The sequence below is a fragment of the Elaeis guineensis genome, chromosome 1, assembly GCF_000442705.2.
Source record: "Elaeis guineensis isolate ETL-2024a chromosome 1, EG11, whole genome shotgun sequence".
NCBI lineage: Eukaryota > Viridiplantae > Streptophyta > Magnoliopsida > Arecales > Arecaceae > Elaeis > Elaeis guineensis.
In genome coordinates, this window is record NC_025993.2 from 94,647,780 (window position 1) to 94,719,868 (window position 72,089).

The window sequence follows — 72,089 nt, forward strand, 5'->3', positions numbered from 1 at the left end:
TTGATGCCAATGGTTGAACTTGATTGTCAGTCTGACTGGCCGCCTGTCGGAAAGCGGTAGTATTGAAAAGTCAGGAAGATATCTATCTTTGAGCCATGAATATGAATGTAGGTCCTTCCTCTATCTATTGCTGCTGAAATCGATTGAGGTCAAAAGATGGACGTCTGATCCTCATGCAGAGATGTTGGTGCTAGAGTGACCTACAAAACAAGTTTCAAATCGGAGGTTGCGGCTTTGGTGAAGATCTTCCGACGCTCAAATCAGAAATGCAGCAACGGATTCTCTGTGAGAGATTTGATTAGACTTACCTAGATCCTCGGGGCTCTGATTGTTTATATAGAAGGATGTCGGATAGCTAGGTTGTTAGCCATGAGATCGTACGATCTCAAAATTATTAAGCCATTGGACATGCCAAACTGGATGAGATAATTCAGTTCTTAATCGCTCCCACGAGTTCAGGAAAGATGGTTATGCCAGATTCTATCTATTTGAGATGGATAGCCATCGTACATATTGAAGAGATAAGTCGACTGAGGTGATGAGGGTAGCTCATACACAGATTAGACCTTACGGATGCCTCAGCTTAGCATGAAGACGGACTCCTCAGCTCATACGGTGGTCGTATTGATGATCCGAGAACTTGAAATATCTTATGATGTAGTGCTAATCCGAGGCGCTCACGGTAACTACCGTAACATTTTCCATGATACTCTTTATTATATAAATATTATTATATATAATAGTATAATATGATATATTATATTATATTATTATAATATATTATAATAATATAGTATATAATATATTGATATTTTATTTTATTTTATGATTATATATTAATATTATATTATTATAATATATTATAATATACTATAACATTATATTATATTAATATCTTATATTAATATAATACAATATATATTATATAATATTATAATATATAATAATATAGTATATTATATTATAATATCATATTATATAAATATTATTATATATAATAATATTATATATTATATTATATTACTATGATATACTATATTATAATATATTATTATTATTATTATAAAGTTAAGGGTATATTAGGAATGAATTGAAAAGATTATTTTTCAAATTGATAAAAAAATGATTTAGCCACCTCTTAAGTAGGTAAGATTTTTCCTTATTTGATAAGTAAATGCTATCCATCGAAAAATAACTTATCTATTTTGAAAAGCGTAAGAATATGGGTAAGTTAGCTAATGAAAAAGTTGACTAATTTTTTCATAATATTTATCCATAAAAGAGTAGGCCCTAAAGATAATTATTGATTGATTCGGACTACATTATTGAGACATGGTTTTGTGATTATGCATGATATATATCATATGCTTATATAATTATTGAGTTATATTGGATGCATGACATAAAAATTTATGGTTTATGGTTTCTCTTTGTTACTGTTTATTTATTATATTTAAATTATATTATTACATTGATATGATGGTTTCTCTCTGTTACTGTTTATTTATTATATTTAAATGATATTATTATATTGATATGAGTGTATTGAATTTTTTATTATACTGTAAAGCTCATCCTCTCAATTTTTTTTTTTTAATATATTGATCGGATAGGGCATCGAGTTTGAATACTAAATTTATTAATTTATTAGTTAGTTCAATTCTTATTACCATTGAATCCTTAAAATAATTGTGATTGGTCAAATTGGTTCTTACCACGAATCTATTTAGTTAACATATTTAATTTGATTTATTTATTTTAAAAATATTTAAAATTTTTATTTATTTTAGGTCTTGTATGTCCTCTATTTGGATATCTTAGAATTTATGTGACCGTACTGCATGATCAAACTATGTTGGGTTCGGAGCGTCAAAAATAATATAAAACAAAGTACATTAGCACGGCCCAAACATTTATGTTTGTTCTCTCAGCCCAAACGCCTACGTCACCGAGAGGAAGGTATCCCCTTTCCATCGCTCCCCGATCCCTTCGAGGGAAGACGGGAGGAGGAGATGAGGGCGGTGAAGGGATCCGTAGTTTCGTCAAGGTCCATCTCCCTCTCCAAGGCGGCGGCCATCCTCGCCCGCTTTGCCGGTGCTGAGACGGGGGCTCGGCCGGAAATTGTCGCTTACTTGAGGCGCGCCTCCACCGCCTTCGACGAGCTCGTCCAATTCCACCGCGAGATCAAGGCCGTCCGGAGGGGAACCGAGCGCGATGCCCCGAGAAAGGAGGAGGAGGACGGCAGCGGCGGCTATGGGTTGAAAGAGGAGAAGAAGAGGAGTAAGAAGAAAAAAGAGAAGGCTGGGATGGAAGACGGTGAATTGCGGGGAGAGATTGGCCGCCGTGGATGGTAGGGATTGGATGGAGGATGAGGGAAACAGTGGAGGAGTCGGATCAGAGTTGGAGGAGATGAAAGATGCGAAGAGCAAGAAGAAGAAGAGGAGGAGGAAGGCCCAGGAGGAGGAAAAGAGTAATCTTGACAGAAAGGAGGAGGAGGTGGAGGAGGAAAGGCATGGGAAACGGAGGAAGAAGAAGAAAAAGAAGAAAGATAAGGGAGAACGAGAAGAGGAAGGGTTTGGAGACGGTTTGGATGGTGAGGGAAGGGATGGAGATACGAAAGAACGAAGAGGGTTGGACCACGAAATCGAGTGGCATAGGAAGAAAAAAAAGAACAAAAGGAAAAGGGAAATTGAGAAAGAGGATTAGAAAATCTAACAAGGAGGTGTTGGATTTCGTTGTTATTTTTGTGAGAAAGATGCATATCCTTGGTTTACTATTATCTTCCCCTGCAAAAGAGGATACTTTTAGAAATACTCAAAGATGGGCATCAGGCTATTGTGATTTCATTGTCAAATGAAAAATTTGTGGATGGCTTGTTACAAGTAGAGGCTGGAACTCCTACATTCTACTGCAAGGTGAGGACTTTTGAACTAGAAATTTTGGAGAATTTTGATTGTTTTATGGCAGAAAAGTCATTAATCTTAGTCTTCAATGTTGTAATTTGTTAGCTTTAACTTCACAATCAACCTGGTGGCGCTTGAATTGAATAGCATTGTATCTGTCTTCTAAGCTCACTCACGCAAACTTCCAGCTTGTAGTCCACCTTGAGTGTGAGATATATGATTCAAACGTGTCTGATATGCTTAAGTGCTGCTGTAATGTAGCTATTTCCTCAAGATGATTTTTCTGCTATTTTAGGTGATGGACTTTATAGGAAGAGGGCTCTAGAATTTTAAGATCTAAAATAATCTAATATCCTTGTATCAATTAATCTATTTATCATCATACTGTATTGTACGGGCTCTAGAATTTTGAGATCTAAAACAATCTAATATCCTTGTATCAATTAACCTATTTGTCATTCTACTCTATTGTATTAGAGCAATTTTGTGAGTCTGTGGCATTGTGCACAATTGGTAATACAGTTATTCTGCTGAATTTAACTGAAAATACCTATGTTGCTTCTATTCACTTAACTGTTCATGGAAAAGTAATTATGTTGAAAGTGGAAAAATTCCTTTTTCTATTCCAAAGAAATTAACATTAGTTGTGTGAGTCATGATCAAGAAGTTGCTAGTTGCAAAATTTAGAGTTCTTTTCTCCACTTTTGCTTATATCAAATTCAGAAGTATATAGGAAAGGAAAAGCTACCATCCAGTGTCAAATTTGTGGTGCAATAAATCACTTGAAGTTTATCAGTTTTAGTGGAAATAAAGTCCATCCTACTGATTGTAGAGTAAGTAAAGTTGACTAAGGAAACATTTTTTTCAGTATAACTAAATGCGTTGGAATTTTCAGCTCTCTTTACTTCAATGTGGTCCAAGAAAAACAAACTTACCAAAATTTGTTACTTATTGGGAAATGTTAAAATTCTATCTCCACTTTGAGAAATGGTATAGAGAAACAGATTGGTCTATTTATGAAGGCGATGTAAGTGCCTCCAAGGTTCCAAAGTTATCATGTACTTATATCAATGTTTATATTCTTTCCCTTTGGGAAGAAAAAGAAAATGTGCAAATCATCTCCAGAACCGAGATATATATTTAGGAGAATAGGATTTGTATTTTATTTTTTGTTTGGTTGATTTGTCAAATTTTGAGCAAACACATTAGGTGGTAGGAAAAATTAATAATATCCTATTACGCTCCCTTGATGCATGCAAAACCTATCCTTTCTAGTTTAGTTGGAAGTTATTCTTGTAATGATGGTTGTTGTCTGATGTTAGATAAATTCCATGTGATTATTGTTTATACTTATTGACACCTTCCCCATTATAATCAAAATTACAAAGAGAAACTAGTCATCTTGCCTTCTAGTGATAATCCATTCATTTACTTGATAAAAATGAATTCTTTTGGCACAAGTATCTCATGTGGACAATTTATAAGTGACTTTTTGGGATATAAGAATCTCTCTCTTACACACACACACATTTACATTTTCTTATCTCTAATACATAGGCATTCCAAACTACTGCAGAAATTGAAGGGGGCAAGGTCTTGCTTTTCAACTAAACCCTATCAAATCAGAGGAATTTGGAAGAAAGGATGATATAGACTGTTATTGAAAGAAGGAAAACATTTTTTCCCTGCATGATTATGTCTTGCTGTCAGGCTCCATTGTGTTGGACTTAAAAAAGTCAGAGAGGAAGATGACTGGTTCATGTATCAGAAGAGTTGCCTTTGGTCTGCTTGAAGGGATTTTGCAGCAATGCTCTGGTATCATTGATCAGAAAGCAACACTGAGACAAATCCCAAAGCAACCACATTCATTGAAGGCTGTCATGCTTGGAAAATCCAGGGCTACATAGTTTGAACACAGCTGATCAAGTAATAGAAACTTAAACCTGGAGTGCACCACATCTGGTCGACATTCATGGTAAGGATTCTGTTGATGCAGAACAAAGTGTAAGATAGCCATTGACATTGTGAGGTAGACCTTGCATTTGTTATCTTTGTTGTCTACTAGATCCTCTACTGAATAGGATTAGAACTGAACGTTACTGGTTAGAACACCAGAGAATGAAGAGAAGCTCAAATTTCAACTTTTGATTTATATGGGATTGCTAATGACATTTCAACTGAACTCAATTATTTCCATACTGCAGAGACTAATAAAGGAGTCGCTGACTGGTTCTTTGTGGATCTGTGTTTTGCCCATTTGATGCCAGGATAAGGTTCTTTCCATAGCAAAATTATTAAGCTGGTGAAACTTCTCTTTCAGGAAAATAGCAAATCAGATGCTTGTTAATATTTTTTTTTCCCGCAAGAGGAAATGAAGCCCAAATTTGCTTAAGGAATGAAACTGTGAATAAGTAACACTGTTGCAGGGGTTGCAGAGCTAAGATAGCAACTAGACATGATATTCCCTGGTTACAGTTTATAAAACTTGCATGGCCGCGTGAGCATGAATCTGGTTTTAATTTCTTTTTTCTAGAATATGTTCAAGTTTCCAGGAAATACATCAAAGCAAATGGATTTTAGTTCAAAATAGCAGTCTCTTAATTATGGTCAGTGATTTTCCACTATTGTTTTTGCTTGTGCTATTCTATTTCCATATTACACCTTGAATTTTGAGCTGCATAGAATTTATTGTGCCCTTCAATCTTTCCCCCCTTTTTTGGGGTTAATTATACTTTTAGTCCCAAAGTCTAGTGCTTTTTTGTTTTTTAAATGGTCTCTGAAGTTCCAAAATCTAAAATTTAATTTTAATTTCTGAACTGTTCTATTACGATCTTTCTTCAACATTCCGGCTGCTTTCTCTCACAAAAAATCTCTTATACTTAGGTAGTGAAAACAAGTACTAATATGGTAAAAATCACATAAACAGGGATGATATGACATTAATGATGTGGTGATGATATAGTATATGGATGATGATCCGGTATAACGGAAGAAAAAAAATTATTTTGATGTCATAGTATAAGTGATGATATAGTAAATCGATGCTGATGTGATATATGCTATGAAATTTTCTGTTTAAAATATTCAATTCTCGAATGCTACATTATCATTTATATGTTATGTTATCATTTATATATCACGTTATCATCCATACATCCATAAATTGCTTTTGATCTTTGAAGCTTCATAAATATTTTTGTATAATTTTTATAATTTAAAAAAATTTATAATTAAGTCTTATGTTTTTCAAATGTAGTTTAATGTAATCTTTCCGACCTATTGGTGGGGACGTGTGATGATTTTAACATGGGGTGAGTCACTAGATGTGTTTAAAAAGTTGGAGATGGTGCAATGTTTAAAATAGGGAGGCTAGGTCCGATTCCAAAGATGGCTCCGAAGCAAATCGGGTTCAAGATATGAAGACCTCCATTATGGCCATGGAGACGGTGCCGGAGAAGTAAGCAAGCTCAGCATTCTTAATTTCACCATTGCTGAGCTCATTACTGCTATCAAGTTTTTTCTTAAAAAAGAATGGGTTTAGTGTCAAGCTCACTATTGTCAATTGTGCAATTATGGATCTTAGGCATTTCTTTCAATTAGAGTAGAATAGGTAAACCAAGAGAACAAATGAATTAAAAATAAAAATTATTTTTTTTAATTTATTCTATTTCGCTTTTCGTTCTTCTTGGATTCAGATCGAACTCTCTCGACATTTGTATTTTAGAAAAAATAGAATCACGGGATGGAATAAAATGTTAGATAAATAACATGTGATGAGATTTTATATACGAGTTATAATGATAAAGATTTTTTTCTTTGCATATATTTATGTCTATTCTAATAGAATGTAGAAGAAAAAAGAAGATGGGGTTAAGGATATGATTAAAGATGGAGTTAATTGGTAATATAATAATATATTATTAATATAATTTTTTATTTTTAATATATATTATTTTTTTAACCGTCTAAGTCATATTATTTTAAATTAAATTATACTTGAAAATCAAAAGATGCAATTGGAGAATTTTTTTTAGACTGTAACAATCATGTAAAAATATTTATAAGACTTAGAGGATCAAAAACATAATTTGTGTTACATAGATGATATACTATATAGGTGATGATATAGTACATGAACGACGACATGCCATTCGATGATGAAATATTTTTAGACAAAAAATTCTACAACATATATCATGTCATCACTCATACACTATGTCATCGTATATGGTACATCATCAAAATAAAATATTTCTTCCATTATGCTATATCATCTTAGTTAATGTTGCATTATCTTCATTTAGACCCTTCTTACCACATAAGCATCTATTTTTATAACATTAGCATCGGTTATCTTCGGCTAAGATTTTTAGTGAGAGAGAAAGTAGTTGGAATTCAGAAAATGGATCATATCAAAACTGTTCAAAATTAGAGGGACCAAATTTTAAATTTTGGACTTGAACAATTATTTTAAAAAATAACGCTAAAACTTAGGATCTAGAAGGATTCTTTTTGTAATTTTAAGATTGAAAGATAAAAGAAGTTGAACGGGCCTTTTAACTTGTAAACATTGTTATTTGTTATTTTCCATGCTATACTTTGAACTCCGAACAGCAGATTTCCTGTTCCCCAACCCTTTTTTTTTTTTTTTTTTAAGGTTACAGCTGTTCAACTTCTAAACATGATGGTTTTTGTAGTAACTGAGGTAAATCTACATTGTTCACACTTCCAAACTAAAAGATCCGCTCACTGCCCTTTTCAGAGGATTAAAAAATTAAAAAAAAAAAAATCTAAGGCTTGCTTGTCTCGTTTTCGGAAGTATGACTTGCGTATGTAGGCCCCTTCCGTTTCCCGGCCGCCAAAATATCTGGATGATTTCTACCGCCTCCTTCTCCGACACCGATAAAGCCCTCAACTGGCGACTTCAACTAGCTCGTTGTTAAATACCGTCCTTGTCCAATGATATGGAATGCGATAAACTATTTATAAATTGTAACTGTTCTATTCCCCCTATATTATAACTACCGGCAAACTTGATGAACAGTTTTCTCCTACATCCGAACATCATCAATCCCTGGTTTAAAAACTAAGCATCATTGCATTTTTAGTAAAACATTCGTAATTTTTCCATGAATGACAGCTGAGAACTTTGTGAATCACCTCAACATAAAATTTGTTGTCTAGTCTTTCATTGGATCATTATAGGTCACATCAGATATCGGCATGGATATGAATCAGACACTCGGCATTTGCTAAAAGTACAAGTCCTAAATTTCTCATATGACCTTCAGTTCCTTAAGCCAGGCTGTGTGCAGTGGGCATGGATCAAGCTTTCCTTGCGCAAGTGCCTTCTCTGTCAGTGAGTAAAACCAACCATTCCTCCACTTGAACTGCATTTGACAGGTCCAAAGTATAAAACATACAAGTTAAAAACCATGATGTTGGATATTGTAATCTGTGATCATATCTCTGGACTTGCCTCTTTTACAGCAGTTGGAAAGTGGGAAACGGCCCTAGAATAAGCACATAACCGCTCTTCTATTCCTTCGTCAAATACTATACCCTTCTCTGCAGCTGCAGCAGATGCTAGCTCTGCAATAAGGCTGGCTACCTGCAAGCAGGAACGTTACTTAAAGTGAGTCGAAGAGGAAAATTAATAACACATGACCTACCTATAGACATTACACGCATTTCATATGTTGGTTCAGATCATATGTGAAGTACCAATGTACATTTGTTGACCGCATGTTTTTTTCCATGTTCATGTATCATGACTATAAGAAAAGAGGAATGCTAAAGCTGCATCTTTACCTACACAAATGGGCCTTCAAACTGCTTCTCCAATCCTCAGATGCATAAGCACTACCAGGTGCCAAGTTGTAAACTGGTCATAGGTTATTAAAATCCTAAAAGGGAGCTGTGGTATATGCGCAGCTTGGGGACCATAAAATACTTAGGTCAAATGTAAAAATAATTACTAAATTCACAAATGATAAAGATAGAAAATTAGAAATGAATTCATAAAACATAATGAATAATGAAACTTATTTTCTTTTTTTTTTTTTTTTGACAACCAAATTTTGTGTAGTGTAACAGATTCAATAATCTAATTATCATTTTCTATGACACATTGTACAACATATAAATTTTCAATTCTAGTATGCAACTTTGATGGTTGACCAATATATGGCAATCTCCAGAGTTTTTGCCTCTATCCTAATGATGTTCTTCAAATACTGCCGGGTGGATAGATGATTCCAGCACATGTGTATGCATGTTACCATTGTTACTAATGTGAACAAAGAGCCAACACAAATCTACGAAAAAAGCACAACTTCATAGACATGCCAGAGGAAAAATCTTACCTCAGTTCGATATTCCTTCTCCACAGCACCAACCGTAGCCCCTGGGTGTCGAGCTCCAACAAGCATGAAAGCTGAGATCCATATCAATTTCTCTAGCATTTGTTTCTGAAAAGGTTCCTTTTCAAGGACCTGAATCCAATAAAACGTTCACATGGTGATATCTGTGGAGCTTTTGTGGGGTTAATGAGGAGGGAAATACAGTCATCCAAAATTAAGTTGTGATTTGCAATTAAATTTAAGTTCTTCATGCGAGATCTAAAGGATCAAGTTTGACAGAAGACAGGAACACTAACATAAAAGTAGGACTAATAGGTTTACGTGGTTGGTTGCTAGTACATGCTCACATCTTGAAGGATAAAAAGAAAATTTTCAAATACAGGAACACCTAGCTAATGTGTTATCCCCTTTTCTTAATTACTTGATGTACATAACTTGTGACACTGGTTGCGAGTTGTTTTGTCAGCCATGAAGGCTACAAGAATAATTGGTCTATTGCTAAGACATGCTTAATCTTTCCATGTAGAAGATCTTGCAAAATTGGGCATGCTTGCACAATTTCATTGTTGAGTTTGTCATGAGCCTTAAATGCAAACCAAATAGGAAAAATCACACCAGGACATATTCATACGTTGGCAATAATGAGCCAACTTGACAGAGTCATTCTTGATCATATCAAAAATAGATGCCACGGAGCTCTTGGCATAGAGTTTCAACCTGTGACAGCTGATCAAAGATGGGCTATTCACTTTGAGGAAAGAGCATACATAACCTAACTGGATGAACTGAAAGGATTATCTACTTATGAATGTCATAACAAACAATAGGTCGGCAACCATAGGAAACAGAAGACTGGCTTTACCTACTGCAGCGAATTAGTGGCCCTAGTAACAGAGAACATCAACAAGTCAGTAGCTGTACACTTGTATGCCACCAAGACAAGGTGGACTATCGGAGAAGCAACTAGGACTTGTGGAACCTTTGACTAACATCATCATTGGTGACATATTATCTTCATGGACTTCATCTTTACTTTGCAATAGATAACTCTCTATGTTTGCACATTCAGTGTCCATGGATCAAATTGTGGATACCACGTCTCTTAAAAAAGCATGAGCCACCACAAATACTTCATTCTACAAAGAAGTGTTCCATATGCACACTATCAGTACAAACTTCAGAATTTTGGTGAGTACCTAGTCAAGTAGAACAAGGCAAGCTAGAAGCATCAAAAACTACAGATAGCATACATGAGCATGGCATTAGCTTTCTGCATATGCATGTTATGCACATGAATACAATAGGTGGTGGTCATGCATGAAGCGATTGGAGGTCATCCTCAGGCCATGTGCAAGGCATTTTCTCAGATTACAAGGCTTATGTCAGAGGTTTGTCTTCCGAAATGGACTGGACCTCTTATATGTTCACACAGCTATTTTGTAACAGATTGCATTAAGTTGTGGACTGTCCTCGAGAATTCAGTTTAAGTGACATGGAATATTTCTAGTCATTGATATAACTTGAAGATGCTTAGCCAAATCATTTTTAGAATGATAAGCATTTTATCTTTACAAAACAATAAAGCCTTTTTTTGGTTACATACGTTCTTGTTCCTATTTTGTCTCTTAATTTTTTTTACATCAGTTTTTTTTTTTTTTCCTCCAATGGCAACATAGGAGAAGAAGTTCAACATGCATTTCCACAGGAATTTCACTGCTTGAAGTATAATACAAAGCACACGACAATAATATTCACTCAAAAATAGAACTATGAATCAGCTACCTTGCAAGAAAGACCTCCATTATGGATCCGTGTAGCTACTGCTGAAGCCCATTTACCATATGCTGCTGTCAAGCCTTCTGGATTGGTATCAGTTTTCCCATCAATTGGAGCTTCTCCAAGTTTTGAGATAGCAAAATAAGCCAACACTTGGTTTGCATCACTCAAACCTTTACTTTGAAGCCATGGGTCAAGCATTCCATTCTGGAAAAACACCAAATCTGCTAAAATGTTAAGATCCCAGCCACTCCACTGTCCGTTGATTACATTAACATCTCTTCGAGAATTCATTTTGAGTAATCTAAACTAAGTGCTTGCTTTTGAGTACTAGAAGGTAATAAAAGCTTCTGAAAAATTACAGCTCGTATATGCAATAACTTGTTGGTGATGTCCTTTTTAGAAAAAAAAAAAACAGCAAAATTGTATTACAATCAGTTAAGGAAATAAAGTAGAAAACCATCATAAAACATTCAAATAAAAATACATTAGGCAGGAGAAAGCAATGGAAATTTACAAGACCGAACAGGCAAAGGAAAGTCATAAAATTAAACTTCCAAGTCCAGACATATGCCCTCTTGAAATGAAGTTCCAGCATATGGACTGTCATAAGGAGAAGTTTGCTCTTCCAACGGGGTTATCTTATTCAAAACCACTTTCCGATCTCCCTTTCGGATACAGAATCGTAGGGACAAAGATCAAATACTCATAAGTTGCAACATATAATTTAGTAGCTCAGAGAACAGACCCAAAAAATAGAAACTTAAGGTAAACAACCTTTCAATATCTTTTCACATTTAATCTCCCTTCTTCTTCTTCTTTCAATGATTGCAAACAACCTGTTCTGACCAATGTGTATCAATTCTATGTACTCTAATCATTACTTCCATTTATAGCACCACTTCAACTACGAACAATTGCAACGGAAAATAGAGTATCCAAGATAAGGACTTCCTATCCCATGTCAGTATCAATTCCTTCACTACGACTTACCAGGAGATCAAACAAACCCTAGATTTCACAAGAGAATAACAATAAACGGGAAAAATGAGGGCTTTGATGGAGTTGAAGTACCGTTCCATCGAGATGGCGGAGTGGCATCGAGGACCGCGTCGAGATCGTCGTTCCGGGTGCAGACGAGGATGGGGCCGTCGAAATCGGCCGGCACCGGCTGGCCCCTCCCGACGAGGACGTCCCCGCCATCGCCCATATCCCGCAGAGCCGTCCCGACCCTCCCGCCACCGACGATCACCGCCGGGGTCACAGCGACGCCCGTCATCGCCGCACTAGCTCGAACCCTAACCCTAAGGAGAGGAGATGAGGACGAGGAGAGGCAGAGAGAGCTGAGTGGAGAGGAAAGAGAAACCCTAAGGCTAACGGCGGCCACCATTTTGGTTGCGGGCGGGGGGTACGCACAGTGTCATTCGGCTCGCGGTTTCTCTATGTCGGCCGCTCCCGCCCGTTGAGAGCCACCCGTTTCCCCGCGGGCGTTATCTGATCTGGATCATGTCTGTGATGATGTTCCTCTTCTTGAACGAGCTGTGTTCTAGGGTTGGACGTGGATTTGTCTGAAATCAACGGATTGTGGAGTTCGGCCTTCCATGCGCTAGGCTGGGCCGGGTTGGTGCTAAACTTTGCCCAGAGTTCCGCTCGGGCATCACGACCATCCTTTAAACTTTTCTCAAAATATTAAAAATATTTTAAAATACTAAATATAAATAATTAAATATTCTTAATCATCTATAACTATAGATAACAACCGATCGCATATGGATTGCATTGGTTCATACCCCTTACCACCCCGTAAGTAAAAGTCATATACTCATACCCGCCCCGTATTCACAGGTCGAGTCAAGTAAAGATGCAGATCGGATCGGATCGAGTAGATAAGAAGGATTGGTCGAGTTGGATCGGATTGAATACATATAAATAATATAAAAAATTATTATAATTTTGAAAGAAGAATATATAACAAGATTATATCAAGTCAAGCACAGATCAGGGCATATCATTATTTATATCCATCCAAATCCGTTTCGAAGGATCCATACCCATCTCAGACTTCAATTAGATTGCATAAAATTCATCCCATTCAGATTGGATACTCGATGGATCGGCTAAAATTGCCACTCCTATCTATAACATATCTATTATCCAATTAATTTCACATATCTTAATTAAGTATACAAATGTTTCTCAATGGGTGTTTTTAAAAACTTAAGGTGAGATTTGTGCACAAAAATAATTTCAAAAGCATTTGTACAATGTCAAGATCAAATTAAATGAGCAGCAGCAAAATAAAAATAAAGATAAGCACATATTTATAAACATAAATAATTTATAGTAGTTCGATGCTAAAATTAGCATCTACGTCTACTTTTCAAGTCAATCCACTTGAAAATTTCAAGTGTAATCCCTCAAGATTGCAGTTCGATTATTTTCTTGGATTTACAATTCAATCTAGTTAGTTATTCCTAACTCACCAACCACAACTTTTACAACAGTTGGTTTCTTTAGGCTTACCGGCAAGAATCTTTACAACATCTAATTTATCGCTTTGACCAACTCTCAAAGTCTAAGTTTCTATCCAAAATAAACTTGTCATAATAGAATAGAAATAATATATAAGAATTTAAAGTAATAAATAAGTATTTTTATGCTCTTGAAGATACTGGAGTGGTTAAACTCTTGAATGCTTGAACTTTTTCTTTGAATACTATGAAAAGATTGAATAGAGACTTGAATGCTTTACTCAGATGGTTGTTAGTCCTATGGAATACACAAATCCTCTCATTTGAACCGGGCAAACATGGAAAAATGAGAATTGGGAGCTCTTTGAATGCCTTCCACTTTCTTTTTTTATATTTCTCTCTTTCTTGTTGAATAACTCTCTTTCTTTTTAGAAAGATATGTTCCCAAATTAAATTTTTCATATTTATATCCTCAAAAATGGTTGGAATTAATACTCTTAACTATTGAAGGCTCAAAAATAGTCGTTAGATACAAAATATAGCTATTTGAAATATTCTGAAAAACTAATCATTATGCTGTCAGAATTCTGTGAGTCGGCTATTTCAAGATCTTAGTCGGCTAAAATATAGATTGGCTCAAGAATATATACTCATTTTTCTATTTTTTGTCTTTTCTATCTATCTGTGACTGGATCGACTCAGATTTTTTTTGATCAGCTAACTCCATGACTTAGTTGGCTTACTTCTTTTCAGGATCAGCTCAGAGTATGATTGATTTTTTATACTGCTTTATATCTTCTTTTTGGCTCTGAGATCGAGTTGACTAACCAATTGCTTAAGTCAACTAAGTTTCTATCTTGGTCGGCTAATTTAAATTTTGGGTCGACTCAGAAAGATATTTGAAATCTTCATTCATTTATCTTCATTCAAGCTAAGTCTGAAACTGAGTAGGCTATTATACTATTTTTGTCAACTCAGAAGAATAATTGATTGGCTGAGGAAAAAGTCTAAACTTTATTTTTTTTAATCTTTTTCTTAAATTGAGATTGAATTGGCTAGGCTTCTGTCTTAGTCGACTCCGAGGCATATCAAATGTGCCAAAATTTACTATTTTTATTTTTGGGTTGACTTGAAAATGTTTCAAATTTCTGAAGTATTTGATTCAGTTTCTTTGTTTTCATTACTTGAAAATTGAGTTTAGGAACATGAATTTTAGCCAATATTTGAGAGGACTTCTTCATCAAATGAATCAATCCTTTGAACATCTTAAGAATTCCTACAATCACTCTCACATGCAACATTAGTGACTTTAATTTATACTCAACAACTTTTGACATCTTCAAAATTAATTCTTGAGTTAACAACAAATAAATTAAAAATAAATATTATAAAAAAATTTTAAAAAAAATTAGGTCAGACAGGATCGAGCTTGGGTCGGCTTTAAGCGCTAAACCAAAGCCTAAAGTATTTACTACTATTATGAGTCTATTTCTAGCCCCAATTTGACCTACCAAGCCTAAAACCTTTGACCTAAGTCTATCCAAAATGCTTTAAGCTTAAGAGGGCTGGTTACTAGTTTAACTCTTAAACAAGTCAAGTTTACCTCCATAGAGTTTTACCTCTCAAATTTTACCAGTGAAATTTTATCAATCTCAAAAGAGTAAAGCTAAGCAAACCCGTTAATGGGATAATCGAGCTGGCTTGACAAGCTAGATACCCAACTCGACAAGTTTAAGTAACAAATAGGGATATTTTCGAAATTAAAGAAAACCAGCCCCTTCATCTTCATCTCTTATTTCAAAGTATAAAAATTTTAAAAAAAAAGAACAAAACATCAGGGAACTAACACTAATAATTTGAGTTGTTCGATGTAATTTACAATCTCTAAAATGCTTAACACTGAAAAAATCATATGATTTACATATCTCTAGCATATGCATCACTTATCTATCAAGTGGTCAAAAATGGATAGAAGAGCTAATATGTGGGTATTTTGTACAATAATTTAAATAACATCTATCCTAACCATATGAGCATGAATCCAATACTAATGATCTGAGGTATTAAATATGGTTTACTATTTTTAAATTATTTCCTATTAAAAATATATAATTTAGATATCTCTAGCATATTCATCACTTATCTATCTAGTAGTCAAAAATGGATTGTAGAGCTAATATGGGTATCTATGCAAGAATTTAGATACAATCATGACCATATAAGCATGTATTCGGTATCGATAATTTGAATCGTTCAATGTGATTTACTATCTTTAAATTTATTACCATTAAAAAAAAATCTTATGATTTAGATATCCCTAGCATATACTTTATAAATCCATTTAGCAATCAAAAATTAATGAATAGTAGAGCTAATATATGGGTATCCACATAATAATTTAAATACAACCCTAACAATACAAGTATAGATCTGGTATCAATAATTTGAGTTGTTGGATATGATTTACTATTTTTAAACTGCTACCATTAAAAATCATATAATTTAAATATCTCTAGCATATGCATCACTTATCCATCTAGTAGTCAAAAATAGATAGTTTAAATAATAAGAACAATATATATTTTTAGTTACTAGATGCATCAGCTAGAAATCTCCAAAAGTATATAATTTGTAATACTAAATAGTCTAAAGATAATAAATCACATCCAATAATTTAGATCATTGATATTGAGTCTCGGGTTGTTTGGTCATGACAAATCTTATTTAGACTGTTGCATGGACAACCTTACTCTAACACACACATGTGAACATATGTGTGTATGTGTGTGTGTGTAGATAAAGTTAGATTGGAATGCCTTGGAGAGCATTAAGCTCCAAATATTTCCTAGTGAAGATCAAATAAGGGCCTTTCAAGATGAAAATTAGTCTCATTGATCATGATTTATGATATATAAAATAGTGAAAAACCAAAAAACAGAAATTTTGATATATTTTGCTTCTACATCAAATGAAAATAAAATTAGTAATTTTAATGGTGTGATGTAATATTCTAACTTGATCTATAGCTTAGGGATACCCAACTGCTAGAACTTTATTTTGCAAATTTTAAAATATTTAGATTAAGATGAATGGTTTGAAATTATAAATTAAATAATTTATTATATATTTCTGCTCACTAGCTATATTTCGGCTATTTACTTTTTTACTAACTAGATACATAGGTAAGAGAGCTCCAAAATAACTATTTTGTGGCTTCTAAAATATTTTATATATTTTAGAATGTGATCAATGATATCAATTTTCATTTTGAGATTTCTATACTTAATTTCTACTATAGATTCATTTAGAGCCAAATGCTATTAGAAGTATTCTGGTCTAGCTCATATATGTGTCTGTACATGTGTGTGTGTGTATATACATATAAGGGACAGCCTGTGCAGCTCTTAAGAGGAGAGGGTATCCACTTCTCTCATATCCAACATCGATGATAGAGCATCTAAATAAAAAATTCATATCATTTGTCATATTCTGTACCATTAAAAATATTTAGAAATAAAAAAAAATGTGTGTTATGTGATCTCAAACCTATGAATCAAATGAGTGAAAAATGAATGATTCAAATGATATAAAATCAAGTTTTAATTTAGATATGTTTATAATATATATATATATATATATATATATATATATATATATATATATATATATATATATATATATATATAAAGGGAGAGAGAGCTGGACTTGGCTACAATCAAGTGGATCTTCACTCGGATCCGTTTAGGTCAACATTAAATAATGAAAGTTCCACATTGATGATCCAAATGAATAGATATGATCTATTATCTTTAAACTACTTACATATTAAAAGTCATATGATTTATAGATTCTTAGTCTATGTATCAAATGATCAGAAGATATATATAATTTAGTATTATTTAGACTGACTATATGTAGACCACTTGATGTATAAACTTGTATTTCCAAATTACATGATTTTTGATATGCAAAGAACCTTAAGATAGTAAATAACATCTAACAGCTCAGATTATCAATGTGGAATCCTCATTATCTAATCTTGTTGACTCCATGATTGATTTTGATGATCGCAAAATTTTGAATAATTATGAACCTAACCATGTGTTTCAAGAGTGGTTGTAGGTATTTCCAAGTGTTTAAATTGAAAAAGCAATCCATGAAAAAGATGTCCTCAAGATTCATTAAGTCAAAGATTTTAAAGAAGAATTTTTAAGTTTTAAACTTAGTAGAGTTGACCTCAGAGCAAAAAGAGCCGACCCCTTCACTGAAATGGATGTTAAAATGAGCAATTTCAAGTTTCAGGAAGATTGGAGTCAATCCTAGGAAGATTGGAGTCGACTCTGTTATGTTGGGACAGCACTGGCATGCAACCGAGCCAACTTGAAGAAGACCCGAGTTGACTCTGTCTCAAAAAATAAAGAACAAATTTTCAAACCCTGTAGTCGAGCTGATTCGAAGGCAATTGGAGTTGACCCCAAGAGTAAAGAAGTTGATCACAAGCTCGGGATAGACTCCAATGATTACCTTAGATTTACACTTCCCCAATGGATCGATTTTCACTCCAACGGCTAGTTCAACCCCTCTAATGGCTCAAACTCCATCTCTAGCCATTGAAGAGCATATTTAAAGGTGGAGAATCAAAGAAAAAAAGTGGATTATCAAAGAAAAATCATTAAAAAATGTGAGCTTCATTATAAATCCAAAAAGAAAGCGAAAAGAGAGGAGTGTGGGCTTCAAATTCAGAGAGCATTCAAGAGAGATCTTCAACAACTTTTCTTCATCCTCTCAGCCTTCAAGGAAGAGTATTCAAACTTCAAAAGAGCCAAGCATTCAGCCTCTTCCTCACACCTCGAAAGAGTTCCTTTTGTTTTTTTATTTTGTGCTAAATTTTCATATATTGTTTTGTAATTTCTTTACAAGTTTTTTTGGGAGAAAAAAATTTGAGGATTAAGCCAATCCAAGCCCATAATTGGATGTTGTAAAGATTTTGATTGGTGACCTAGATTAAAATCAATTGGGTTGTTAGTGAGTCCGAAAAATTAAAGGTGTAGGGTTGTGGTTGGTGATCTCGAAAAAATCAACTGGATTTATTTATGAGCCCAATAAAATAAATAAACTATAGTCGGATGATTATAGTAGAATTCTTAAGAAAAGCTTGAGGAGTGAACGTAGGAATGGTTTGCTCCGAATCATTATAAAATTTAATATGTTTGTATTGTACTTTTTTCAGTTTATCTTTCTTGCACTCATCACTTCATTTATATACCTTGCATGCTTTTAATCCGTGCTTAAATTTATTTTTACTCTAGCTTATCATTGTTTATATTTTAAATCCACTGCTAATCATCTTGGTTATCTCTCAACCTCACATCTTAGTTTAGATTGAACCACTTATTTGCCTTAAGGTTTAATTTAGCTGAATTTTTTAAAGAACCCAATTCAACCCTTCCTCTTAGGTTGCTACCTTTGGACAACAAATGCTATCAAAGTAGGTACTCTATTATTATTTATTGACCTAACGGTCAAGAGCTAAAGATCATGGCAATCCTAAGTGATTTTACATTTATCGAAGGATAATTCACTTCTACACCACCACTTTTTAATAAAATAAATTATTCTTTTTAGAAAATTAAAATAAAAATTTTCATACAAGCTCTAGACTATGATTTGTGAGAAATTATAACTAGAGGACCATACACACCCATAATTAATATTAATGGATTTCTTTTTCCTAAGCCCAAAAAGAATTGAGATGAATGTGATAAAAAGATGACATAATTAAATACAAAAGTCATCAATATTTTTTATTACTCTCTTGATGTACAAGAATTTAATAGAATATCTACTTGTACATAAGCAAAAAAAATTTAGGAAAGATTGAAAGTGATTCATGAGGGAACAAACCAAGTAAAAGAGTCCAAAATCAACTTGCTTATTCATAAATATGAAATATTTAAAATAAAAAAATATGAGTCAATTTTTGATATATTTTTTAAATTTACTGATATTGTTAATGCTCTTAATGGCCTTGGCAAGACTTATTCTAACCATGATCTTGTTTGCAAGGTGTTGAGATCTTTGTCAAGAGAATGAGAAGTAAAAATGATGGCCAAACAAGAAGCAAAAGATCTCACAAAGCTATCCCTTAAAGCATTGATGGGTTTACTCATGACTCATGAACTAAACATGGCTCAAGAAGAAGAAGAAGAGCCAAGAAAGATGAAGACCATTGCCTTCAAATCCGCCACACAATATGAAGAAAGCGATGAGTCAGAAGAAGAAGATGATGATGAAGAAGAAAGTGATAAAGATGAGGACTTGGCACTTTTGACAAGAAATTTAAAAAATTCCTCATAGAGAAAAATATGAAGAAGAAAGAGATGAAGAAAAAAGAAAGGTCACTAGCAAGCACCCTAAAAAAGAAAAAAAAAGGGCTATGTTAGGATTATGGGGAGAAAGTAACATGTCAAAATTGGATGAGAAAGAGAAGAATGCAGGTCTTTGCCTCATGACTATGGAGGTAAATCATGAAAATTCTTTTAATTTTATTTTTGATAAATTATTTGATGCCTTCAAAAAATTAATAGATGAATTCAATAAGTTGAGGCAAAAAAATTAGGAGCTCAAAATCAAATCATAGCTTAATGAAAAAAAATATTTTAACAAATGAAAAGGAAGAATGGTTGAAATCTGAAAAATCATTGGCTAAAGAAAATATTGAGCTGAAAGAAAAATGTGAAAGTATGAAACTCCTAAAGGAAAATGAAAATCTTCTAAAAGAAAAGAAAGAGCTTTTGGGAGATAATGAAAAATTAAGAAAAGAGATTAAAGTTTTAAAACTCATAGCTAAAAAATTTATCCTTAGTTTTCAAAATCTTCAATCAATGATAAATAATAATGATAAGGTTGTTTTCAATAAATCTAGTTTGAATCCTTTAAAAAAAACAGCAACATACTAGAAATATGATTATAAAAGCTTCATTTAAAAATCATTCTATCAAGTATTTTAAATGTAATCAAATTGGCCATAAAATTTTTGAATATAACTTTAAAACAATTGGCCATACATTGGTTAAACAAATTTGAGTTCCAAAAAGAACCTTGAACACTAACTCCTATGGTTCCAAGAAAGCTTGTGTACTAAAAATTGTGAAATGATTTTTACAGGTATACCAAGGATCCAATGGAGTAAAAAGAGAAAAATTATTTTGGATAGATGTCTTGAAAATGAAATTGGATGGCTTATGATGTTTGATAAAATCTAATTTTTTCTTACATCATGCTACCAATACTTTCTGAATGTGTTTAGAGTAGGTGATTGATTTTGATGATTTATTATTGCTTGTAATTTGAATGATTGAGCTTATTGATTTTATACTAAAATCAAATTCTACATGCTCTCTTCTATGTATCATGTCTAGTTGATATATGCTAAAATTATCTTCAAATTTAGCATAATCTTTTAGCTTCTCTATATCACTTTATTCCTTGGATACTTAAGTTAAAATAAGCATGATTATATATGAATCTATTTGATTGCTAAAATGACAAATTGAACTAAGTTTTCACATTTCCTCATAAAATACCTAATTGTTGAAATCTCCCAAAAATTGTATGAACCAAGAACTTTGAAAATAAGTCATCTATTCATAAAACATTATGTGCTTAATATCTTGCATTGCATCTTAGGATAAACCTCTAAGGACATGCAAAATCTCCTAAATGAATGAAAAAACCATAGAGCCTCTATCTAGTTCCCCTTTCTTGAATTAACTATTATTTGAATTAAGCTTTATAGCCCCAATTGTTTGATTTTAATTTTTCCAAAATTGATCAAAATATCATTTTCAATCCATGATTTGATCTCCAATTGATTTATCCTTCAAATTTGATCAAACTTAATGATTTGAAATCTCTTGATCTGTTTTCTACTTCGAGGAGTCGACCCCAGTTTTACTAGAGCCGACCCCTTAACAAGAGTCGACTCGTTTTTAAATGGAGTCGACCCCTATGTCAAGATAGGATTTTTAAACTGTGGACCCGTGGCTCTATTTATCCATCCTTTTCATTTCATTTCAAACTGAAACCCCTCCAAAAGTCTTCCTCCTCCTCAATCCGAGCCATTTTCACTCGATTCATCCTCGATTTCTTGTGATTTGGACCTCCATGGCTCTCACAAAGTAAACCACTCAGAAATTGAGGAATCCTCACATGGAGACGCCAAGTCCTAGCTGTTCTCCTCCTCCGAGCCCTCCTCCCATCCATGAATGCCGAAGCAAGCAGCGTAACGATCCTGAACAGTCGTCTCAGTTAGCTTCTGCCCCTTCTCCACCTCCAATAGCTTCCTCTCCTCCGTCGACAACTCTCTCACGTTCTACCTCTTCATCTCGAGTAGTGTGCATAGGAAGAAACATAGATTTTGAATTTTTAGAGGCAGAAGGATTTTGATTTATGCAGAAAATTAAGAATTTGAGTTGGGAATATTTGTGTTCTCTCAAAGTTCTTACATACTCCAATCTAGTTAGGGAATTCTTTACTAATTTAAAATTTGTACATGGAGTAAGTAGAAGTAAAGTGAAAGATGTTTAGATTTGCGTTGATGCTGAGTATCTGGCAAGGATTTTGAGAATGAGAGCTGAAAGGAGTAGAGGTGACAAGTTGGATAGAAAATCCACTAAGCTTACATTATTTTGAGAAGAGATGTTGACAATGAGATAGAGGAGGTGAGAGCAAGCCAGCTGAGTACTGAGATACACCTCCTTCATCATATGACAAACCGAGTGTTCTTCCCAAAAATGGACAAATTTGACTTTGTTTTGAGTAGAGATATTTGTTTTATGTATCATATTATCCGTGAGATCCCTCTGAACCTTCCTGTCCTAATGATAAGAATGATGGAGGATGTTACGGGTAGATCGAAGGCTTCACTACCCTATGGCATGGTTCTCACTCTCATTTTTTAGGAGTATGAGGTAGATTTTTTGAGGGAAAGATCTCGAGAGAGTTGTTGTACACTGATACCTATAATGCTTAGTCACTAGGTCGCATGAGATTTTAGAAGATTGGTCGATGTTGAATCAAGAGAGGAGATGATATTGATAAGAATGAGGCTCCCAAGGCAGTTCTTGCAACATACATTTAGATGGAGGAGCCAGCAGCATCAGCAGCTTAAGCTGAGCAGACTGAGACTGATCATCTAGAGGCATCAGACAGATCTTTCTTCAGACTGGACAAGAATGCATTGGTTGAGAGGATCAGCTCCAGGGTTATCAGTGCTATCAGTACAAAAGTCGAGCAACTGATCACTCATCTGAGAGAGGAGGAAGACAGGATAGTACAGATAATCTCCGCAGCGAGAACTGATAGCTGAGGCTAATCTTTCGGAGCCACCAGATCACCATCTCCACCTAAGCCTGAACCCAATTCTTAGAGCCACTTGACCTGTCTATCTTTAGGATGCTAGGACTTGCATTATAGAGCCTTAGTTTCTCCTAGTATTTCATTTTTGGTATAGGTGCATGCTACACTTTTTGGACTTTTAGATGTTCTTATTATCATTGTAAACATCTTATATTAACATCCTTTGAAAGTTAATGAAAAGAAAATTTCTTTTGAAAATTTGGAGTCTATTTGGATGGATGGAAATGTGGTGATTGATACTTGGATTAATTGATGTTTAGACTTTGTTTGCAAAACAAAGGGGAAATATGAATGATTAATTAACATAAATCAATGTTCAATGATAATAGTATAAATATGCTTGTAAGCCTTGAAGTTCATTATATTTCTTAAATTAAATATGTGCTTTATCTATCAAATTAAGGGGGAGATAAAGTTATTGAAATATTGGAAGAAAAATAAAGGGATATTTAACTTTTATGTTGACTTGATTGAAGTTGCTTTGATTTGTCAAACTGAGGGGGAGTAATAAATGAAAAGCTTACAAATGTGCACAATTTGAAAGAAAAAGGGGGAGAAACACAAGAACACAAATTTTTTAGTTTTTGTTATGAAAAATAGGGGAGAGAAAATGTTACTGAAATACTAAAATCAACTTACTCTATTGACTCATTTTTGAAAAATCTTTAAAAAAAATTTATTGATGAACTTTGCATGGGTGGATCTCATGGCAATTAATTTGTATTTGACAAACAATCTTGCAAATGCCTTTCTTGCTTGACACCCTTATTTTTGCCTAACAAATTACTAGCTCAATCTTTTGGTAAGAGTTGATGTTGCCCCTTGAATTGATTTTGATGATTACAAAGTATTTGAGGGGGTGACTAATGATTTTGACTTGAAAAAAGATTTATTGTATTTCAGGGATAAAATCATAATTTTATCAAGTTCTGATTCGGAAGCCTCAAGAGCAAGAACACAAGATTTATAATCTATTGGAGATAATTTTAATATTTTTGAATATATATTTTGAAAGAAAATCATATTTATATATTTGAGTCGACCTCATGAGTCGACTCATGGCAAAAGGGGCTGAACGGCATGCTGAATTCTTTGGCTGGCACACTCTGTGAGTCGACCCCTGAGCATGAGTCGACCCTATGAGTCGATCTCTGCTGCTATATAGGCCAAAATTACAGAACAGTCATTTTTTGTTCTGTGCCACAGAAGTCGACCCTATGAGTCGACTCATGAGCATGAGTCGACCCTATGAGTTGACCTCTGTGACGAAAAAATTTCACAATGACTAGTTTTCAGCTTATTTTGACTGCATTTAATGCCCATTTATTATGCTCCAACGGCTCTATTTCAGTCCAGATTACTCTTCACTATTATTTGAAGTTATAAAAGATACTCAAAGGAGGAAATCAATAAGATTTTGAAAAGATTCTTCAAGCATTCATTTCAACCCTAAGCAAGAGCCCTCTTAAAAGTTCAAAAAGTTTTTATTTCAAGTTCACCAACCCCTCAAGAGCTCATTCAAGTCTTCAACCACCTTGAGAAAAATCAGAAGAGCTTTGTTCTTATTGTGTAAAGTGTATTTAAAGCTTTATTTGCTCATTAAAGGAGCTACATCTATATTTCTGTGTGATTAACTGCTATACTCTATTTTGAGTTGATATTTTATTTTGGAAGGATTCTAAAATGTGGAAAGGTTGATCCGAATCTTGAATAAGATTGTATTGGGTTGGCGTGTACTCGAGAAATAAGTATTCTAACTTGGAATAGCTAGAGTCGGAGGTTTCGATATTGTATTCGGGTTGAATACGGTTTAGTAGATTTAAATTTTCAAGTAAGAGCTTGGGGAGTGGACGTAGGTGCAAGGTTGGCATCGAACCACTATAAATCTTCTTGTTTGTGTTGTGCTTACTTTCTCTCCTTTTAAATTTTCTTATCTTCTTACATTCTTGCATCCAGCTTCTACACCTTGCATAAATTTCACTCTCCATATTTATCCTGCTTATTGTTATAAAATCCTCATAGTTGTAAATTAACTTTAAATTTTTAGAAATCTAATTCACTCCCCTCTTGGGTTGCATAGCTGGGCAACAAGTGGTATCAGAGCACGGTGCTTTAGTCTTACTTTGATTTAACCATCAAGAGCTAAAGATCTATGGCAACTCAAATTGGCACTTCACTAGCCGAGGGGCAGTCCACAAACCGACCTTCACTTTTCAATAGGTTAAATTATACCTATTGAAAAGCTCGGATGAAAATCTTTATTCAAGCACTTGACTATGATATATAGAGTATCATAGTAAGTGGACCACACACACCCACTAAAATAATTGATGGTATGGAATCAACCAAATCCGAAAAAGAATGGAATGAGGTTGATAAGAAAATGGCTTAACTAAATGCTAAAGCCATGAATGTTTTATATTGTGCTCTAGATGCTAATAAATTTAATCATATTTCAACATGCATGTCAACTAAGAAAATATGAGATAGATTAGAAGTAACTCATGAAGGAACTAATCAAGTAAAGGAATCAAAAATCAACATACTTGTGCATAAATATAAACTTTTTAAAATGGAGCATGATGAATCAATAACTGAGATATTTATTTATTTTACTGATATTATTAATAGTCTAAAAAGTCTTGATAAGTTTTATTCTAACAGTGATCTCGTAAGAAAGATTCTTAGATCTTTACCAAGGACTTGAGAGGCCAAAGTGACCGCAATCTAAGAAGCCAAAGATCTGAATATCTTATCCTTGAAGGAGCTTCTAGGATCACTGATGACTTATAAGCTAAGCATGAAACAACACTAAGAAGAAGATGTCAAAAAGAAGAGGATAATCATCCTCAAATCCACTGCTCAACCTGATGAAGAATCCGATAATACAGAAAATAAAGAGTAAGATGAAGAAATGGCCCTCATTACTAGAAGGTTTAAGAAGTTCTTGAAGAAAAGAAGATAAGAAATGAAGAAGAGGCCACCCACTAAAGGAGAACATAGCAAAGAGAATGATAAGGAGCAACCCCTTATTTGTTATGAATACAAAAAATCGAGATACTTTAAGTCTGAATGCCCACAACTGAAAAAAGATCTCAAGAAGTACAAGAAGAAGGCCATGATGGCTATATGAAGCGGAAGTGATGAGTCAAGTTACGAAGAAGAAGACTCAAATGAATAAGCCAACTTGTGCCTTATGGCACATAAAAATGAGGTAAATACTGAAACTCCTATTGACTTTATCTTTGAAGAACTTCATGAAGCATTTTATGACCTAATTGATGAACTAAAGAAGCTAGGGATAAAGAACAAAGAATTAAAATCAAAGAATCAATCTTTACTAAAAGAAAATGAGAGTATTTCAAATGAAAAATCAATCTTGTCTCAAGAAAATCTAAACTTAAAAAATGAGATTATCAAGTTAAAATCAATGGTTGAAAAGTTCACTTTAAGTTTAAATAAACTTTACATGATATTTGACAATCAAAAGGCCATTTATAATAAAGTCGATCTTGGATATAACCCTTTAAAGAAATAAAAATTTTTGAAAAATATCTTTGTAAACTCATTATACAACAAGTTTTCAAATATAACTTACTTTAAATATGGTAGAATAGGACACAAATCCTATTCATATTTTTTTAACAAATCTGAAAATTTCAATGTAAAAAAAATATGGATTCTCAAAGGAACCATTATGACTAACCAAAAAGGATCCAAAAAAATTTAGGTACCTAAAGTCAAAACTTGATTCTTGTGTATAGGTGTGTCTTGCATCCCAAGGAGCAAATCGGAGATGGTATCTTGATAGCGGGTGCTCAAGACACATGACTGATGATGAATCTCAATTCATCATACTTGTTGTTAAAAACGGAGGGATGGTCATCTTTGGAGACAATGGCAAAGGAAAGATCATCAGTTTAGGTAACATTGGTATCACTCCCTCCAAGTATATTGAAAATATTTTATTAGTAGATGGTTTAAAATATAATTTATTAAGTATCAGTCAATTTTGTGATAAAGGATACAAAGTCATTTTTGAATCTTCAGTTTGCATTGTAACTAGTCCTATTAATAAAGGTATTAAATTTGTTGGGCATAGATATAGTAATGTTTATATAGTAGATTTGAATGAAACATGCAATGCCTAGTAGCTTTGAATGCTAAGATTAATCAGACTAGTTAGCTTTGGCATCGTAGGCTTGCATATATTAGCATGCATTCACTCTTAAAACTTATTAAAAAAGAATTGATTATCGACTTATTCAAATTAAATTTTGAAAAGGATAGAATTTGTGATGCATGCCAAATGGGTAAACAAACACAAGTCTCATTCAAATCTAAAAATATTGTTTCAACTTCTAGGCCATTAGAACTATTGCATATAGATTTATTTGGACCCATTAGAACTACTAGTCTAGGTAGAAAATAATATGGTTTTGTGATTATTGATAATTTTTTTGTTTTACATGGGTCTTCTTCTTAGCACATAAGGATAAAACTTTTTATGTTTTCTCAAAATTTTATCGAAAAGTCACAAATAAAAAATTTTTTTAATTCAAAATATTTGAAGTGATTATGGAACCGAATTTGAAAATCAAGATTTTAAAAAGTTTTATGATGAAAAAGGTATTGACCATAACTTTTCAGCACCTAGGACACCCCAACAAAATGAGGTAGTAGAAAGAAAAAATAGAACTCTTGAAGAAATGGTCCGTACCATACTATGTGAAAGCAACCTTCCAAGATATTTTTGAGTGGAAGCAATTAACACGGCATATTACATATTAAATTATGCTTTAATTAGATTAATTTTAAAGAAAACTCCTTATGAGCTTTGGAAAGAAAGAAAATCAAACATTGCATATTTTCATATTTTTGGTTGTCGATGTTTTGTTTTGAACAATGGTAAAGAAAGACTAAGAAAATTTGATGCAAAATCCGACGAAGTGATTTTTCTTTGTTACTCCTCTTCTAGCAAAGCTTTTAAAGTTTTCAACAAAAGAACTTTAATAGTAGATGAGTCAATACATGTTGTTTTTGATAAAACTAACGATCTTCCTTCAAGGAAGAATGAAGGTATTGATGATACAGATCCTCTTATAGAAGGGATGAAGGAGATCACTCTAAAAGACTCAACCATTCAAGATGATGAAGAATATGAAGACAAACAGGATGAGGAAGGTGAAGAACAACAAGAACAACCTCTAGGTATAAATGATCTACCTAAAGAATGGAGGTATGATCACAATCATCTCAAGAAACTAATCATTGATGATCCTACACATGGTGTAAGAACTCGCTCTTCACTTAGAGATGCATTCAATCATTTTACTTTGGTCTCTCATCTTGAACCTAAAACCATAGATGAAGCTGAAAAAGATTATAATTGGATAAATGCAATGCAAGAAGAACTTAATCAATTTGAAAGAAATAATGTATGGACTTTAGTTTTAAGACCTAAAAATTATTCAATAATTGACACAAAATAGGTATATAGGAATAAATTGGATGAACATGAAAATGTGATAAGAAATAAAGTAAGATTAGTTGCAAAAGATTATAATCAAGAAGGAATTAATTTTGATGAGACCTTTGCACCTATTGCTAGATTAGAAGTAATTAGACTTCTACTTGCATATGCTTGCTTTATGAATTTTAAGTTATTCCAAATGGATATCAAAAGTGCTTTTCTAAATGGATATATTGTTGAAGAAGTTTATGTAGAACAACCTCCAGATTTTGAAAATTATGCTTTTCATAATCATATTTTTAAATTAAATAAAGTATTATATGGTTTGAAACAAGCATCTAGGGCTTGGTATGAAAAGCTAAGCAAATTTCTGCTTAATAATGATTTTTCAAGAGGAAATATAGACACAACCCTTTTCATTAAAAGAAATCAAAATGATATATTAGTTATACAAATATATGTTGATGATATTATTTTTAGGCCTACTAATGAAACTCTTTGTCAAGATTTTGCTAAGCTCATGCAGGGGGAGTTCGAGATGAGCATGATGGGAGAACTTACATTCTTCCTCAGACTCCAAATCAAACAAACAAAGGAAGGAATCTCCATCACCCAAAGCAAGTACACAAGAGAACTACTCAAATGATTTGAAATGGAGAACTCCAAAGCAATGGATACACCCATGAGCCCATCATGTAAGTTTCACAAGGATGAAGGAGGTAAAAATATAGACTTAAAATTTTATAGAGGTATGATTGGTTCTCTATTGTATTTAATTACTAGTAGATAATTTTATAGAGGTATGATTGGTTCTCTATTGTATTTAATTACTAGTAGATCAGATATTATGTTTAGTGTTTGTCTTTATGCTCGCTTTCAATCAAATCCGAAAGAATCTCACTTGAATGCAGTTAAAAGAATCCTTAGATATTTAAATAGTATACAAACTCTAGGACTATGGTATTTTAAGGACTCATCAATTGACTTGATAGGATATTCAGATGCCGATTTTGCTGGATGTAAATTAGATAAAAAAAATACTAGTAGAACTTGTCAATTTTTTAGAGTTAACTTAATCTCTTGATTTAGCAAGAGCAAAACTCGGTAGCACTGTCTATGGTCAAGGCTGAATACATTACAGCTGGAAGTTGTTGTACTCAAATCTTATAGATTAAGCAACAACTTGAAGACTTTGGCATCAAACTCAATAAAACTCCCATAAAATGTGATAACACCAGTGCTATAAATCTAACTAAAAATCTAATTCAGCATTCTAGATCAAAATATATTAAAATTAGGCATCATTTCATAAGAGAACATGTTCAAAATAAAGATATAATTCTTGATTATATTTGTACTGAAAAATAATTAGCTGATATCTTTACCAAGGCCTTAAGTGAAGATAGATTTTGTGATATTAGAAGAGAACTAGGAATCCTTGATCCATCAGCTTAAGTATCTCTCTGATTTCAAATTCTTAATGCCAAAAATTTATTGAACCAAATCTTTTGAGCTCAATTCTCATTTTTTTTAAGAGCTCAAAAGCTCAAAACTATCATTCACATGATCAATATTTGGGTAAACATCCTTCTCTCAAAGTTTTAATTTTTTTTTTGAAATTATCCCATCATTCTTTTGAATTTTTCTGTGCCATGAGTCGACCCCCAGGGTCGACCCTAGGATAATCTTGTAATTTTGTCAAAACCCTTCGGGCGCTCTCTTCTTATTGAGAATTTTTCCTTAAGCCGACTCAGCCCTTCGTCTTCTTCCTCCCACTGAACCAAAAACTCTCTATCTCTTCTCTCTCAAACTAAAGATTTCTCTCAAATATCTCCTCCCACCGATTTTCACTCCTCAAATCACCCATTAAGGAACCAACTTCCTCTCCTCTCCCTTCCTCATTTGGGGCGATTCGAGCTTACTCTAGAATCATCCCCTCTTCTCCAAACTGATGATTTAACTCCTCAAATCCTTGTCTTTTTTCTTCCAAAATCCTTTCCTCTCTGCCTCACATTTAGTCTCCTAAGCTCCTTTCAAGTCTCTCTTGACCTAATGGCTCCCAAAATGAAGCTACTGCAAAGAAGGAAATCCGTTCGCGAGTTGGAAGACAGTGTGCATAGAAAGAGATTAGCAACCAAGCCCTCTTCTATTTCAATCCTTACTCTAGGTCCTGCTTCAGCTTTCACTCAGTCCCCAATCAGCTCAAGCAAGATATCTCTCTCTGACCGAAAAATGAAATCCGAGAAAAATATTGATTTCAAGTTTTTTGAAAAAGAAGGGTTCACTATTGGATCGAAGATTAAGTATCAAGGATGGAAATTTTACTGCTCTTTAAAAGAAAATATTTATGTCGATCTAGTTAGGGAATTTTACTTAAATTTGAGCTATAGCAATGGAATAGTGCAATCTACAGTAAAAGGTATTGATATTATTCTTGATCCAGTACATTTGGGACAGATACTACATTTGCCTTGTGAAGGCTATACCAATATGGAGCTCCCTATTAAAGAAGAAGAAATTAATGTTATCTTAGGAAGAACCTATACTGGAAGTCTAAATAAATTGAAAGTAAAAATTTTTTCTATTGAGATGAGGCTGTTACATCACTTGATAACCAAACTGTTTGTCCCTAGGAGTGGTAGACACGACCTTTTATCTGGTAGGGATATTTACATTATGTACCATGTGATCACCCAAACCCCCTGAACCTTCCAGCATTGATGTTTGAGGCCATGAGGAAAACTCTGAACAGGTCCAAGGATCACTTGCCTTTTGGTATGGCACTCACCTTAGTTTTTAGAAGGTTCGGAATCAGTTTTGAGGGAGAGACAGTTGCTAGACTATCCCATTCCGACACCATCAACCGCCACACACTGCATCGCATGGATTTCTCTAAGACTGATGGTGGTTGGACAAAGGGTATTGAGGAAAGAACGGAGGATAGAGCAGAGGAAGAGGGACCATCTTCACCTCTTCATGATCACAGAGCATCCTCAGATATTCAGTTCATATCTGATCACGAGGCTGATTTTTCAGAGTCTGTGAGGAGGCATGCTTCAGTTCCACAGTCAGAGAGCAGGGCACATCCTTCAGAGTTTAGACTAGTAGATGATCAGATTGAGATGATATCCCAGCGTGTTGCCTCCATTCTATCTCAGCAGTTTGCTACTTCAGTCTTTGCACAGAGATCGACATCCCAAATGACTCAAACCAGACTCTGATCCCTCACATTTCTACTATTTTTCAGATGCTCACTACTCAGTCGGTATATATTGAGCAGCTTGAGGGATATATTTTGAGATTGACAGGCAGAGTATTAGCTTTGCAGGGGCAAGTATTAGCTTTAGCCCATCCCCAGCCGCATGAGGATATCACAGAGGTCTCAGACTTAATTGCAGAGGCGGCTAGACTTCGAGGAGTCTTAGAGAGTGGTTTTGACTTCTTGAGGAGAGAGATCAGGGGCTCCAGTGAGAATGCTTCTACTCAGTTCAATGCCCTGATGCAGTCTGTATCGAGAGCCTTGGATCTTTTGGACACCATCAGACTTTCTCTTATAGCACAGTCCACAGCTTCTCAGGCTCCAGGATCCTCTCACCCCTCTACTCATGCTGGTACCTCTATCCGTGGTCGAGGTAGATGCGGTTGAGGTCGTGCCTGTGGACTTGATCCTACATCTCCTCACCCTATCTCTGATTCTTCAGATTTTGATCCCTCTAGCCATGACATCTATTAGATCTAGATTAGTTTATCTCCTATGTCTAGGATCTATCTTATAGGCCTTGTATTTGTTGGCTAATTAACTCTTGGATAGTTTCTATCCATGACTTTTGTATTTTGAGTTGACTCATGTATTGGGACACTTTTTGTATTCAGTCACTTTTGAATATATATATATATATGTACTTTGACTTTCAATGAATGTCTATGAGTGTGATCAAATTAAATTATTTTAGTTATGAGATATGAAAAATAACTCATATTAGTGCTGAGAAATATTATGAATTACAATATCTTCTAAATGAGCAAGTTGATATATCTTTTATGTTTGCTATCTTGAGGGAGAGTAGAGAAATAAGCAATCAAAGAAGGGGGCTAAAGAAGTAAAATATGGTATCAAAAAGGGGGAGTAAAGAAAATATATCCTTTTTGTCATCTTTCTTTTCTTTTCTCTATCCTTAAAATCTCTTAAGATCTTAATTGATGCTATCAAAAAAGAGAGTAAAAAAAATTTATCCTTTCAAGATCTCTTAAAAGGAGGAGTAGAGAATCTTAATTGATGCTGTCAAAAAGGGAGAGTAGAGAATCAAAATCGAATTGGAGCAATAAGCAATAAAAAAATGAGCAATAACCAATAAAAAAATGAGTAATAAGCAATAAAAAAAATAGTAATAAGCAAAATTGTTAAGCAAATGTGTCAAAGAACTAAAATTGTCAGCTCCTTTTTTATCTAATTTTCAAAGCAAATGAACTTATAAGCAAATTTTAAATTGATCTTCAAACTGCTTATGATGCATTTCATTCAAATACTTGGATATGATATTAAAGTGACGCATCTTCATAAATTTGAAATTCATGTTCAATGCTTTATATATGCTTTTGCTCAAGTATTTTGTCATCATAAAAAAGGAAGAGATTGTTGCTCCTTGAATTGATTTTGATAATTACAAAGTATTTAAGGGGGTGACTAATGATTTTGGTTTGAAAAAAGATTTATTATATTTCATAGGCAAAATCATAATTTTATCAAGTTTTGATTCGGAAGTCTCAAGAGCAAGAACACAAGATTTGTAATCTATTGGAGGTAATTTTAATATTTTTGAATATATATTTTAAAAGAAAATCATGTTTATATATTTGAGTTGACTCCATAAGTCGACTCATGGCAAAAAAAGCTGAACGGCATGCTGAATTTTTTGACTGACACACTCTGTGAGTCGATCTCATGAGTCGACCCCTGAGCATGAGTCAACCCTATGAGTCGACCTCTGCTGCTGTGTGGGCCAAAATTACAGAACAGTTATTTTCTATTCTGTGCCATAGAAGTCGACCCCATAAGTCAACTCATGAGCATGAGTCAACCCCTGTGATGAAAAAATTCTACAATGACTAGTTTTCAGCTCATTTTGGTTGCATTTAATATCCATTTAATGTGCTCCAATGGCTCTATTTCAGTCCAGATTACTCTCCATAATTATTTAAAATTATAAAAGACACTCAAAGGAGGGAATCAACAAGATTTTGAAAAGGTTCTTCAAGCATTCATTTCAACCCTAAGCAAGAGCCCTCTTAAAAGTTCAAGAAGCTTTTATTTTAAGTTCACCAACCCCTCAATAGCTCATTCAAGTCTTCAACCATCTTGAGAGAAATCAAAAGAGCTTCAATATTATTGTGTAAAGTGTCTTAAAAGCTTTATTTGCTTATTAAAGGAGCTACATCTGTATTTCTATGTGATTAACTGCTATACTCTATTTTGAGTTGATATTTTATTTTGGAAGGGTTTCAAAACGTCGAAAGGTTGATCCGAACCTTGAATCGGATTGTATTGGGTTGGCTTGTATCCGAAAAATAAATGTTCTAGTTTGAAATAGCTAAAGTTGGAGGTTCCAATGTTGTATTCGGGTTGAATATAGTTTAGTGGATTTGAATTCTCAAGTAGAAGCTTGGAGAGTGGACGTAGGTGCAAGGTTGGCACCGAATCACTATAAATCTTCTTGTTTGTGTTGTGCTTACTTGCTCTCCTTTTAAATTTTCTTATCTTCTTGCATTCTTGCATCCAGCTTCTACACCTTGCATAAATTTCACTCTCCACATTTATCTTACTTATTGTTATAAAATCCTCATAGTTGTAAATTAATTTTAAATTTTTAGAAACCCAATTCACCCCCCCCCCCTCTTGGATTGCATAGCTGGGCAACAGTTGATCACATTGTTTCAAATTTAAAATTCACTTGACTACATTCTTAAAATACCTTGAGACAAAATTAAGAACTTCATGTCTCTTTGAATTTGTTTAAACTATATTCTCTAAGAAGAGGAAGATTTGAATTCTATAAAATGACTTGTCTTGATTCCTAAATACTCTAGCTCAAATACTTTGATTTGGATTTGAAAAGAAGGCATTTAAATTTGAAAAGGAGAAATGAATTTTGAAATGCCTATATCCAATTGCATTTGAGTAAATGTCTCAATCAATTGCTTTATAATTTTCCTTAATTTCAGTCTTAATGTACGTCTGATCACTTAATTGAATTCAATTGATTTGACTGTCAAATCATTTTTGATAACTAATTGGAGTTAAATTGAACTTGAAATTTTTTTCTCACTCCAAATAAAGTGATTTTGATGCACATTTCCATGGTCCTGAATTTCTCTTAGAAACATAATTTGCATGATCTCTCTTGAAAATCTGAACATAATTCAACATTTCATTGATATGCCTTGAAGAATATTCATAAAATTATTTATATCAAGGAAATTTTTGTTTAAGAAATGAGTTTAGAAACTAAATTCTCAATACTATATATTAGAATCATTGTTTTGCTTGATACATTTTCGATACATAACTTTTTTGAATTTAAACTATGGATTTTTTTTAAAAGAAAAAGAAAGAATGGATACTGAAGTACATACTATCTTGATTTCACTGCTTAAATTCTTTAGAAAGCTTTATTTCTCTTACAAGCTCAAAGCAATTGCTTATTTAATTGAAAATATGATTTTAGAGTCAATTTCATTCAAAAAGAGGAAAAGCTTTTTGATTTCTGAATTCAAGCTAATTTTAAGAAGGTTGATGTGTTTTAAACATATTTTGATTCAAAAGACAATTTTTTGAAAAGGAGATGATTCACTTAAATTGATATTTTGAATTTGATACATTTTGATACATTTAATACTTGAATTGATATTCTTGATTAAACTTTTTGAATTTGAGTATGAATCATTGAGTTATATCACTCAAAAACTTAAGTAAAGAAACTCTAGACTAGACACACCTTGCAAAAAATTTTAATGAGGATTAAATCAAATCAAGCAAGCAAGTCTAGCCTAGAAATCAAACTGGAGAACAAAGGCTATCAAAGAACTCTTGATACACTTGGCATGCCATGTTTCTAGCATATTCAGTTGATACAATTCTTACATCCTATCGATTTTGATGATTTTTCTTGCTCCTTCTCATGAGCTTTTTGATGTTGTCAAAAAGGAGAAAAGAGTAGTATTGAGTATATGCTTGAGCTTGTATGTTTCATGCTTAGAATGCTTGAAAATATTTAGATCATGAAAATATTTAAGAATTTGAATCTCAGATAAATTGAAATATTCTTGATGTGTACATTCTCTGACTTTATTATTTTTACTAGCCAATTAGTTGAAACACATTAATTTTATTTTACACATAAACTTAAAATTTTGCCATCATCAAAAGGAGAGAGATTGTTGACTTTATGATTAATTTTGATGATAACAAAATTTTTAGTAATTATAAATCTAATCATGTATTTCAAGAGTGGTTGTAGGTCTTTTCAAATGTTTAAATTGAAAAAACAATCCATGAAAAAGATATCCTCAAGATTCACTAAGTCAAAGATTTAAAGAAGAATTTTTAAGTTTCAAACTTAGTGGAGCCGACTCCAGAGCAAAAAGAGCCGACCCCTTCATTGAAACGGGCATTAAAATGAGCAATTTCAAATTTCAAAAAGATTGAAGTCGATCCAAGAAAGATTGGAGTCAATTCTCGCACGTTAGGACAGCGCTGGCATATAGCCGAACTGACTCTATCTCAGAAAGTAGAGAACAATTTTTCAGACTCTGTGGTCAAGCCGACTCGAGACTACTTCGAGCCGACTCAAAGGCAATTAGAGTCAACCTCAAGGGAAACAGAGTCGACCCTAAGCTCGGGACAAACTCTAACGGTTAGTTTTCTATACTTCTTCAACAGACTGATTTCTACTCCAACAGTTAGTTCAAACCCTCCAATGAATCCAACTCCATCTCTAGCCATTGAAGAGCATATTTAAAGGTGGAGAATCAAAGAAAAAAATAGAAAAGTAGATTATCAAAGAAAAATCATTAAAAAATGTGAGCTTCATTATAAATCCAAAAAGGAAGAGAAAAGAGAAGAGTGTGGGCTTCAAATTCAGAGAGCATTCAAGAGAGATCTTCAATAACTTTTTTTGATCCTCTCAACCTTCAAAGAAGAGTGTTCAAGCTTCAAAAAAGCCAAGCATTCAGCCTCTTCCTCATGCCTCAAAAAAGTTCTTTTTGTTTTCATGTTTTGTGCCTAAATTTTCATATATTGTTTTATAATTTCTTTATAAGTTTCTTTGGAGAAAAGAAAGTTGGAGATTAGACTGGTTTAAGCTCATAATTGGATGTTGTAAAGGTTTTGGTTGGTTGACTTAGGTTAAAATTAATTGAATTGTTAGTGAGCTCGAAAAACTAATAGTATAGGGTTGTAGTTGGTGATCCCGAAAAAATCAAATTAATTTATTTGTGAGTCTGGTAAAACAAATATACTGAAGTCAGATGATTATAGTAGAATTTTCAAAAGAAGCTTGAGGAGTGAACGTAGGAGCGACTTGCTCCGAAGCACTATAAAATTTAGTGTATTTGTCTTGTACTCTTTCTAGTTTATCTTTTTTGCACTCATTACTTCGTTTATATACCTTGCATGCTTTTAATCCTTACTTAAATTTATTTTTACTTTGACTTATCATCGTTTATATTTTAAATCCACTGCTAATTATCTTGTTTACATCTCAACTTCACATCTTAGTTTAGATGGAAGCACTTATTTGCCTTAAGATTTAATTTAGCTAAATTTTTTAAAGAACCCAATTCATCTCTCCCTCTTCCTTCTTGGGTTGCTATCTCTGGGCAACAAATTTAGGTTTGACTGGATCTGAGTGGAGATCCCCTCGAGTGTAACCCAATTTGCTTATATATATATATATATATATATATATACAAATCTAGATTTGACTGGATTTGAGTGGAGATCCCCTCAAGTGTAACCCAATTTGCTTATATATATATATATATATATATATATATATATATATATATATATATATATATATATATATATATATATATATATATATATATATATATATATATATATATAAGCTAGTTGGTTCTTCTTGTACATTTTGGGAATGATTATTCTACTGATGTTATATCATAGACCATTTCCGGAAGGAAGGAAGCAAGTTTATGAGTATCTCGGCTTCTTTGATCAGTGAACCTATTGGCAAAAGAACAAGATGTTCCAAATGCTCATATCATGCTGATTAATTCAGGGGTGAATAGATCAAATAAAATAAAACAAAAAACTTGAGATGTAGTTGTTTTTGTCAAGTTCTTACATAGGAAATTATATCTAATGTCATGAAACGATAGCTGAACTCATAATTGCATAGACCATGTAAATAAACAAGCAAACCAAGGGAGCGTCGAGACTTGTTTAGAAACAAGACAAGGGTTAGGATGAGGCTTTTATCCTGGCTTATCCAGGGGATAAATGGCAAACACACCAAAAAGTGGCTGGATATTGCTGATCCCAAAACCAATTCAAATCGGCTCTAGTATGGGACTTGAATGGGCTTAATCTATTAAAGAATCATATCTAGTTGAATTCTACCCAATATAAAATAGATGGGTCGAGATTCAAACTAAATTAATCTAGTCCCGGTACCACCTTTTTAATGCAAATTAGTCCTTGATTGCAATTAGTCTAACCATTCCTTAATTGTATTTTATCGGCAATTAGCTCAACTTGCCCAAATCCAACCTAATCTACAAAAGCCTCGAGGTAAGAAGCAAGAGCAATTGCCCTGACCTACCTAAGCTGGCCCCAAGCTTAAATGGACTTGGAGCCAACCTAATTCAATTATGGCTCAATCTGATGCTGTCCACTTAAATGAAACTTTCAAGCAGACCAACGCAAAAGTTCACTTCTGTGATCAATGATTAATAAATGATTAAGTCAAACAAGGGCTCACAGAGTCCTTGTAAGCCCAAAAAAATATGGTATCGACTGGCAAGTAATTGTATTTACCCTTACTTCGGAGCGAATCTTTTGACTTAAGGACCTTTTAAAAGGATTCGGAGCGTATCTGTTGCACTCCGCACGGCTCCAAAGCACTCCGAATCTTTCCATTCCTCCATCTGCACGGCTCTTGAAACCACTATTGTACTATTGTACGATCTATCGATGAATTTGTGCGAAGAAAAATGAATCCTTCGTTTGACACAATCCTGTCCCCTTTTAAAATCTTAATTTTTTAATTAATTTAAGATACATTTGGTTATATTTTTTAATTTTTAATTTTTATTTTTTAAAAAATATTTTTTTATTTTTTTTATTTTTGTTGTAGAATAAAAAAAAATAAAAAATATGTTTGGTAACTACCATCCTCTTCTTATCAAACGGAGAAAGTGAAGAAGTTCTTTCAACGGCACGAATATTTTTATCCAAAAAAATTCTCTTGATCCACCGCATCCAGCTGCGCTCCACCGTCGATCCGCATCCTCGCCATCTCAATCTGCCCCTTGAGTGCTATTTGATGGAGCACCGTTCACCTGTTCTAGTCCATCCCACCCATCGCCGCCCCCATGCCAGGCAACTCCGCAAGCCGACGACGTCGCCGCCATGCACCGCCTGGTGCAGCATGTCGCTCAGTCTGAGTGCATCGTAGAACCCCGTGTGGCCCTAGTTGATGGCAAGGTTAAACGGCGTCTTCCACTTGTCTTTCGTTCACATGAGCTGAGCGTCGTAGGCAAATTGGTCAATCAGGAACTCGGCGACATCCAAGTATCTGCCGGTAGTGGCATAGTGGAGTAGGATCCACTCGTGGAAGTCGGCTCCATCGGGATTGCTGTCACTGGAGGTGACGCAAAGGTGGATGGCATCGAGGTTCCCCCCAGCGCCGCGACATGGATGAGCGTCCGGCTGCAGGGTCCGACGGCACCGTCCCAAGTCAGATCGAGGTTGGATCCGGCGAAGAGGGAGATGAGATCGGCGCAACAAGAGGCGGCAGCAGCGTGAAAGGCAGAGAGCCAAAGGGAGGGGGGGGTTAGGGCGAGTCGGAGTAAGTTAGGAAAAAGCAAAATTAAATTTTAGAAAGCAAAAATAATTTATTTTCTACATAAAGTAAATATTTTTAATTTTTTAATTTTTATTTTTTTTTGAATTGTTATCAAATGCTATTTTTTGATTTTAATTTTTCACAAATTAAAAAATAAAAAGTACTTTTTTTAGGGGCTAACCAAATGCATCCTTGTTTAGGATTTTGCTACGATGATTCAATGTCTCTTTTAGTCATTTTACTGTTAGCCTTTTTTTAGCAATACATTTTAAGATGGATAGTATTGATTTATTTATCAGCAACCAGTTATAACTGATCATGTATATGATTGGTGAGATAAATAACTCAAATTTCAAATATAATTCAGAAAACAAAAAGCTAATGGAGCATTTTGAACGTCGGGCCTCTCCTTTCTCCTTCCTCCTTCCTCTATCCTGATGGACCGCCACTCCTTTCCTGTTAGAGGTTGGAATGTGGCGGCAAGGAGGCGAGTGGCAGGCTCGAGTGAGAGGAGAAGAGGAAAAAAGGGGGAGGGGGGGGTGTATGGCTGCGAGAAGACGAGTGGTGGAGGCAGAGGAGGAAAGGGCCGGTGGGCCCGAGCAGTGGAAGGAGAAAAGGGGTGGCGAAGTAGGTGGCAGCAATAGGGAGGCAGGCGGTAGGAGGAGGAAGAAATGGGATAGCTCGTGGCCGCAAAAAGGCGAGTGACAAAATTGAAAAAAAGGGACAACAGGCTCGAGTAGTGACAGAGAAAGGGGGTGGAGAAGTGAGCGACGGTGGTGGGGAGGTGAGTGATGGAGAAAGAGGAAGAAGGAGGGTGACGTGTGGCTACAAGAAGATAAATGGTGGAGGCGGAGGATGAAGAGGGCGGCAGGCCCAAGCTGCAGAAGAAAAAAAAGGGTAGGGAAGTGAGTAGTGATGGTTGGGAGGCGAGCGGCGGTAGGGAGGCAAGCGAAGGGACGTAGACGGTGATGAGAAGAAACTACGAAGATAAAAAGAAGGATTAAAAAATAATAAAATATTATTTTTTTAAAAAAATAATAAAATATAAAAAATATGGTAATATAATGTTTCAAATATTTTTATAATAAAATATTATTAAAAAAATATCATAGCAAACACCTTTAGTTTAATGCATCACACTTACTAAAATGATCTGCTATAATAATGTCCCATCGCAAAGATTTGTTTAAACTTCTTCTGGTGCCAGAGTTGCAGGTATCTGAATGCTCTCCACAGTCATGAGAAGGCAGACGTACACATCAAAGCTTTTTGACTCTTTTGATGGACTTTCTATAATCCTTATTAACAATATAAGAGGAATTTTTTTAAAATATATTTTTTTTAAAAACTTATTTTTCAATCGACCTTTGAACCCAACTTATTTCCTGAGCTACTCTAATTATGGTAATTTGATAGTGACATGGCAAAATCGTATGTTGAAGATGCGATTTCGTACTTGAAATCACATGTTCAACATGCTATTTCAAGCTGAGATGGCACCCCATAGATAAAATAAAATAAAAATAAAATCATAAATAAAATTACATCTTCAACATGCGATTTCTTTTACTTTTTTTTTCTCTCTTTCTCTTATGCATCGGGCGACCGGCCTTTCTTTTTTTTTTTCCTACTCCCCTCTACCGAGGAGCACGGATGAAGGGGTGCAAGCGGTCGTCGATGTTCGCGTGGAGCCGTGGGGGCTTGGGTTCACCAAGGCCAGGGGAGGGAAGGGGAGGGGATGGTGGCGGTGCAAGGCTATAGAGGATGTGGGCTGGTCACGCGGGGTGCAAGAGGCATGGGAGGTGCTTGGGCTAGGGAGGGGAGGGGGGTTGGTGATGTTAAAGCCAGGGGACTCAAGTTCGCCGGGGCTGGGGGAGGGGAGGGAGTTTGGTGGTCGCATGGAGCCAGATGCGATGGGGCTGGTGGATGCGGTGTAGATGATATGGGGCAGGGCCGCGGTCGCGGCCTGGGCCTCATGAGGCGGGTGTGGATTCTTAGGGGCGCGGGGGTGGGGGGCGGCGGAAGGAAGGGAAGGGAAAGGAGGGAAAAATGGGGAAAAAAGAAAATATCTTGTTGAGGGAAGGAAAAAAAAGATAAAAATATTATTATTTTACTATTAATAATAATTTGAATAATAATAAAATATAATTATTTTATTAATAATTAAATATTATTATTATTTTTATTAATAGTAATAAAATATTATTATTATTTTTGATTATTTTTTATTTTCAATAACATAATAATAAAATGTTATTATTATTTTTGATTATTTTTGCTCAAGAAATCTAGATTTTTTTAAATATTCTTTTTAAAAATAATATTTTTATTAATAATTTAAAAATACTATTTGTATAATAACATATTATTTTTAAAAATTTATTTCAAAAATTAATAATAAAATATTATTTTAAAAAAATATTATTTTTAAATAATAAAAAAAATATTATTTTTTATTATAATAAAGTAGTATTTTTAAGAAATTAGAAAAAAATAATACTTTAAAAAATAAAAATAGAGAAGGGAGAAGAGATAAAAATAATAATAATAAAATATTATTTTAAAAAAAAAATATTATAAAAAAAGATAATGTGTAAGCGAAGAATCTGTAGACTTTTATCTCTCCCTTAGTCGGAGGGATGGTAGTAGGGGCACTATGGGCGAGTAAGAGGGTGGATGGCGGAACCGAGCAAGTGAGGTAGCGCTAACAGTTGGCACGAGCGCAGATGGAGGACAGAGGGGGTATGGGCAGAGGATAGAAGGGCATGGGTTCGTTAGGATCGGGAGAGATGAAGGAAAGAAAAAAATATTATTATTTTATTAATAATAATAACTTGAATAATAATAAATTATTATTATTTTATTAATAATTAAATATTTTTATTTTTGATCAATAATAAAATATTATTTAGTAATAATAATAAAATGTTACTATTTTATTAATAAAATATTAACATTTTATTATTATTACTAAAATAATATTTTATTATTAATCAAACAATAATGTTTTACTATTAATCAAAAATAATAATATTTTATTATTAATAGAATAATAATATATTATTATTATTCAAATTATTAATAATAATAAAATAAAATATTTTTTTCTTTTTTTCTTTCTAAAATATTTTTTTTTCATTTTTTCCCCTTTCTTCCCTTCCTCCCACCGCCCGCCCTCCCGTGCCCCGCCATCATCCGCGCCACACCCACCGTCTCCACCACATCTGGCTCCGTGCGACCCCCAAACCCTCTCCCCTCTCCGACTCCGGGTGCTTTTCGTGCCTCCCGCACCTCGCACCCTTTGTGGTCCCATACCATCGCCATCCCCTCCCCTTCTCTCTCTCGTCCTCGACGAACTCGAGCCCCTATGGCTCCACGCAAGCACCGACGACCGCCCGTGTCCCTCTGTCCGTGCTCCTCGATAAAGCGGAGTGGAAAAAAAAGAGGGCAGGCCAGTCGTGCGATGCGCTAGAGAAGAAAAAAAAGGGGCAGGAGAAATTGCACGTTGAAGGTGTGATTTCATCTGAAATCACCTCTTTCACGTGCGATTTTATTTTTTATTCTATTTTATGGGATGCGATTTCACCGCATCACTGCCAATCACCACAACTAGGATAGTATCGGAAATAAGTTGGGTTCAAAGGTCTATTGGAAAATAAAGTTTTTAAAAAATATATTTTAAAAAAAAAATCCACATAAAAGAACTAGTTCCTACAAACAAATGGTCCAATGGTTCACTCTAAGCTTCTGCACTAAAGCCAATCCATGAGAAGCTTACCTCATCCAACAGCCAGGATTAATCCCCCGTAGCCAAATCCCAGTCTTATCTGCGAGACATGCTGCCCGGCACTTCTCCTCGAGAACAATATACCAGTACCCTTCAAAAACCTCTCTCCCGCTCACTTGCCTCCAACACCACCGTTGAAAAAGTCGAAAAGAAGCTTACCAACAAAGAAAAAGCCCAAAAGAAGAACGCTCGAACGAACCACTTCCCAAGAAGACGACCGTTAGGCCCATCCAATTCAAACTCCACCTCACATCTCCCAATACTCCATTCAAATTTGAATCCTTCTCTCTTTTATATATACATACCCGAGTCACAGCTCAGACTATTCTTTGTCAACCCCACTCAATCCTAATGACTGGTCCAAAGAAGGCTTCTTTGCTCTCCCACCATGCCAACTCCTCCTCTATCTCGTATAAATCCCTCTACCTCAATCCACTCACCGACATCGTCGACAAGGAGAATGTGGTGCCCAATGTCGGCCCAAACGGCTGCAGCCAAGGCCGTGGCTTTGTTTCCCCTTCTAGCAAAGAGAAAAGCCTGCAGGCCTATGGAGCCAAAGCCAATCATAACAAGATTGCTCTGAAGCCTTCCTCTCTGCAGTTGTGCATGAAGCTGAACGAGCCCGATTCGATGCTTGGGGGCACAAGGCCATGGGAGCCACTCCCGTCATCTTCGGATATGTGGGAGTTCTCAGACTCAGAATCTGCGCCTGCTTCATCTTGGTCTACTCTTCCCAACAGGTCTTTCCTCCTCATCCTCCTCCTCTTTGTTGTTTATATGAAACAGTGGTGAGGGTGTGGTAGATAGAAGCTAAACCAATTGAGTGGTAGTCACTGATAAGCTAGCAGGTCGATTCTTCGTAATAAATGTGGAGACTCGTGTACATTTGGCGTGCAGCTATGCAGAGACTAAGGTGTAAAATATTGTGGTTTCAGGTCATTATTGTGTAGGCCACTGCCTTTGGATGTCGGGAGGTGTACTTGCATTATAGTCAAGGAACCAGCACAGGGGAGACGAGGGGTGGCTCTCTATTCTCTTTATACCAATGTGAGGTCACTCTTCTTGATCTTACAATAAATTTTTGGGAATTACTGATGTTCATGATAAGGTTGTAAGCTTATATTGGATTTTTTTGTCATCAGCACCCTCACTTCCTTCTTCTTATAATAATTTTTTGGCATTTTTTTCTTTTTATTTGAGAAAAGGAATTTCCTTACTGCTCCTTTTCTGGTTCAATTTCATATATTTTATCCTTCATAATTTCACTTCGTGGAAACAGTAATATCAAATTTCCTGGATGCATCTTGGTTCAATGGCCCACTACAAAATGGGAAAGTTTCTGTCAGATGGGGACAATGTTCTCAGATGAGTCTCAAGATGCATACCAGACTAAATTGCTTCGTTCTCAACTATTCCAGACTCTTTATGGTGTACACCTAGATACCATGTGATTGTTATCCACATGCAGCTTCAGCAAGAACGGATTATGAGCTAACCTATTCCCTTTTTCCTATTTTGATTTGGGGTAGGTGCAGGCACCTAAATCAGTAGTTGATATTTGAGGTGTAGAGATTTTCTTTCCATTTTTTTTTCCACTTAGGGCTTCCAAAGGATAGTGTTATCTTTTAAAAATAAGACACTTCAGTCTTATTTGGAGATAGATGGAAAGCAATATAGGAACATCTAGGGAAAAATCATCTTAACTAAATTTAATATAATTTGTTTGATGATGTTTTACATCTGTGTAAATTTAAAAATATTATGTTCATGATTGTTGTTAAGTTCTATATGATTGATGATTGATTAACCAATCATGCCCATTTGATCTCAAAATATTTTCAGTGATTGCTGCTTATCTAATATCTGACGCTTAAATTGTGGTTATAGATATAATTATGATATATAAGATTGTGCATTTGCTATGAACAATTGATATTCAAGGGAATAGGCAAAAACATTGATGAAAAAATAATACTTGCAAGATGTGTAGTAAGTTATCTTGAACTTCCAACTACCCAAGAAAGACATTTGAAATAAGATTCTGCTTTATAGCACTTGTTATAATGGAAAACATAATGAAAAATAATGCTGCTATTTTATCTTCCCATGTTTAGGTGACTGTTTTCTGAAAACACAGATCTATGAATCGAGGATCGAGAGTCATTGGCATCAATCAGGTTGATCAGATAGATATAGTCAATGAAGAAAAGCAGGTTGAGTGCATAGGACAAACTTTCTAATAGGATGCAAATATCATAAAGGAAGAAGGGGAATTGATAACTTGCAAGCAGAGAAACAACAATGAAGATATTAATTACATAGAGGGAATATTACTGAGTTCGCTAACAAGTGTTCCTCGGAGTGGAATGTCCATCATATTAGAGAAATGAATAAACTGATAATAATCTAGGATGTGGAATCCTATTGATGGTCATTCAATGTTGGAGAACTTTAGGACCAGGTCATGGATATAGAATTCTCTCTACACTTGTTACAGTACGGAAGAGGCATAGAAGTCTTGTCCAATGTCAGGATTGTCAAATGTTCATGTATGTAGAGCGTGCCCTCCAAATGAAGCCTCCTTCCCTTCTTACGTAGAATGATAGTTATTTCGGACAATAACCACCCTTATTTGATGCTCTCTTGTCCTGGTAACTCCTATTTTGGTGGTTGCCAATAGTTACCTGCATGAATCAACTCTCTCTTGTCCTGATGACTTCTTTTAGGTAGTTAATTCCAGCAATTAGGTACCCAAATATGGCCTCTGGTATAAGTGACAAGCAACCAAACATAGTTCCTTCAAGTGTTATTGGGCAAATGATTAACTAAATCTAGATCAGTCTTATGTTTTTTTATACTATAGTTGGTCGATAACCAACTAATTTTTGGATATAAACATTGATATTTTCTTTCCATCAGAATAAATTAGTACTAGGTGATTGTAATTGTCTACAGGTCCACCATATAGAAGTCTACAACAATGTTTGCTTGCAATTATATAAGGAGGAATCAAACTGGAGGCCATTGTCTAAATGATTAATCCTTTTTCCCAAGTATACTTGTTGGCAGATTAGGATATCATGTGATCTGGTTCTCTCGGCTGAAATATGGCATGAACATGCCTAAAGCAAGAGGTAGGAGCAAATGAAAACCATGAAAAGAGAACTAAAATTTTAGTGGTTTGAACTAGTAAAATATTTATGATTTAAAAAATTAAATGGCCTAAAAATAGAGCCATAAAAATCAAATCTGCTTATTTTGAATCTACATAGCTTTTACTAGATAGAAAGAGGTGATGTCTAGATTGACTGATCTCTAAATGGTAGCTGTCTTATGACTGCTTTCTAAATGGTTATCATATAAACAGAAACATCAAACAGATACTCTAGCCATAAGGCCAAGATAGGCAAGTGGCAATTTTATAGATTTTGATAGGTATAAAGGTAGAACCAGTTGGTTTATCAGGTAAAGAGAACCAACCTGAAACAAACAATAGAAAGAGATAGGTGTGGAGAATGGCCATTTTCAATGATTTTTATGTAAATTTTCCTTGAACTTCACAGTATTATATTATTCTGCTGGAGATGTGCAAAAAGTTATTAATAAACATTTTAAAGATTAGATGTCCAGTTCTCATCTCATATTAGATGTGTCCATAACATAGTTCAATGATGAACCCTATGATAGTGTTTCTTTTATTTTAAAATGTTCCTGCAGACACAATAAAATTAAACAATTATGGACTACAATGAAATGCATTAGAATTTTTTTTTCCCTATGATCACAACTCAGAGTGTTAGATCTGCCAAAGTTATCACATACGTTCAGCTTCAGCACTTTATACAAGACTTCAGTGTAGAAAGTGGAGAGGAGGAAGGGATGAAAAGAAGAAAAGTGATGGTTAAGTAAAGAAGAAAAAATTAATATGAATAAAAGAAAAAAAATTCGAACGCCTATAAGAGTTATCCAAACTTTAAAATACAATTTAATGAGCTGGAAGCAACAGAAGAAGCTCTAGGTATATCGCAACTCTCTCCAAAGTCTATTTTATAAAGTATTTCTGGCTAAATCATTATTCTGATTGTTTAGTTCAATTTTCTAATATGAAAAAAATAAACATATGATGAGGTAATGGAAATGCTACTCATCATTTAATAGGCCAGCTTTATAATCATTAATTAAAAAAACACATTACATAATTTTCTGAGCAATACTAATTTTTCTTTAGGGATATGATGTTCAAGATAATGTATGACATAATTGGAAATCTGGAATGTGTCATCGTGGTGAAGCAGAAAAAGCTGAAATGTTTTCCCAGTTAGCCTATATATTTTTTTCCTTCCTTCGTTGGCTCTTCTGAAGTGCTTTCTTCCAAAATTTTTCATCGTAATTTGTAAATGTTGACGTTGGGAGAATTGTTTATAACTTTTGTGTCAGTTTTCATTTGGCTTCACTCCAGCTAGTATGTTAGTAACATTTTGGCTTTAGTGATACCATCATGATATGGCCCAAAATTTATAGGCTCATTGTTTAATTTTTTTTATTTAAAGTAATTTAGACAAAAATGAGAAAAAATGGTGAAAGCCCGGTATACTAGTTTTTGAGCCATCTTATACAATGACAAGAAGCAGGCTTATTAAGAATGTTTGGCAAATGAAATTCAAGAACGCTACTATGGAAATGGTTAATGGTGTTTATAGCCGTGATTCATAAACTCCACTAAATAATTTTTGGATCCACAACTTTTTTTTTCAAAAGGAAACTTAAATGAATAATCAATGTAGAAAGTATTTCTAATGTTAAATCATGTGTACAATATTGTTATTAATCAGGTGTCTTCTAACAATTTGGCCAAGTTAGAGATTACTTGTTTTCAAGCTTTAGTAACTATATTCATAAAACTTGAGATTGTGAACCACAAAATAAATGTTCTAGTAATATTTTAGCTTCATGATATTATAGAATTAGTACATTTCCTTCTACAGTCTTGAGCAACCACAACTTTGGAGCTAAAGTTACTGTCAAAAAAAAAAAAAAAAAAGGAGCTAGAGTATAGTTTGTAAAATATGTATAGTTTACTGAATTTTTATCTAAATATTATCATTTAAATTATTTTATAACATTTTTAACAGGAGGGACAAGGACGACGAGACCGGAAACTAGCTGTGGCCCAACATGGAAGGAGAGGTGGCAGGTCTCAGTTCATTGTTGCTCAGAATCCAAAAGGGATATTTTGCGGCTCAGATGACAGTTTCTTGGGCACCATAACCGCTAATCTCATGGGATCAAAATACCAAATATGGGATCAGGTTGAACTACCTTTCTTCTTCGGTTTTTGATCAAGTTGGATACGATTCTCATCTTTAAATTACCTTTAATATTTCTCTTTTTTTTCCTTCTTGACTTCTGTCCATATTTTGATCCAAGTTTTTTTTTTTTTTTTTTTTGAAAAAATAGAATAACATAAACCAAAAACTAAATAAACTAAGTCGTATAAAATTTTGTCTAACAAAATTAGTGGCGTTTCTTGACATGCCATTCCCATATGGTCCAGAAATACCAGAAAGTGAACTCTGTTCTAGGTGTGGATTCCCGAATTGAACCCTTTTTGGCGCTTGTATAGTTTCCAAGACATACTTTTTGGCATGAGCTGCATTACTGAATGGTAACAAAAGATAATTGAAGGAAAATTTTCCTTGCTTATATAAGTGAAGCAGGTTTTTTGGACAGTGGAATTTATCATGCACAACTAAAGTTGGATTTTCCTCTCAAAAAACTGTTGCATTTCCATCACCAATGGAAGTTAAGAAATGAAATTAATGCATAACACAGCTTGGCAAGCAGTTGTAAAATGAAATTTAAGGTTGCTTTTCCAATACTAACTTTAATTAGACACACTTAAGAGTGATCAATGAAAAGTTTTTTTATAGTCTAAAACCAGAAAAAGATCTCCCATTAAGCCATATTTGCCTTTTGTAAGTCTTTTATATTTTTCCTTCTTTTAGTAAATTCTTGTGAAGTCACCCCCCTCTCCATTATGGTCAGAAAAAGGGAAAAGCCGCACTTGAATTTCTAAAAGATGTTTTCTGCTTTTATAGTTCTGAAATTTTCATTCCATATAAATGCCATCTGGAAATGGTGTCCTGTGAATAAAGTCGAGAAGTCACTCTATAACTTCTAATTACAATTTTTCAACACTTTTCTTAATTTTGATTATAAACAGAGTTATTTTGAAAAAAGGAAAAGCCATTAAACCTGATGACATGATCAACTCTTAATGCCTACAGGGAAACCCACTCGACTCGTTGAAAAATCAGTCAAAGAGACTTCTTGGTGTTGTTGCGTAAGATAATTTCTCTTACTCTTTTCATAGCATAGCAAAGATTTCATCTTGCTTATTAGTGCTATATATATGATATGGCAGGTTTGTACCTACTATAAGTACTCTCACAGGGAGCTTTAGAAGCATGAGGGCATGGATTCCCAAGCACCAATCAATGCAGCTTAAAAATACAAAAACAACTCAGGTGACTTATAATTCGGACCAACTAATATTTTAATTTAGAAAAGGAGAACAAAAGGAAGCATAAGTTTAAGAAGAGACAATGCAATTGGGATCTAATGTTAAGAACTCTGCAGATTCAACATATTAATGGACTTCCAAAAGACTGGGAGGAGAAAAGGAATAGAGCCCATCAACTCTTCTCACGAGTTCCATACTACAACAATGTAGGCCCTTAACATTAGCATCCTGAATTTTTGATAGGAATCTTTTATCTTGATATGCTATTATACATGCTATATTTCACCTCCCAATCCCATTTTTCAGGTTACAAGTCGATATGAATTAGATTTCAGAGAGAGGGCAGGAAGAACAGGTCCCAGAATTCAGGCATCAGTGAAAAATTTTCAGCTGATCATGGAGGTACCCTCTTTCTTGTTTTAGATAATCCTCGTTTTTCAATAAAGCTACACAATTATATATTATTCATATCATGTTAATAGTTCGCAAGACTGTTATGCATATTTAGAATTTGTTGGATTGATTTTCTCTGAAAGATACTGACATGTGCTTTCATGGAATGGGTAGGAGAAAGGAAGACAAACAATTCTACAACTCGGTAGGATTGGGAAATCAAAGTATCTAATGGATTATAGGTATATGAGTACCCATACTTGCAGTTACTTGTTTGTATGTATATCTCAAGAGAATTATAAACACCAAACTTCTGTTCTGCAGACACCCGTTGACTGGTTACCAAGCATTTTGCATTTGTTTGGCCTCCATTGACTCGAAACTCTGTTGCTCAGTGTAAAACTTCAGCCTTCAGTATTTCAATCTCTGAAACACGATGCCTTATTTGGACTATCAATGACAGATCACAGTTTTGGGAGCTCAAACACTCGCATGGAGAATGATAAACAAAGATGCAGGACCATTTCTCATGTGCCATGATAATGTTGTAGCAACATAAATGTACCGTGTATTAGAACAGATGATAAGTGTTTCTACATGTACAAATATGTGGCATCTGATAGCCCGTTACATTGTCATACATGAGTTGTTTTGTGAAAAATCAAGGAAAATTTATATGATTGGTGAATGCGGTTCTGTCAGAAAAATTAGTTGGCGCCGTGCGCTAGCTACACTGATGGAGCAATTTGTACTGAGAAACTGTTGATATCAGTAACCAAATTCCAGCTAGCAATTCCTTGATTAATATGCTGGAAAATCTTCAGGAGTCCAGATATCTTATTTCTTTTGAGGCAACAGCATTTTGTGGCTTAACATACTACCAGTTCCTTGAAGACGAAAACAAGTAATGGACTTTACGTCAAACATTTGTGAAATCTAATTCCTTCCCCTTTCTTTATATTTTTCTTTTCTTTTGTCACCTGAACTAGTATGGGAGGAAAGGTATCTGAAAACCACTGCGATGATAGATTTGAACCCAGGTCCCTGTATCCGACAAAAGATTTTGTTGCCAACTAAGTGAGTTGGCACCCTCACGCTTTAGCTTAGAAACACCTGAACCTGTTGTGCATAGCAATGAAGAAAGAGAAAACACACCATGTTTTGATAATCAAGTTCACCTGAGAGTTTCTTCTCATTGAATATACTGTCAATCATAGCTTATGACAAATCATAGCTTATGACAATTTTGTTACAATTCTCACAATGAAAATAAATTCTGATGTCCGAAGAATCAAGAAATGCAGCATCCAGAACTCAAGGAATTGCCTCTGAATCCCAGACCACAAAAGTACCATGGTGTGACATTCGAGGAGCATGTCAAGTTAAAATAATTTCAATTTCCCTTTGTATAAAGAATATTTTGACTCACAAAGTGCCTTCTCAGCTCCAGACTTTTCGGAGCAGGGATCTGAGGCCCCTAAAGTAACTGCAAAGTAGAGATATATTGAGCACAGAAATGCCAACAATGCCATCATTGTTAGAAGGAAACGATGCCGCTCAAGAACAGTAGACCAGCTTCCTAACTCATCACGACCTGATAGCTTCTTGGAGGGGGATGATGAAAAAAATGTGTTTTGCGATTTCCTATCTGGAGATGATAATGAAGGGAGAACCATGTTTGTCAAAACCTATTTAAACCGTCCAAAATCCTGCATAAATAATAAAACTAGCTTTTGTCAGCCAACAAACAGTACAGCATACCAAATAAACAGAGAATGTAACTTTCTGAGCGGTGCAGCTCCAAGACAACATGTCAGATTATTAGAACTACAGGATTTGTTGTTTTATTTTCCCATGAAAAATAATGATAAAAAAATTTGGACCAACAAAAGGAATGAACAAACTATTTACGTATTCAAGAATTGCAACATCCAATATGATCACTTTCTCCCAATAAAGAAAAGCAACGGTATTCATGATGTTGAACAACCTACAATTAATTTTTCTGAAGCATCAGGATGCAAGGAGAATTCTATGCAACTTTTCTGGGATATTTATTACTTAGTTATTGATTATTACCAGAAATAGTGGATAACCTTTTAACTTTCTATGATGCAATCTGATCAACTTCCCGCTCAATTCATCCCATGAAAACAGTTGCCAGCAATCCTAGCAGCATAAAGTAATTAGCTAATTTCAACATAACCATGGTCATCCGTACAGCTTTTTAAACGAGAAGGATGGACAGGCATTAACTGTAGCAAACTATCTGCAACAGACGCACAGCAGCTCAAAAACATGAACACTGGATACTAGCACAAAGATCACAAATTACATTTCTCAACATTCGTTCTTCCAAGAAGATGTACCAACATTTCTACTCAAATATTTTGTCATATATTTTGAGAATCCAAGCAATTGATGATGTTCTATAAATTTTGAGATGCAGACAACCAAAATTTGATCAATTGTATGTTTCCAAAGTACAAATCAAACAAAAGGATGGCATCATGTCATCAAATTTGTCCATTCAGTGTCCACCTGGTGCACCGTGCACAAGAGACCTTCAAATCACATGATTTTAGCTCTTAGAAAATCTAAATATTGAAAATCATGATCAATTATATGGGTCTTCATTTTAAAAGGACTATCATTGATTTTAAACCAAATAGTTTTTGCTTTAGCTTCACTCTATCTATGTTTTAAAACCAGTGACCCAGACCAAACCATCTGGGCAGCTCGGTCATGGGTCCACAACTTCACCATTCGTCCACTTTAACTGGAGCATGGTTTTCTCCCCCCCCAATTTCCAGCTACATCCTCCACTTAATCACATTCTATCTTTTCCAAAATTATGTGCTCCTTCCCACCCCTCACCTTCCTGGATACCCAGATCTACAGATTTTGGCCACAGATCCGCTGGGGGAGCTTCCATCCACCACCTTTGCTATTGCAGATTTTTCGCCCTATATCTTGACAGGGGAAAAGATGGAAGGGGGTTGTGTAATGTATCAAAGTTGCTTCTCAAGGTTTCTTATGCCCTCACAGTAGAAATCATGCCACACTAGTACTTGAGGGTGGTGATGGGCCCCAGGCCTTGACAAGGCCAACCTACCTTCTACATCATCTTGGCAGTGGTGGTTCTTCATATTTTCTTACTCACAGGGAGTGAAGGGAAGTGTGACCATGGAAAAGAAGCTAAGAGTTAGGTGGTAAGCAAAGCAATGGCAGGTGGGTCGGTGATGTAAGGTTTAACATGACTAGTGATCCACTCTTTATCCATTCATTGAACCAGACCAACTTGGGCAGGACCATATATGCTAAAGGGTGACAAGTAAAACAGGTTCAAAACTGAGCTCTCTCTCTTAATATTTACATCTGTATGTATGTGCATATGTGCATATACCAATGTATGTATTTGTGGTTGTATATACAAGTATATTTGCATGTATATATGTATATGTATACTGTACATATACATGGAGATATACATTCTATGGAAACCATGTATTCTTACAGCAAGAAAAAAGAAAAAAAAAGAAATCTTAAACAAAATTTCCCAAGAACAAGTATGCATTGAAAACAGGAATTAGGAAAAAAAAAAGATCAGGTTTCAATTCCCCATTCATAAGGATGATCCTACAAGCTTTTAGAAATAACTCAAACATCCAAACAATGGAATCTGTGGATTATTATTTCCTTTTTACAGCAGAACAATGGCAAAGATAATTAGCATATGATGGTGCTAAAATTTTGAAGTTTAAGAGGCTTGAGAACAGAATTTCAGTGAAATAGGTTTAGCAAATAGATATCATGAACTGTCCCAGAGAAGTGGTAACAGATACAATTTGTTCAGATTGAAGCATGTTTTCAAAATCTATTTTAGTCCTTTGGTACAATTATTAAAAACGCAAAGAGGACTCCAAACTATTATCATCATCACATTGTTTTGAAGATCAATGAAAGGTCATATGAACAAAAATCAATCCTAACTGCAACAGTAGAAGATTAATTTGTGTAATGTCACCTCAGATGGTACAATCACATGCATCGATGATTATGCACCAAACATTTTAGTGAAAATGATTCAGGACATAACAATTTGTGAATTCTCATGCACTTAAATCTCCATATTACAATTATAAATTTTCTCACCAAGATTGAAAAATTTCTCATTATACCCCAGCCTAAGTTGCTATGTTTGAACCTATGTAAAAATAGAGCAGACCATGCAGAGCATCCTTGGAAAATCAGCAGCCCAGTTGGGCAACGCATTCTTCAGGACATCCCAAGATCAAAACCCACAGGTTAAACAAATGGATGGAAATTTACTCCACAAAAAACAGAGAACAAGTCATTTTTCCAAAAAATATCCCGAAATAATCTTCATTCACATCCATAACGCTCCAAAAAGCGTTCTTGAGATCACGAATTAAACAAAAAAAAAAAAAGGGAAAGGAGTGCAATCTCTGAGGATGCCTAACTTATCCCAAATCATACTGATCCGATAATATGAAGAACAAGAAACTACACAACATCAGCAGCATCAATCAACTACCAAACTAAACAATAACACAACAACTCCAAATTCAACGGTTCAAGAATCCCGGACGTGTTTGGATGCCGGAAGATCTTCATAAGATCTCCCCGGCCAGTTTGTCTTCTGATGAATACGACAAGAGAAGCAGCGGCATAGAGACTTATCCTTATTTTTCGGGGATAAGTAATCGCTTTTGAAAAGTGATTTATCTTGAGATCTCCCGGTATCCAAAGAAGCCGATAAAGACGAAAAGAAAGAGGAAAAAAAAAAAGAAGGAAACAAGAACTTGAAGAAGAATCGATCTGAGAAGAGAAATTAATAGTACATACCACGACGTGGCGGGGAAGGATTAGATCCGACAAGGGCAAGAAGAGGTCGTGGAGTGGTGGTGGCGGATCGTCGTCGTCGAAGGAGAGGCGAAGAGAAGGGTCGAGGTGGGAAGTCAGAAGACCGCCGCGAATCCCGGTGGAAGGAGAGAGAAAAGGAGAGAAGCGAGAGAGACCTTTGGGTCGTCTACTTATATTCTATTCTTGTTCGTGGGTTAATAACGCCTTGGACCACCTCCCAGGTTCATAGGGTCAAGTGAGATGGCAGCGGCCGTTAGACGCGCTCCGCAAGCGCGGTCGTCAAGGTTCGCACCGAAAAATCAGCGTTGGGAGGAAATTTTTATTCTTTTTGATTAAAAAATTTGGCAGGGAAGATCTGGGTTAGGGTTTATATGGCAGATTTTGACTGCAGCAGAAATTTAGTTTCTAGACAAAATCACGAAAAATATTTTAGTTCCAACCTTGGTCATTGAATGAGTATTGATGCGTTGAAGAATGGTTCAACCCAGAATGAAATAGAGCAGGTTCGGTGGCTGAGGCGGGAATGGATCTTTTGCAATGGCGACTCTTAGAACAAGGACGAGCGTTAGTAATGTATCTCTTTAATATTATACATGATATATTTTGTTTGATGGCCGTCTATTTGTTCAAAAACACTCATTCAGCATCGCACCAAACTCATTCAGCATATCGTAGAAAATCCTTAGTCATTGCACGCAGGCTCAAGATTCTCGATTAATAAAATTTTGCCATGCACTCCATTTGAGGGGAGTTCCTATAAGATTAATGGATGCATGTGCTTGAAGAGTAACATGCACCTTCAAATGTATTAGTTTTGAGTCCTTGTCATTTGGTAAGGTTAGACAAAAAATTGTACTAATTATGCAAAGAGCATATGCTACTAATTACTATAGGAGCTAAGGAGTTAAACTTAGTTGTTTTCACATTCATTCAAAGAATTGCTTGTCTCGTGGGACAAGAGAAGCTTCCCAATCTTTGGCGGTTAGGTTGTCAAGCAATTAAATTATAGTGTGACCACATCTACATGTTTTTCTTTTCGTTCTTTTAGGCCCTGGCTAGAAGCGGGATAAAAAATGTGGGGATCATTTCTACCTACCGCGGTAGGTACAAATCGTTTTAGGAAAGGTAGGATAGATGCAATTAGTACCTAAATTATGAAAATACTGTTTAGATATTTTTGTAATGATGGGATAGAATAAGGCGATTTTTTTGGGGGATTGGACAAGTTTGCGCTTATTATTCTCATTGCTTTTGTGCAATGTGATGAGAAATGTGACTGGGATAAGGTGTCGAGGGATGTCTCGAGGGAAAAAAAAATGACCAGAAAGCATGTATTGGTTTGTAAATTTGGCTACTACTGGTGCTTCCATAATGCACATTAAAAAATTATGCGAGGCAGGCATGCCATAGGTGATCTCGGAAAGTTGCAAGAGAAAATAGAGGCTTTGTTAATGGTGTTGGATGACCCCAAAAAAAAAAAAGGAGGGTTTGGCATTAATGCATTGGATCGATCCTAGAACAGGATTGATGGCAACTAAAACAGAGTTGACATCAACGAGAGAGGACCGTGGTCATCATGGCCTGAGATATTAGACTAGATGGGGACCGGAGAGGGTAGTAGACAGGCAAAGAGGTAAGCGAAGAACGCACAGGAAAGTCAAAAAGTTAGAGGGGAATAACGAGGGCTCGGGAGAGGACGTCGCAATGAACCGTAGAACTCGTTTATCCGAGATAAAAAAGAACTTTTGATGGTAATTCTCGGATAAGAGAAGGTGAACTGGTGAACCCCGGCATTAGGCCCCTAATTGCATCTCCAAAGTGGACCCTAGTTTCTTATACAATACCCTATAGTAGTTGAACAAACTTTGTCTGTGACAGATTGTTTTACCCACCATTTTCATCAAAAAATCTATGACATGAGACTAGCAGAGATGTGCTGAATACGATAGTGATAACAAACTATTCCAAGTAGGCATCATCTTTAAATATAGTAACATCCCCACAAAGTAGAATAACCTACCGGATATATCTGCCAAAAGGGCTGCAGGGCTTGACGCAATGAAATTGTGGAATGCGAACACACGAAGCACAAACAAAATTGTGGAAAGGGAGAATGATGGCGCCTCCTTTTCTATCTCCAAAAATCATTAAGGGAGTATTTGGCCGTAAGAAGTTGGGGCTTGGAATGGGAATAGATGATGGTACAGTAAAATTGGATTTCGATTCCAATACTGAAGTGGAATAGAAATAGCACAATCCTTTCAATTCGGACCCTTTTCTAAAGATTCAAATCTTCATTTCAATTTCGATTCTGATCATAAACCAAATACTTCAGAGACATAATCATCCCGATTCTCATTCCAATTCATTCTGATTCTGATTCTGATCACAAATCAAACATTTCTTAAGTTCCTTCACAATCACATGATAATAGTTGCAATCCCTCGTGGAGTCTGATAAAGGATTCTATAACAATCATGGAACTAATTCATATAGCGACAATGCCTGGGTGTTGTTGTATCCTGGAGGTTCTGTAATGCAGAATTGACCTAGAGGCTGTCTGGTGCTCCAAGATCTTAGAAAACTGGAGACTTTGGTTGGAGCCAAATTCTTGCACCCATTAGTAAGGGTTCCAGAATTGCTTGCCATGATCATAGAGTAAAGGATCGATATATGTTACCCTCTAAACATGAACACTGGATTTTGCAATAAGAAATTGTTTTCCTCTGAATATATAAAAAAGAAAATGAAAATCCCAGTTCCACAAGATATTTCACGCATTAAACACAAAGGACAGACAAAAGAAAAGGGGAAGATACCTACTCATATGCAAGAAAGTGACTTGCTTCCTCCGTTAACTGTGAGACCAACCATTATATATTTTTTCGTAAAAGAAATGGAGAAACATCACTAGAAAATCGATACGCTTGGAGAACGGACACCGACTCCACAACTGCAGTAGCATGCAACTCAGTATACCATATCACAACTAAATAGGCCAAAGACACCTGCAAGAAACTAATTAGAAAGCAATCCGATCAACATAATGCATGCAAGACTGGTCCCCAGCTTCCATGCCTTGTAGGTAACAAGACACAAACTCGTGCCATTTGTAAGACCAAGTCCACCAGTCATGAAACATAAGGTGTTTGTTAGTAACAAAGTAGGTGTTCAAACATGATGATATAACTCGCACTAATTATCAAAATATTACAAACATTCTGTACTCTACTTCCCACCCCAAGGTTAATCTGAGCTCAGGCTATAGGAGATACTGGCAACAATCTAACAAAGTCTATCCCACCTATGAATAAATTTCAAGAGTAAGCTTCCCATTGTTTCTGCTCACTAGTTCATTTCAAAGGGTTTTGTTGTTTACAACATCGTCAATGTTATTGTACTCCTAATTCATATGGTTGCATAAAATAAAACCAATCTCTTTTTGGGTTTTGGATCATAAAGTTATGTATATGAAGCATTGTGATTAAGAATTTTCTGACAATAATGAAGCTTCTTAAGGCAGAGTGGTCTGTTAAAGAATAGACAAGTCATGAGCATTGCAGATTTGTAACCCCCACCCCCCCACCCCAACCCGTGAAAAAATAAAGAGAATAAAAAAAAGAACAGCAGAGAGATGCTTAAAGAAATATATCTAAGAGCTAATTTTAATGATAGTTCGTGAGTGGAAATGTTGTTACCTTCAATCTTCATCACCTGCATGCTCCAACAAATAGTTTGCTGCCATCCGCTCATTTCTGTCACAGGCCAAGAATGCTTCAATGGCAAGTGCTTGATCAAATCCCATAGCTTCCAGCTGAGGAACATTAAAGCTCATTAAAAATTGCTAGAAAAAGCTCAAAATTACTTAAAGCAGACAATTATGGACATACTCGTCCAATCGCCTCCTCTTCTTCAGGTGTTGCACTGATGGCATGGTGCATGTCATCCTCCTCAGGCTGATCAAACAAATCGCTGAAAATTTAAGATATCTAAGAAAAATAGCACACAAAACAGTGAATTAATGAGATAACAAAATTAATTCAAGTAAGTGCAAAACATATAACAGAAGGAAAATGGTTTGCGCTCCTTCAGCATTCTATTTATCATTATTTCAATTTCTACATAAACCTTATACAAAATATTTGAAATAAACATATGCCGCTCCAAAGATAAGGCAACAGGATCAAGATAGCCCAAGCTTGAATGTTTGATAAATCAAGATAGAAAGTTTTAAATTCCAAGGGGATACAAAAAATGGCCAGTCCTAAGTCCAAAATGTTTGAAGGATAAGTTGCACCAAACATTTAAATAAATAACTACTAAGAGGAAATCCCTTATTTTGAACTATATTACAGAATCTTTCTAGTAAAAATTGCGGGAACTTAAGCATATATATTGCGATGGCCCAACCCGAATAAGAATCCCAGCCCACCAAAGCTCAAATGGAAAAAAAAAAAAAAAGAAAGAAAAATACTCCTGAAGGGAGTCTTCTTCCTCCTCTCGCCGACTCCCAATCGGAGTCGGAAACGAACTCTCTCCGACCCTATTTAAGGAGGAGAACCCTCCTCTCTTCCTCTCATCGAGAAATCCATGGGCAAAACGGCAGAGATCGCCGGAAAATCCTCACGGAGACCCGTCCCTGTGCCGTCCAATTGCTCGCCGGAAAAGCCTCGTCGACGTCGGAGGTAAGCCTCCTCCCCTTCCTCTCTTCTCCTTTTTCCTTCCCGTGCCGGTGTGCACGCTCACCGGCGACCGGAGTCGCCAGATTTTGTTGTGGAAGAAATTTTTATTTTTTACCGTTTTTCTTTGATTTCCGACGTCGGTGGTCACCGCCGACCACCGATTTGGCCCTCCTCTTGTCGTCGAGTCGCCCCCCTTCTGCCGACGGCCTCCTTATGCCGGCTGCGCTGCCGGTCGAAACTCCAACGAGGGGACCTCACGGTCCCCTGTTTCGGCCCAAAGGAACCCACGGGAAGAAGGAAGAAAAAGAAAAAGAAAAAAAGAAGAAGGAAAAGAAAAGAAAAAGAAAAGAAAAAGAAGGAAAAGAAAAGAAAAAGAAAAAGAAAAGAAAAAGAAAAAAAGAAAAAAAAAAGAGAAAAAAAAGAAAAAAATAATATAATAATAATATAATAATAATAAACATGATTTTCTCTCCTCTCTTTTCCGTGAAGAAAAAGAAAAAAAAAGAAGAAAGAAAAATTAAATAAATAAATAAATAAATAATGAGATAAATAATAAAATATGAGAAAGAGAGTTTCTCTCTCTTCCCTCTCTCCCTTCAGCCTGAACTAGTATTTTCTCTCTCTACTTTCTCTCTCTAGATTATTTCTCTCTCCTAAGATTTTTAGAATTTTGAGAAGAATGATGATGAATTTAAATGATTCTCGTGATGGATTTTTGATCTGTGATCGTCGGACGGTATACCGACATCCACTTTGATCAGATCAGATATTTTTAGATTTTATTTCTCTTGATTTTATTGAATTATCCACATGATAATTTCAGCATGATTTGATCCGATCGATCAGATTTGTTGAATCATATTGTCTGAAGAATTCAAGATGAATTTTCTCTCTCTAAATTTTTTTTTTCTCTAGAATTTTCTCTCTCTAAAATATTCTCTCTCTTGATTGATTCTCTCTCTAAAAAGGTTAGTGAATGAAGAAATTTTTTTTAATAATCCTGATCTAATTCTAATGAAGAACCCTGATCCATGATTGTCAGACAGCATACTGGCACCCACCTTGATCAGACCATGAATTTTTAGATTTGATCATCCATGATCCCGATCTAGTCATGACTTGATTTGATCATGTTGATTTTATCAATCGAGATATTGAACCAATCGTAATGTTGGATTTTGTCACCTGATCAATTCGAATTGTACCTCATAAATTCTCTCTCCTCTGATTGTCTCTCTCTACTTGATTTTATGAAATCGATGAAGAAACCTCGGTCCTATCACTTCGAATCCGATTTGATCTGATAGTCAAACTTTAGATCGTTTAGGTCCTAATTAGATTTTGATTAGATGAAATTAGATGATCGGACCCAATCTAAACCGTTGAAATATGGTATTAGTATTCTTTCTAATTATTGAAATTGATTCTGTATAGGATTGTGGATGTTTGATCATGGAATATCGCGATATGATCTACGAACAAAATTTTTGGAAGAAAATTTATAGAATTATATGGATTTATTGGAATGCATTCGAGGTAAGTAATGTTTCATTTTTTCTAGATTTATCGATAAATTATAATGTATTTTTCTGACATGATTTGTGAAACGATGCATGAATTGGATGAATGGTATTTTGTTATGAAAATATCTTATATGAAATATTATGATGAAGCATGATTGAATATATTGATTCCATGATGCATTATATTGATTGATTTCGATACTACATGATTATATGTTTTCTTATCGAAATTAGAATATGAAACATGATTTATGAAGAATTATGATATAAGAAACAATAAGAATTGACAACCTGACTATGTAAAGGACCCTACCAAATGGGGGCATATATGTTGGCAATTGATTTGTCTTGAGGGTTTACGTCGCCAGAGAGACCAGCGACAAACCGCCAGAGAGACCAGCGGTTCTGAAGGACTTTGCTGCCAGGTGTTATGACCCTGCCACAGAAAAAATATGGTCATAGCTCATGGTTGACGAAAAGAATTTAAGAACGAAAGAAATTGAAATCTGGAAAGAAACTTGAATTTTCGAAAAAGAAATGAATTTGGCATGAATTATGTTGCATAATTGAAATTGATTTCGAATTGATGAACTCTATATGCTTATTTTTTATAAATAATTTTTTACTTAAATACCTGATGAAATCTGTTGAGAAGTGATCATTGCTTACTGGGCTGTCTAGTTCATTACCTCCTATTTTACTGTTTTTACAGATGTTGAGGAATTAAGATGATACAAGATATGAATAGAAGAGTAATCAGAAGCAGAATTTCTATACTTTTATTTTCGGTCGAATATCTTATTTGAATTTGATGTAAAGCCTATGAATCGTTATTGAATTTATTGAAATATTAAAGAAGAAATTTAGATCGTTATGTTTTGGATTTGAATTATTGACTAATTATTCCGCTGTTGTTTTAAGATAGCATGATAAGATGCCTTGCATGCTTATAGGAAGAGTTTTCTATGAGTATGCGGTGGTTGCCATGATCTTCGATTCACAATCTCGGATCGGAGGCGTGACATATATATATATATATATATATATATATATATATATATATATATATATATGTATATGTTGGGGAATACCCACCGACCGATGGCCGGAGGGACCGACCGACCGACTTACGGTCGAAGGGACCGACCGACCGACCGATGGCCGGAGGGACCGACCGACCGACTTACGGTCGAAGGGACCGACCGACCGACTGACGGTCGGAGCGACCGACTGACCGACGCCACTCAGCTGGCTACCGACCTAGGGTCGGTCGACTCCTCTGATCGTCGTACAACCGCCAGACCTTGTCAGTTCTGACAGCGGCATGCGGCGCTGCCACCTAGGGGTATTGTCCCGCCTAGAGCTTTGTCAACCCTAGTGATTTGACAGCCCCACGGCGACATGACACTTTCACGGCTACTCTGACAATCTACAGTGAGTTGACAATTCCTCACTTGTCTGCGCCATTAATGATGGCGCCATACCGTGCTCCACTATATAAATCGGGGAAGGCAACAGTGCAAGGGATCCGCTCCCCCCACTTCTTAACTCCAAAAACACAGGCTCGCTCCTCTTTCCCTCTCTCTCTCTCGATCGAGCTCTCTGTCTTCATTTCATTGTTGCCCAGTCACCTCTCTGACTTGACCGTCGGAGGGTCCCCGTCGGAGCCGCCTCCGGTCAGTGTGGACTTCTCATTTTTGCAGGCGCACGTTCCCCGGCGATCAGACGACGAGGCGATTGGCCGCAACAGATTGGCGCGCCAGGAAGGGGACAGCATGACAAAGACAAGAGCCCAACGATCGAGGGTCACCGGGTCGGCGAGGCGCTCTTCCCGTCGGGAAGAGGCCTCCCCACCACCGTCGACGGCGGAGCCCAGCTCTCCACACCCCGCGGTGACCACGGAGGCGCAGATCGCGGCCATCGTACGGCAGATGACCGTACTGACGGACGCGGTCAAGAGCCTCCAGCAACAACCGGCGGCCCGTCCGATGCCCTCCAGGAGCAGCCGTCGACGACCGCGCCGATCCCTGTCTCCTCCGCACGAGCGCCCCCAACAGTGCTCCCACGGAGAAGAAGAGGGACGGCCATGGCGCGACGACCGACGGTCCCAACGGCCCTCTCCTTCCCTGCTGGAACGGGCAAGGAAGGAGAAACGACCGCGCACGCCGTCGGCCTCCCTCTCGGAATCTTCTGGAGACTCCACTCCTGGGGTCTCCCAGCACCGACGAGCGGATGACTACGAGCGCCGGTTCGAGGAAATCGACCGCCGGCTCGCGCAGTTGCAAATGGACGGCCAGAAGTCTTCGAATGACGTCGACTTCCAGACCGCCCAACCTCTCTCCCGACTAGTTCTCGACGAACCGATTCCCAATCGGTTCAAGATGCCGCACGTGGAGCCTTACGACGGCTCCACCGACCCGATCGACCACCTTAAGAGCTATAAAGCTCTCATGACGATCCAAGGGGCAACCGACGCTCTTTTTTGCATCGGCTTTCTCGCCACACTCCGCAAGGCTGCCAGGGCCTGGTATTCCGATCTTCGATCGGGAAGTATCCACTCCTTCGAGCAGCTCGAGCACTCGTTCGTGGCCCACTTCAGCACCAGCCGGAAGCCGCCGCGAACGTCGGACAGCCTTTTCTCCCTCAAGCAGGGGGAAAATGAGACGCTCCGACACTTCGTGGCGCGATTCAACACGGCCACGCTTGAGGTCCGGGACCTCAACGAAGACATGGCTATCTCAGCCATGAAGCGGGGTCTGAGGGCGTCCCAATTCACCTACTCTCTGGACAAGACCCTCCCCCGGACATACGCCGAGCTACTGGAGCGCGCATACAAGTATATGCGCATGGATGAAGGAGCATCCGACCGACGTTTGGCCGAGCCCAGAGGCCCGAAGGAGAAGCGGAGGAAAGGTCGGGAACCCGCCGAACCAAGCAGGCCCCCGACCGATAGTCGGGTCTTGCCAACCCGACGAATCCAAAAGTCGCCCCGGCAACAGACTCCGAGGCCGGCATGCCCCAGGTATGACTCCTACACTCCTCTCTCCGCCCCTCGTGCACAGATTCTAATGGAGATCGAGGGGGAAGAATACCTGCGATGGCCTCCGCCTCTGAAGGCAAAAGGCCTCGACCATCGGAAGTACTGCCGATTTCACCGAGGCCACGGCCACAACACCGAGCAGTGCATCCAGCTGAAGGATGAGATCGAAGCTCTCATCCGCCGGGGATATCTCGGCAAATTTCGGAAGGATCCGCCGACCCAACCCATTGCCGATCGACGACCCCAGCCGATTGAAGAAGCGGCGACCAATCAGCCGACGACCGGAGTCATCAACATGATCTCCAAGCGGCTGGGCCCGGGGACGACTGCGGGAGACGAGCCGACGAAAAAGCCATGCCCGGACGATGCTATCCCTTCACGGAGGACGACGTTCGGGGCATCCAAACTCCCCACGACGATGCTGTTGTTGTGTCGGCAACAATAGCAAATTATGATGTAAAACGAATTTTTGTTGATAATGGAAGTTCAACGAATGTTTTGTTTTACTTGACCTTCTCCCGGATGCGACTGTCAATCGACCGACTTAAGAGGGTCTCCATGCCCCTGATCGGCTTTGCCGGAGACGCTGTCATGACAGAGGGAGAAATTACCCTGCCCGTGACGGCCGGCACCGAACCACGGTAAAGCACGGTCTACTTAACTTTCGCGGTCGTCCAAGTTCCTTCGGCCTACAACGCCATCCTCGGACGACCCGGACTGAACGCCCTCAAAGTGATCGTCTCGACGTACCATCTCCTCGTTCGGTTTTCGACCAAAAATGAGGTCGGGGAGATGCGCGGGGATCAACAGCTCGCCCGATGATGCTTCCAGATCTCCGCTCAAAGCGACGAGTCGAAGGACTCCCTGACAATCGACAAGCTGGACCAACGGGAGGAGGAAGAGCGAGGTTCGCCGGCCGAGCAGCTCGTGTCGATCCCGATAGCAGAAAATCCGGATCGGAAGATTTGGGTCGGGTCTCAACTGCCCGACCCCGAACGACGACGACTGACGGAGCTGCTGACGGCCAATGCCGACATATTTGCTTGGTCCGCAGCAGATATGTCGGGCATCCCCCCAGAAACAATAACCCACCGACTCAACATCGACCCGACGATGAGGCCGGTGAGGCAGAAGAAAAGGTCCTTCGCTCCAGAGAGACAGAGGGCCATCGACGAAGAAGTGGACAAGCTACTCGAAGCGGGCTTCATCCGAGAATCCACGTATCCCGATTGGCTCGCCAATGTTGTCATGGTCAAAAAAGCCAATGGGAGGTGGAGGATCTGCATCGACTACACCGACCTCAACCGAGCCTGCCCAAAAGATAGCTTCCCACTTCCCAAGATTGACCAGCTAGTGGACGCGACGTCCGGATTTCAACTGCTCAGCTTCATGGATGCCTTCGCCGGATACAACCAGATCCGGATGGCGCCTGAAGACGAGGAGCATACCGCGTTCGTGACTCCCAAGGGCCTCTACTGTTATCGGGTGATGCCCTTCGGACTGAAGAACGCCGGCGCCACCTACCAGCGACTTGTCAATAAGGTCTTCAAAGACCAGATCGGGCGCAACATGGAGGTGTACGTGGACGACATGCTGGTGAAGAGCGCGCAGATCCCGGATCATGTTCAGGATCTCGAGGAGACCTTCCGCACCCTTCGACGACACCGAATGAAGCTCAACCCGACCAAGTGCGCTTTTGGGGTGACCTCAGGGAAGTTCCTCGGATTCCTCATTTCTCAGAGAGGGATTGAGGCCAACCCTGAGAAAATAAAGGCAATCCTCGACATGCGTCATCCGAACACCAAGAAGGAGGTCCAACAGCTGAACGAAAAAATCATCGCTCTCAGCCGATTCATTTCTCGATCAGCTGAAAGGTGCCTCCCGTTTTTCAAAACTTTGTGCCACGCAAACGGTTTTTCTTGGTCGGATGAGTGCCAACAGGCCTTCGAAGACCTGAAAAAGTACTTGGCTTCCCCGCCGCTGCTCGTAAAGCCACAGGTCGGAGAAACCTTGTATCTCTACTTGGCCACATCTCCTGAGGCGATCAGTTCGGTGCTCATCCGAGAAAATGAGTGCCGAACCCATCAGCCTATCTACTACACCAGCAAGGTGCTCCACGGTGCCGAAGCAAGGTACTCGGAGACGAAAAAGATGATTTTTGCCCTGACCATCTCCGTGCAACGACTCCGTCCATACTTCCAGGCTCACGCCATAGTGGTGCTCACCAACCAGCCCCTGAGGGCGATATTGCGCCGACCGGACACATTTGGGCGACTGGCAAAGTGGGCGATGAAGCTCAGCGAGTTCGACATTCAGTACCGACCAAGGCCTGCCTTGAAAGCTCAAGTCTTGGCCGACTTCATCGCCGAGTGCCCGACAACCGACCAAGGGTCGGGAGCTGAAGACCCGGGACGAGATGCGGTCTCTGAGCCAGACCCGATCTCCACCTGGGTACTCCACATCGACGGAGCTTCAAATGCTCAGGGAAGCGGGGCCGAGCTCTTGCTCACGAATTCGGATGGGGTGGTCACCGAGTACGCCCTCCGGTTCGACTTCAAGGCCTCCAACAACCAAGCCGAATACGAGGCACTCCTCGCAGGCTTGAGGATGGCGAAAGAGCTGGGCGTCGACAGCCTCTGAGCGTTCTCCGACTCTCAGCTGATCGTGGGGCAGGTCAAGGGCGAATTCGAGGTGCGAGATCCGACCATGGTCAAATACCTTCAGAAAGTGAAGGACCTCGTGGCATGCCTCAGGTATTTTAAAATTTCCCACATCCCTAGGTCGGAGAACGCCCGTGCCGACGCACTCTCCAGACTGGCAACTTCGGCTGTCGACTCCTTGGGTCGGACGTTCGTGGAGAACCTCGAGCAGCCGAGCATCGATCGGGTCGAAGAAGTACAGCAGCTAACGGCCGAACCAAGTTGGATGGACCCGATCGTTCGGTATCTGACCGACGGGATCGGTCCCGAGGACCCCGCGGAAGCCAAGCGACTCCGATGGTCGGCCTCTCGATATGTAATCATGGATGGCCGACTCTACAAGAGGTCGTTCTCCCTTCCCTTGCTTAGGTGCCTGGGGCCGACCGACGCCGACTACGCTCTCCGGGAGGTGCACGAAGGAATTTGCGGGAACCACTTGGGGGGCAAGTCCCTGGCCTACAAAGTCCTGCGACAAGGTTATTACTGGCCTACCATGAAGAAGGACGCGGCCGAGTTGGTCCGGAGGTGCGAATCATGTCAAAAGTACGCCAACATTCAGCACCAACCAACCAGCCAAATTGCTCCTATTGTCGCTCCATGGCCCTTCGCCCAGTGGGGGGTCGATATTCTCGGTCCTTTTCCTCCGACATTGGGTCAGAGGAAGTTCATCGTAGTCGCCATCGACTACTTCACCAAGTGAATGGAGGCCGAACCATTGGCGCAGATCACCGAGCGGAAGATGGAGGACTTTATCCAGAAATCCATCATCTTCAGGTTCGGATTGCCGCACACCATCATCACCGACAACAGACGGCAATTCGACAACCAGGACTTCAGAGACTTCTGCGCCAGGTTCCATATCAAGCACCGACTGACTTCAGTCGGGCACCCCCAGTCCAACGGCGAGGTCGAGGTGACCAACTGGACCTTGCTCCACGGACTCAAGACCTGACTAAACGAAGCCAAAGGCCTCTGGGTCGACGAGCTAGGTTCCGTTCTGTGGGCTTACCGAACGACCCCCCACGTTCCGACCGGGGAGTCGCCTTTCAGCCTGGCCTACGGGACGGAGGCAATGATCCCGCTCGAGATTGGACTGCCATCTTCAAGGGTCGAGCAGTATCAAGAGCCGGGCAACTCCGAGTGTCGGAGGGCCGACCTAGACCTCCTCCCCGAACTACGAGATGAGGCCCAAATTCGCATGGCTTCATACCGACAGAAGGTCGCTCGATATTACAACGCCAAGGTCAGACCAAAGCTTTTCAGGCCAGGTGACTTGGTCTTGAGGAAGGCAGAGGTCTCGAAGCCCTTGGATCAAGGGAAGTTGACTCCCAATTGGGAAGGACCCTACAAGGTAGCAAACACCTACGGTCCGAGAGCCTACCGACTGGAGAGCCTTGAGGGGAAATCTATTCCCCAAACTTGGAACGCCGACAACTTGAAGTTGTATTACCAATGAACTTTGTGATTGTTCAGTCGGAATACAAATTCGGTTTGAAATCTCAGAGTTTTAACTCTTCGACTAATGATCGGTGCTCACCAAGGTCAAGCCCCGACATACCAACGTGGACTTAGTGTCCACCTGAAACCGACGACCTTATCGACGGTAACGCGTCGGACCCTTACAAGGACTGATGCACCCAGATGAACGGGAGTTGACACTCCTTCGACGGTCGACGATACATCGGACCCTTACAAAGACCGATGCACCCATATGGACGGAAGTTGCACTCCTTCGACCTTCGACGACACATCGGACTCTTGCGAGGACCGATGCATCTATATTGACGGGAGTCTACGCTCCTTCTACGGTCGAACTTTCGGGCCAAACCGTCGGCTAACAAGCCGATCGGGCCCCGACCAAAGAGAGGTGAAATGCCTACGCGACCAACGTCGCGAATCCCGACCGAGCTACGGTCGGTCGAAAGATATTCGGCTTACCACCGTCTATCGCACGACGCGACCTTTGTCGCATTGACGACTTACCGACCGGGCTACGGTCGGTCGGACGATATTCGGCTTACCATCGTATATCAAAAGGCGCAGCATGAGTACCTGACATAAGGGCATTGGGATCCGACTTGTCGTCGCTTCCCCGACTGAATACGCCGAACGACATTCGACTGAACGCGTCAGTGGAGACCGAACTACCAAACCTTTGCCACATTCGGTCGGCTCCCGACTCAACAGACGCGCCCGACTGACGACTTTGACTATCAGAAGCCGATCCAAAGTCGGGACTTACTCTACGTTCGTGACGGCACGAGCTGCCGAACGTCCTTACCGACCTATATGTGTTAGCAACTTATGAAGACATTCTACAACGTACGAAGAAAAACAAGCAGAGAAAAAGCTAAGTCCAAAAGCTTTGATTTCATTGAAGAATCAAAATAAGGTTTACAAAGGAAGGCCGGAGCCCGATTACAAGTCAGAGCAAAAACATAAAACAAAACCGACTAATCGTCGGAGTCAACATCCTCCACTGGACGACGATGGGAGTTGGTCGGCGGATCAGCTCTGACTTCTGCAGTCGGGGCTGACTGATCTTCGGCAACCGGCTCTGCATCCTCTTCGGCTTTCGCCCTGGTGGAGAGACCTTCCGACGCTGGTTCGGCCGTCTCCTCCGCAGCTGGGGCCTCCGACTCCGGCAGAACTATGCTGCTGAGATCCAGTTTCGGGTACAAGCCTCGAACGGCTTTCCGAGCATCCTCGTACCCGACCCGATATGAGAGGTAGCCGCTCTCCAGAAGTTCTTCTCGGTACTCCTCCGAGTCCCGGAAGACTTCAACGGCCCGACTCAGAGCCTCCTTCGCCGACTCGGCCTCGGCCCTCGCGATGTCCGCATCGGCCTGGGTGACGGACAAGCCTTCTTCGACCTTGGCGAGATTTCCGAGACTCACTCAGAGTTGCTCGCGGTCTGCCCCAGCTCCTTGGCGATGCCGTCTCGCTCGTGTCGGAGCCGACGGATGGTCCGGGACTTCTTCTTTGCGTCGTCCTTAGCCGACTGGAGTTCCGACTCTGACGACGCCAAAGCCCCCTTGAGTCGGGAAACCTCCTCCGAAAGTTGGGAGACCTCCCCCTCAAGTCGGCCCTCCCGGTCGACCGACTGCTGCAGCTGATCGACGAGGATGACTTTGTCGGCTTCAAGGGCTCCGACTTTGTCCCTCCACGCCGCACGCATCTCACCGAACTTTCGATATCCGGCCTCCAGCTCCGAGATATTGAAGACCAGCTGCACAAGGTGAAACCGACCGATGAGAAAGCAAATTTATGAGAAACTACATTCAAAGTCGGAGGAAAGAGAAACTCACCCGGATCATCATCGGATAGAATGAAGACAGCATGTCGGACACACGCTGATTCTTCATTGCATCAATGTCGGCGGGAAGGAGGAGCGCCTGGCACAATTTTCTGGCCAAGTCATGGTTGGCCAGGCCCGACGCGCCTTCGGGAAGTGGAAAGTCGGCCGATCCTCCGCCAGCCGACCGACCTTCGTCACCCGACGCCATGGGAGCTTTGCCTCGGCTAGACGCCCAGGCCCTGGTGTCGGAGATTGACGGCAGGCTTGACCCCAACCGGGTCTCGACCGACGGTGCGGCGGCAGCGTGCGTCGGTCGCTCGGCCTCCTCCCGAACTTCCGAAGCCTGCTGAGCGGTCGGCGCGCCATCTGCAGACTCGGCAGCCCGTCTGTCGGGTGAAGCGGCGCCCTCGACCGACGGTCCCTCGGACGGGACATCGACGAGCACTGTCGGCGCTGACAGTGCAATCATTGGCTCCGCCTCCGACCCAGTCGGTTCGCTCGGCGGAGGCGCACGGGGCCTCTTGGGAGGCTGCGACGGCCCGGCGCCTTGCACCGGCCTCTTCCTCACGGCGTGCTGACGTATGTCGGCTGCCGACAGTCGTGTCCTCGACGGCATATCTGAAAGGAACAATAAAAGGTCAGTGCCGAAAAGGAAAAGAAAAAAGAGGGGTCGGGAAAATGAAAAACCGACCTAAACGGGGGACCGGGCTAAGGCCGGCGTCGTACAAGGCCTGCTCGGTGACGAGCTCTCTCTGCTTCGGCATCGAGATGTCCTTCAGCCGGTGGAAGTCCTCCCGATCATCAGCCTCCACCCGACTGTTCTCATTCGGCTCGGTTCGGGGATTCCCCAACGGACGGGAAACCCCCAAGAAGCAGAAGACGACGCAAAGAAAAACTGATTCTTCCATCCGTGAATGGACGATGGAAGACCAGTAATGAAAGAGAGCCCTTTCCGAGGGATGAAGTACCACCACCCTCGGGCTTTAGGGTGGGGTCGGAGGACAAAGAAGACTCGAAAAAGGGAGATCCGAGGTTCGGTCGGCAAAAGTCGACACAAAAGTGCAAAGCTGACTATCAGCCGAACCGAGTTCGGCGCAAGTTGTGCCGGGCACAGCCCGTAATGGTCAAAGATGTTTCGGACGAACTTCAAAACCGAGAATCGAAGGCCGGCCCGGAGGTCCTCCAAATAGAAGGCCACCTGGCCCTCAGGCGGGCTGTTAACCCGACCATCGGAGCCAGGGGCGAACAGTCGAAACTGCTCCGGGATGCGGTACTGCTCCCAGAGCCGATCGACGTTCGGCCCCTAAAGTGAAGAAACCTCCACCTCCGGGGTCGACCGAGTGTCTTCGGTCGGCTCCCCCGACCGACTACCTCGTGGGGACGTCCTAACCATGGATTCGGAGCAGATGGCAAGGAAGAAGAAGAAGCTGGGGAAGACACCAATGGCCCTTAGAAGAAAAAGAGAGAACTGCAAACGAAGAGTGGAGCGGGAGAGTACCTGGAGCAAGGACTCACGCGGGCAGAGTTTCGACAGTAAAATGAGGAGGGTAAAAAACCATGTGGGGGTAACTTTGTATATATAGTGCCCCCCAACGGTCGAGATGAAGGCACAGCCAACGAAGACTCCCCAGATCTTGCCGCGTGGCGTCATCCGGGCCATCCGTCGGTCTGACGGTTCGACGCACCTGCCTTCAGATCGTGCCACGTCACCTCCATCCGCTCCACCGAACCTGTCCCAATGGCCGCACGCCACGTGGCGTGAGGG

General features: G+C 37.9%; 3 protein-coding genes and 1 pseudogene across 3 annotated transcripts; 2 read left to right on the forward strand and 2 right to left on the reverse strand.

The window, feature by feature from the left end:
- Positions 1–1,927: 1,927 nt before the first annotated feature.
- Positions 1,928–5,490, forward strand: LOC105034881 (uncharacterized; annotated as a pseudogene).
- A 2,561-nt stretch (positions 5,491–8,051) lies between these two features.
- LOC105034880 (uncharacterized) lies at positions 8,052–12,537 on the reverse strand. Its single transcript, XM_010910200.4, has 5 exons — positions 12,116–12,537; positions 11,048–11,265; positions 9,269–9,397; positions 8,383–8,514; positions 8,052–8,293 (listed from the first exon to the last, which is right to left on the reverse strand). Exons 1-5 carry the CDS (start codon positions 12,429–12,431, stop codon positions 8,180–8,182), a joined length of 909 nt encoding a protein of 302 aa, XP_010908502.1. The 5' UTR covers positions 12,432–12,537; the 3' UTR covers positions 8,052–8,179.
- Positions 12,538–43,621: 31,084 nt separating this feature from the next.
- LOC105034883 (tubby-like protein 4) lies at positions 43,622–50,867 on the forward strand. Its single transcript, XM_010910202.4, has 9 exons — positions 43,622–44,019; positions 44,215–44,326; positions 48,412–48,588; positions 49,567–49,622; positions 49,704–49,806; positions 49,919–50,008; positions 50,109–50,204; positions 50,370–50,437; positions 50,520–50,867. Exons 1-9 carry the CDS (start codon positions 43,631–43,633, stop codon positions 50,593–50,595), a joined length of 1,167 nt encoding a protein of 388 aa, XP_010908504.1. The 5' UTR covers positions 43,622–43,630; the 3' UTR covers positions 50,596–50,867.
- A 49-nt stretch (positions 50,868–50,916) lies between these two features.
- On the reverse strand, positions 50,917–55,252 carry LOC105034879 (uncharacterized). Its single transcript, XM_019847125.2, has 2 exons — positions 55,065–55,252; positions 50,917–51,904 (listed from the first exon to the last, which is right to left on the reverse strand). Exon 2 carries the CDS (start codon positions 51,869–51,871, stop codon positions 51,578–51,580), a length of 294 nt encoding a protein of 97 aa, XP_019702684.1. The 5' UTR covers positions 51,872–51,904; positions 55,065–55,252; the 3' UTR covers positions 50,917–51,577.
- Between the last annotated feature and the right edge of the window lie 16,837 nt (positions 55,253–72,089).

Bases quoted from the DNA above. Each gene is read 5' to 3' on its own strand.
- LOC105034880 (XM_010910200.4), bottom strand. From the start codon at position 12,431: ATGGTGGCCGCCGTTAGCCTTAGGGTTTCTCTTTCCTCTCCACTCAGC. The intron at 9,398-11,047 runs GTAGCTGATTCA...TATTGGATTCAG, and splicing joins ATGGAGGTCTTTCTTGCAAG to GTCCTTGAAAAGGAACCTTT. The intron at 8,294-8,382 runs GCAAGTCCAGAG...TGTCAAATGCAG, and splicing joins TTCCAACTGCTGTAAAAGAG to TTCAAGTGGAGGAATGGTTG.
- LOC105034883 (XM_010910202.4), top strand. From the start codon at position 43,631: ATGACTGGTCCAAAGAAGGCTTCTTTGCTCTCCCACCATGCCAACTCC. The intron at 49,807-49,918 runs GTGACTTATAAT...AGAACTCTGCAG, and splicing joins AAAATACAAAAACAACTCAG to ATTCAACATATTAATGGACT. The intron at 50,205-50,369 runs GTACCCTCTTTC...TGGAATGGGTAG, and splicing joins ATTTTCAGCTGATCATGGAG to GAGAAAGGAAGACAAACAAT.
- LOC105034879 (XM_019847125.2), bottom strand. From the start codon at position 51,871: ATGGTTCTCCCTTCATTATCATCTCCAGATAGGAAATCGCAAAACACA.